Source organism: Nicotiana tabacum, chromosome 15, assembly GCF_000715075.1.
Source record: "Nicotiana tabacum cultivar K326 chromosome 15, ASM71507v2, whole genome shotgun sequence".
In the NCBI taxonomy this organism is placed as follows: Eukaryota; Viridiplantae; Streptophyta; class Magnoliopsida; order Solanales; family Solanaceae; genus Nicotiana; species Nicotiana tabacum.
The window spans coordinates 21983837-22055925 of record NC_134094.1 but is presented as its reverse complement, the minus strand read 5'-3'; the positions used below and the strand labels follow the sequence as shown (position 1 = coordinate 22055925).

General features: G+C 37.7%; 1 protein-coding gene, 1 long non-coding RNA gene and 1 pseudogene across 2 annotated transcripts; 1 reads left to right on the top strand and 2 right to left on the bottom strand.

Moving 5' to 3' along the window:
• Positions 1–4469: 4469 nt before the first annotated feature.
• LOC107791215 (glutamate receptor 2.7-like) lies at positions 4470–10528 on the bottom strand (annotated as a pseudogene).
• Positions 10529–47731: 37203 nt separating this feature from the next.
• On the top strand, positions 47732–68251 carry LOC142169426 (uncharacterized). The gene is made up of 3 exons (XR_012699162.1): positions 47732–47865; positions 48232–48299; positions 67957–68251. It is a non-coding gene; the product is annotated as an uncharacterized LOC142169426 (long non-coding RNA).
• On the bottom strand, positions 48306–53130 carry LOC107787121 (glutamate receptor 2.7-like; the record flags this gene model as incomplete). Its single annotated transcript, XM_075231808.1, has 5 exons — positions 48306–49429; positions 49547–49953; positions 50587–50899; positions 51292–51848; positions 52314–53130. Coding segments are annotated over 5 exons (2691 nt in total), but the record flags the coding sequence as incomplete, so codon positions are not given.
• Positions 68252–72089: the final 3838 nt, after the last annotated feature.

Genomic DNA, 72089 nt, shown 5'->3' with positions numbered 1-72089 from the left:
GATCAGACATGAAAAGACAGTTCCTGGAACCTCACAACACAATGGCGTAGCCGAAAGGATGAACCGCACCATTGTGGAAAAGGTGAAAAGCATACTCAGAGTGGCTAAACTGCTTTAAGTCATTCTGAGGTGAATTAGTTTAGATAGCCTGTTACTTGATCAATAGGAGTCCATCAGTTCCGTTGGCGTTTGAAACCCCAGAGAGAGTTTGGACCAACAAGGAGGTGTCCTACTCACATATGAAGGTGTTCGGTTGTAGAGCTTTTGCACATGTACCAAAGGAGCAGAGAACAAAGCTGGATGATAAATATGTTCCATGCATATTCATTGGATATGGAGATGAAGAGTTCAAATACAGATTGTGGGATCCTGTAAAGAAGAAGGTCATCAAAAGCAGAGATGTAGTCTTCCAAGAAAGTGAAGTTGGAACGGCTGATGATATGCCAGAGAAGGACAAGAATGGTATAATTCCTAACCTTGTTACTATTCCTTCTACTTCTAACAATCCCACAAATGCAGAAAGTAGGACCGACGAGGTTGCCGAGCAGGGGGAGCAACCTGGTGAGGTTATTGAGCAGGGGGAGCAACTTGATGATGATGTCGAGCAAGTGGAGTACCCCACTTAGGAAAAAGAACAACCTCAACCTCTGAGGAGATCAGAGAGGCTAAGGGTAGAGTCATGTAAGTACCCTTCCACAGAGTATGTCCTCATCAGTGATGAAAAGGAGCCAAAAAGTCTTAAGGAGGTGATGTCTTATCCAGAAAATGACCAGTGGATGAAATCCATGCAAAAGGAGATGGAATCTCTACAGAATAATGGCATATACAAGCTGGTTGAACTTCCAGAGAGTAAAAGACCACTCAAATGCAAATGGGTCTTTAAACTCAAGAAAGATGGAATGGTAAGCTGGTCAGATACAAAGCTCGATTGGTGGTAAAAGGTTTCGAGCAGAAGAAAGGTATTAATTTTAACAAACTTTTCTCGCATGTTGTCAAAATGACTTCTATTCAAATAATCTTGAGCTTAGCAGCTAGCCTAGATCTTGAAGTGGAGCAGTTGGACGTGAAAACTGCATTTCTTCATGGAGATTTGGAAGATGAGATCTATATAGAGCAGCCAGAAGGATTTGAAGTAGCTGAAAGGAAACACATGGTGTGCAAACTGAATAAGAGTCTTTATGGGTTGAAGCAGGCACCAAGGCAGTGGTACAAGAAATTTGACTCATTCATGAAAAGTCAAACTTACACAAAGACATATTCTGATCCATGTGTATACTTCAAAAGTTTTTCTCATAATAACTTTATTATATTAATGTTGTATATGGATGACATGTTAATTGTATGGAGATTTGTCCAAGTCATTTGTTATCAAGGACTTGGGCCCAGCACAACAAATTCTCGGTATAAAGATAGTTCTAGAGCGAACAAGCAGAAAGTTGTACCTGTCTCAGGAGAAGTATATTGAACGTGTATTAGAACGCTTCAAAATGAAGAATGCTAAGCCAGTAAGCACACCTCTTGCTAGTCATCTAAAGTTGAGCAAGAAAATGTATCCTACAATAGTGGAGGAGAAAGGGAACATGGATATAGTTCCTTATTCTTCAGCAGTCGGAAGCTTTATGTATGCAATGGTATACACTAGACCTGATATTGCTTATGCAGTTGGTGTTGTCAGCAAGTTTCTTGAAAATCCTGGAAAAGAACACTGGGAACAGTCAAGTGGATACTCAGGTACCTGATAGGTACCACAGGATATTATTTGTGCTTTGGAGGATCTCATCCAATCTTGAAGGGCTATACAGATGCTGATATGGCAGGTGACATTGATAACAGAAAATCCACTATTGGATATTTGTTTACATTTTCAGGGGGAAGCTATATCATGGCGGTCGAGGTTGCAGAAGTGTGTCGCACTCTCTACAACTGAAGTAGAATATATTGTTGCTACTGAAGCTGGCAAGGAGATGATATGGTTGAAACGGTTCCTTCAAGAGCTTGGATTGCATCAGAAGGAATATGTCGTCTATTGTGACAGTCAAAATGCAATAGATGTTAGCAAGAACTCCATGTGCCATGCAAGGACCAAACACATTGAGGTGAGATATCATTGGATTCGAGAAATGGTAGAGAATGAATCTCTAAAAGTCTTGAAGATTTCTACAAGAGAGAATCCCGCAGATATACTGACCAAGGTGGTACCAAGAGACAAGTTCGAGCTATGCAAAGAACTTGTCATCATACACTCAAACTAGAAGACAGTACTGCCTTCTCTAGATGAATGAGACTGGAGGGGGAGATTGATGAGGTCCATCTCATTCAAAAGCCAAAGTAATAGGCATGTGCCTAATGAAATTCTTTGATTTGGTAGCCAACTTTGTTGAATTGTCAACATTGAAGAAAAAAAAGGAAAAGTGTGTGCAAATTGTTAACTATAATAGGCTTTAGAGAATGAGGCTTCGGCTATAAAAGGAGAGCTTCAACTCTCATTTCTACACACCAACAAAGAGAGAAAGAAAGAGTGAGGTTTCACAGACAGGGTATAAATAGTCTGTGAGAAAAATAGAGAGTGAGTGATATCGTAGTGAAGTGGGAATATCAAAAGAGGGTTATTTCTTTTGAGTGTTTTAGTGATCTTTGAAGTATTTTACTCGGACCTACAAAGTATAAAATTTCTTGCTATAGTGATATCAGTTGCTCGTCTCGGGGCCGTGGTTTTTTCCTTATTCAAAAGAATTTTCCACGTAAAAATCTTGGTGTCGTTGTCACTCTTTTATTCTTGCTAACTATCGCATTTCGGTGCTACGTTATTATTTCGCTTTTATTACCGTAAATATTATTTCTGTAGGGGTTTATTCCCAACAGTTTGTTCAAGAGTTCATCTAAATCAAGATGCCATTTTTGAATAACTTGCAAATTCTGAAATTAACAAGGCAAAGGATATTCAACTGCTCTGATGCCAAATGTTAGAGCAGTGCGCAGTGGAAATAAAGATCGAACATACCTCTAGCCATTGTAGTGGTGTCGTCGTCGGATAGGTTCTCAAATTCTGGTGTCTTTTCTTACGAGCCTTTTAAGCACTTAGAAATTCTCACTAGATGGTGTAGTAATTTATGGTGTTTTATGTGCTTAGGGACCTCAACCAGATTTAGCCATATTTATATTGTTCTTCCATCAAAAATAGTTACTAGATCAAATAAACGAGCATCAGTTTCTTGCATATGAGCAGTTACAGAAATTGAAGAAGTGGAATTAAAGAAAGGGTTTCAATTATTCCATTAAAGGACCACCTTTCTGAAACGTTCAAATAAAACATTACCAATAATCTTCCCCACGAACGAAGGGACCGCCAAGTCCAAGCATTTCTAGTCATACAGAGCAGAGTTTTCATTTTCCAGGAAAGGAAGTGACTCCACCTTTGCATGAAGAGAATATAGCAGTTACAACTCAGGAGAGTGTCATTTAGTTGGCTATCGGCGGATCTAGGATTTAGATTTTATAAGTTTAACTTTTAAGTTTTTAGTATTGAATTCGTTATTTTTTTAAAGTTATGAGTTCAGCCATTTGTTGTAATTTTAATGAATTTTTACACATAAATTTATGCTCCACGTCGAAAGTACTAAGTTCAGATGAACCGCCCCTGGAGTTGGCTGTTGATCTAAGTGCAGGCCGTTGATGTTTTCTCTTTCTAGCTTAAAGATGGCAAGTGCCATCTTTGATTTGTATATAGGTGTAGAAAGATATTATGATGGTTTTTAGTATGTAAGCCTCTAACTAACATCACTCTTACATAGTATTAAGTTCAATTTTTATTCTTAATTCCATTGTGCAAAAGAACAAATCAGATAGAAGAGAATATTCAATGACTTTGATCAGGTGTTCTGTTGAATCTTGGAACTGCAATGGACATGTTTTCCATTAACTTCAATATTTCTGTGTTTTAGTTCAATTACACATTCTCCTTGTACTACAACTACAGGCTCAACGCCTTAGCCATATATAGAATCTAATACTTTCCAATACTTAATTCGTCATATTTAGAAATCATCGATGAAGTGTCTCAGGCTACTATGATTACAACGTAATTAACAACAGGTCACAAGTAAGAACGAGTAATTCACATAAAATCTCATGTACAAGTAATCAATTACCCATAGTACTCAACAAATAGGAGCACATAAACAAATACTAGATGAGTATTAGTTTGGTGATTTTGCATTTTGAATTCATGGATTACTAATATTTGCATTCTTATTTCATATTCTATCCCGCATACATAGATTCTCCTATAACTTGTGCAATCATTATTTATGAATAAAAAACAAAATCAAAGTAACCAAATGCTATATTAATTAATGCTGATTTCTATGTGGAGATTAAAGTTAATGGGAAACAATCCCATTGGAGTTCCAGGATTCGAACATAACACATTTATCAAATTCATTCAATACTAATATTATTTGATTTGATCTTTTGCACAATGGAAGAAGTAAAAATGAACTTAATACTACATTAAAGGCTTACTAAAAAAACAAACATAATCCCTTTCACACCAATATACAAATGAAAGATAGCAATTAAAGATAGATAAGAGAAAACATCAACGGTTTGCGCTTAGATCAACATCCGACTCAATGACACTCTCCTGAGTGCTAACTGCTATAATCTCTTCATGTAATGGTGGAGTTCCTTCCTCCCCTGGAAAATAAAAATTACTCTGCTCTGTATGGCTAGAAATAATTGGACTTGGCGGTCCATTCATTTGTGGAGGAGGAAGGTTATCATGTGGACTTTGTGGACAATCCATATGTCCTGAAACTGCATCTCTCTGTTCATTGTTTTTGAATGTATGGCTATTATAGTCTTTTCTGTCAAAATTTCTAGCCAAGATTCTGATTCTTTCGTGGAACGAAGGATCAGATCGTCTTATGATGTGCCAATGATCATGCATGAACGTTGTTAGAAAGACGAGGAGAGCCAAAATTGCAGCAACTGCAGCTATGACAAAGAGTCCCCAGAAGCTATCAAGGCTAAGACTATTGGAGGAGCGTGACGTGCTAGAATCTGAACAAACCGGTTGTCCAAACCATATTTTTTCTATTTGTACCAACTTTTCACCTTCTGTTACACTCAAGACTGCTCTTGAAACATCATGTAATAGAGGAGATCCTATTGGGAATGCCTGGATGAAAATCATAATTCATAATATTAGGGATCGGATGAAAATCAAAAGTAAATGACTGTCAAGACAAAAATTGAGTTACTTACAAAGCCAAGGCCATCGCTCTTATACATAGGTCCAACCACGGCATATTTCGAGCAATTAATAGCTTGCAAAAGTTTCACATAAGGAATCTCGTCAAAAGCAGCAGCAATACCACCATTTGCACTTCCTTTAGAGAGTAAATCAATACATTCCTCTGAAGTGCTGTATTGTTTTAGCCTGTCCTCATCAAAGTTGTTCTTTATTAGAAGTCCTTTTACGAAAGAACCCTGTTGGAATCCCACATACTCCTTGTTCTTCTGAAGTTCTTTTATATCTGTAACAGTTGGCTGGAGGTTTTCAACTGTTAACATTGATGTAAGACTTGCTGTGTAGCTTGAAGTCAATATAAGTACTACTAGTAACCAGATGATCAACACAAATCTAGCCAGATTGCTTACTATCTTCTCCTCTGCAGTATCAAGAATCAAACAGAAGAAAATTCAGAAAATATAAAAGTTTGAATTATATATAGTAATTAGATATTCCTTAGTTTTCCCATATACTCCCTCTATTTCACTTTAAATGGCGCTGATTGACTGAGCATAAAGTTTATGAAAGAAAAAGACTTCTGGCACATACCAAAGTATTCTATGGCTATACGATCATGTCATTAAAGTTAAATTGAAAGTTTAAAATTCTACGTATGTACTATTCTTTTTGGAGTAGATCAAAAAAGAAAGAGCATCATATAAAATGAAATTAAGGAGGAGGAAATAGTAATTACTCTGTGCAAAGACCATAGTTGCAAAGGCGAACCAAAAGATCAGACCAACTTGGTGAGAAGGAGGTCCTCTGAAATCTTCATTAACCCTATGTTCAAGTAGCCAAATGACAAAACCAATGAAAACAAAAAAACATAAGCTTGTTAGCCACAGCTCCCAAGTCAATGGCTTCACGAATACCCAAGCTTTATTTCTGTTGTTGTCTTTGATTGGCACCATCATTGTAACTCCAGATTCTGTGTATGGTAATGTGAAATCAACATATTGCAACCGATTTGATCTAATGGTAATGTCCCCTACAACAGCATCAAGTTTCTGTTCATTGATTAATGTTGGAATCAAATAAAAGTACACACACACATATACAACTCCATCGGTATTTTCAATGGACTTTGTAAATTAAACTCGACGAGTAATGGGTCTTGTCTTTGTCGAAAATGTAGGAAAAAGAAATTAAGAGATTTACCCCAAGAAATACTTGCTGAGTAAGATCATCTTAGCTTTCAGTAGACTTTCCACCAGGAGCTGGATAGGGAACAAACTCATAAGGAACAGAATAATTTAATTCTGCCATCACTTCCTTGAAAACATCAATGCAGTAACCAGTAGCTGTTGTTGTGTTAGTAGTAAAATCTGTTGTAACTTTCACAAATTCATTGAAACCATCTTTCACTGGAACTCCAATCATCAGTTTCTTCCCATTTATTGGAATCACCCAACCTTTAGGAATAGAAGTAGTGTCACCGGGCCATATAATGGAGCCAAAATTAGCCTTAGAAATGGAATATCCATTGTTTGTGCTTCTTAAATTCAGTTCTTTAGCAATTCCATTTTCCTTTGTCCAAAAACCAAATCCTTTTGCCCCATTACCAATCACATTAATAATCTCATAAGCTGGTGACTGCAGTTGCCCATCAACAATTTGAAAGTCTCCGCTAAGGCCTTTGAAAGTAGTATTCAGTATAGCCTGAAGAAGGTTTGGACCATCCTTGGAAACTCCAATAGCTTCAAGATCAGTTGCATTTCCTGAAAGTTTTAGGTGTCAAAATCAATCATTTTTTTTGTAACCTGTCCAATCCGTCAAGTTTAAATGGGTTGGATTATGATCCATTTGTTGATTTGTCTCAATGGGTTGAAGCCGAATAACCCATCAAACTATTGGGTCAAACGGGTTAAATAGGGTAATCGACAATTCAAAATATTATTCAGGTGAGCGTTCGAACAAAGTTTCACATTAGCAGTTGTATAATTTTTTAATGTTATGAAGTTTTTTAAGGAATATCGTGCGGTCCTGGCCCAAAGCAGATAGTATCACACGAGTATCTTTGGGTTGGTTTAGCCCTTACATGTTAAGAGTATCTTTAGGCTGGTTTAACCCAACAACTATTACCAGAACCCAGGTTCGGTGATGACAGAGTCATGTCTTGGGGCTCCATTTACTTCCCCTTACGAATTTAGAGACGCACACTTATAAGAAAAATATTAGTAGCGGGCTTCGGTTGCCATAAATAAACAATGTCAACGTGGGTGACACATAGTGAATCTCAAAAATTAACACGTGGATTGTGGTAGTGGGCCACATAGAACTTAGTTTGAGTGGGAGACCCGTGGATCGTGGTAGTGCGCTATGTGAAATTTAGTTCAAGTGAAAGATTATTGGGAGTGCAAATAAAGTCGTACATTATAGCTCAAAAGATTGGGAGTGTGAAAATATTTCTGGTCAAAGCAGACAGTATCATACCATGTTAAGGGCTCTTTGGGCAGGTTTAGCTCAACAAATTCAAATCCTATTACATAAAATCATATTTGGACATTGAGAATTATGTAAATTTAAAAGAACTTAAGCTAATAATTTAAGATAAAACACATTAACTTTCACATTTTTTTGTTTAAAAAATTACTCCCTCCGTTTCAATTTATGTGAACCTATTTTATTTTTAAACCGTGACAAAAAGAATGGTCATTTTTCATATTTGAAAATAATTTACCTTTATGCAATGATTTATAGTTACACAAAATATATGTGCCTCATTTTGCACCACAAGTTCAAAAGTCTTCTTTTTTTTCTTAAACTTCGTGCCCAATCAAATATATAGATTCACATGAATTAAAACGATGGGAGTATAAAAAAAATAAAAAAAATAAAAAAATAAAAGACAGAGAGAAGGGAGGCTAGGTCATGTTGGGTAGATCGAGTTAGACCTCGTTATTTGGTGAAAATAGCACGGGATAACCAGTTTTCGTACTGGTAATTGAGAAATAGTCAGTGTTTGCAAAGTTATTGAAAAATAGCTATTATTTTGCTGCAACATGGAAAGTTCAATCATAATATACTGGAGATTGGTGCACCTGCGTATGAACATCCAGCATATATATACTGGAACTCCAACACACGAAAAATTTTACCATAATATACGGGAGATTGTAGCACTTATGTATGGATATCCATCATATATGTTGGAAGTCCAGTATATTATACCGGAGCTCTAATATACTATGCTAGAACTCCAGTATATGCTGGAATATTTTCTGGATTTTGAACAATATTTTCGTTCAAATTTATCTTTACATGAAAAGTGGCTAAATTTTGATTACTGTTAAAACTGTGATTATTTTTCAATTAACACTTGAAAATCTGACTATTTTTTAATTTCACCTCCATTTTAACGAAATCCATTTTGGTCCAAGCTAACTTTAGAAGGTTTGACCCAACCCCTTGTCACCAGAAAAGGTTTGACCAACCCGTTCATTTTCCACCCTTACTTACCTGAAGCATTTGGCTTTTGAAAAGAGGCACCACTGATTCTTGATTTCTCCACTGCGATGGCTAGTGCAGTAGCTGAATCATATGCCCATAGTCCAAACACATCCAATGCTGTATTTTGAATTGTTGGATTGTTTTGTTGAAACTTTAGTTTCCATCTAGTAGTGAAATTCTCAAGTAGTTTAGTTCTCGGGACATAAGGTTTCACTCCAATAACTCCTTGCATGGATTCAATAGCTGAAGAATCCATAGAGTTAAGTTGATTTGTCATAGCATCTGTAATAATCCATGCATACTCTTCACTCATCATTCCAAGTTCTTTGGCATTAGTAAAAATTTTGGTACCCAGTGAAGTTGTCATATGCACAATAAAAACCCGAGTTTGCATGCTCATTAATTTGGAAAGTTCATATTTTATATGATCATCGGTGGCGAATTCAGGAATAACACTTCGATAAGGGATACGTGCATTAATATCTTCTAATGCATCTGCCAAGAATGGTATGATTCCTTCTCCAAATTGATTGTCAATATATATAGGGACAACTTCTCTCCATCCAAAAGATTGGATAATGGAACTAATGGTTTTTACTTGAGACGAATCATTTTGAGTGGCACGAGTAAAGTATGGATTATGAAATGACGAGAGAGCGGGACTTGTTGCTGAAAATGAGATGATGGGAACTTGAGATTTCTTTCCTAAACCAATTATGAAATCAGCTTGCATTGATGATGTGGGTCCTATTATGGCTTCCACTTCAACATTCTTCAATAGGTCAAGTGCTGCAATATTTACAAAGAATGCAAGAATCAACATAAGCATGCAACAACAACAACTTCTCTCTAAATTCAAGTTCTATGCACTAATAGTATGCAAAGTTTTTACAGAATCAGATTAATAATAACATGTAATGCTTCTTATCAGTGTGTGTGTGTATATATATATATATATAAAACTTACCTGCTGCAGCAGCAGCTACAACGTCACTCTTCGAGTCACGGGTATGGAGAACCAGTCTGGTCTTATAATCAGAGCCATGATCAGAGCTATAAAAATCAGATAAAGCCATAGAAATACAGCTCAAACCCATTTTCCCAGTCCAGTTATCCATATCTAACACAACTCCCACATTTATAGGGACTATTTTTCGTTTCTGTGCCATGACCATTTTCATGGAGAACAGTATCCCTAAACATAGGAAAAAGAAAGAGAAAGAGGAAATGAAAGAAGAGAATGAGAAAAAGACTTTGCAGGTTTTCTTGCTCATCTTGACAAAAGATGCGTTTGAGTCTGATAATTTGGACAGTTTTGTGTTTTATATATATAGATAGATTTGAGTACTACTATTCATTATGGCATTTTAATAATAACTCTTGGGGTTATCTTAAATCATTGTCGGTACTAAGACTGAGTTTTAAATTCTTATCATGCTTACGTATTTCAGATGTGTAGTACATCTGAAAGTTATGATGCATTTTGATTGAATACAAAGTTTAATAAATAAAAACTTTTAAAACTTGAAATTAAAATAAATCATAAATATTTGTGCGACTTAACTAAGGATAAAACGAAAACTGTTATGTTTACCGGCAAGGCCATTTCCATAGAGAAAAACATCCTTAAAGAAGAAGAAGAAAAAGAAGAGGAGAAGACTGAGAAAATGACTTTGCCTGTTTTCTTTCTCATCTTCACAGAAGAAGAAGAAAAAGAAGAGGAGAAGACTGAGAAAATGACTTTGCCTGTTTTCTTTCTCATCTTCACAGAAGAAAGAAGAGGAGGAGGGAACTGAGAAAATGATTTTGCCTTTTTTCTTTCTCATCTTGACAAAAGATGCCTTTGAGAGTCATTATTTGGACGGTATTTTGTGTTTTATATAGAGAGAGAGATTTGACTATTTATTATAATGGTAATTTTTAATAATTAGTTGACCTACAAAGTTTAGGAATAACTGTTGGGTTATCTTAAATCAGTGTTGGTACTAGAAAACAACAACAACAACCCAGTATAATTTTATTAGTGGGGTATGGGAGGGTAGTTTGTACGCAGACCTTACCTCTACCCTGGGGTAGAGAGGTTATTTCCGATAGACCCTCGGCTCCCTCCCTCCAAGAACTCCCACCTTGCTCTTGGGGTGACTCGAACTCACAACTTCTTGGTTGGAAGTGAAGAGTGCTCACCACTGTAGTAATGTGTTGGTACTAGACTAATCTTTTAAATTCTTTTTGTGCATATGTAGCTTTCATACGTATAATTGTGTCTCTACTGTAATTAGCAAGTTTTGGGTGACTTTTGTACTTGCTAATAGTACTACGATTAACTAAGTGAATTTTTTGAGTAAATTTCTTAGAAGGTCATCATCTTATGGAAATATTCTATCAAGGTCACTTTTATTTCTATTACAACAATAAAGTCACTCAACTGTTATCTTTTGACTCAAAAAACAAATATCACGCATTTGTCATACTATGTCATATTAAATTTTTTTAATAATAAAACTCATTTAACCAATGACCTTTATAACCATCTAAGCCAACCAATAAAAATATATGTCTACTTTAAAAGCTTCTTAATTAGTATTATATACGGTCGGAATCGGGCATACCCGATTTTGTTAGTAAGGGAATTGCCTCGAGGGTAACCTCATAATATATCAGGCTCGAGCTCGAAGATAGAACATCAAGCCCGAAGATCGAAGTGTTCGTTATTACGCCTTACTCGAAGTCAGTCATGCTTGATCTCGATGGTTGCTGGCCTCGAGATATCAATAACCGGTCGAAGATCACAGGAGAAATCCCGGAACATATCAAATCAAAGCGGTTATTAGTGCCAATCATGGGATCTACTTTCGTTATTAGAGTTGTACCTTATTTAGGATTCCTATATTATATAAAGAGGGATTACATTCACTTGTAGAAGAAAATCATGATTCACTAATAAGAATATACGCATACGCTGCTTTCTTTATTTTACTTACTGTTCATCATTGTTTATTCCATCCTCTACCGTTCTTATTAACTAACCTCGAGACTATCTCGAATCGAGGTCGAGGCATTATTTGCAGACCGATTTGATTTATTTTATTGTCCAATTTATCTATTTAATTCATTGTTTATCAATTGGTACTGGTTTAAATCACACATCCTTAAAACCACAATATAAGTTTAATTGTTACTCAATTTTGAGGGAAAACAGTTTGGCGCCCACCGTGGGGCTAAGGATAATAGTGATTGTTCAGTATTGATTCTCGTAAAACATATTATTTTACGTTTGTTTTTGTCAAGTATCTTTTCTTTCAGGTTAAAACATGTCAAACTCACAAAACGCATCCACACATGACAATGGCCTCGAATTCCACGGAGAAAACAAAAATTTGATTACTCCAGGAGTCGAGGTACCACAGGCTAATCTCAGGGGAGCATCGGTTGCCAACCCAGTCGATGTCAGTTCGCACGTTGCTCTAAACACAGACCTAGGCACAGATCTCGATGAGAGTGTACGCAAAGAAGGCCGATCTAGTGGCCAAGGAACACATAGCAGATGAGACGAAGGAGCCCGTCTCCAAGTGATATTAGAGATGTTTCAGGCTCAGCAAGCCGCTATCGCTCAGTTACAAAATCAACATAGAGCTCTGAATATGGTCGAGCCGGAAATTACTCGCTATACCGAGCCAGTATCAGAAAGGTCGAATGGTAATGAATCGGGGACTAATCATGTGGTAATGAAAATGCTCGAGGAGCTCACCAAAAGAATTGAATCAGGGGAGAATATAATCGAAGCCAATGATAAAAAAGTAGAGACATACAACTCTCGAGTTGATCAGATATCGGGGACACTGCCAATCTTGAAAGGGATGGATTCGAAGAAGTTAGTACAAAAGTCGTTTCCTCCAAGTGCGGCTCCGAAGCCTATTCCAAAGAAGTTTCGTATGCCAGACATACCCAAATCTAATGGGACCATCGATCCTAACGAGCATGTTACTTCATACACATATACCATCAAGGGAAACTATTTAAAAGATGATGAAATCGAATCTGTGCTGTTGTTAAAATTCGGAGAGACCCTTTCGAAGGGAGCAATGATTTGGTATCACAACCTGCCACCAAATTCCATCGACTCATTTGCCACGTTAGCAGATTCTTTCATAAAGGCACACGCCAGGGCCATAAAGGTCGCAACGAGGAAATCAGACCTTTTCAAGGTAAGACAAAGGGATAATGAAATGATGAGGGAGTTCGTGTCCCGATATCAAATGGAACACATGGAGTTGCCACCGGTCACAGATGATTGGGCCATTCAATATTTCACCCAAGGGTTGAACGAGCAGAGTTCGATAGCATCACGTCAGTTGAAACAAAATTTGATCGAGTATCCAGCTGTAACTTGGGCAGATGTGCACAATCGATATCAATCGAAGATTAGGGTCGAGGACGACCAATTAGGAGCCCCTTCCGGTTCAGTATATCCAAACAGGTCGGCAATTAAAAACTAGAGGGACATCGATATAGATCCAAGGTCGAACAGAGACCGATATCAACCATATACCGCAGATCGAAGGAACAATGGTTCAGGACGCAATTCCGCCCTAAACGATCGAAGAAGTGATCGAGGACAGAATTCTCGGGGACTTATGAGCAAAAGTGATTTTGAAAAGTATGTCGATCCCACAGAAACACCACGGTTATCGAAATATAACTTTAGCATCGATGCATCGGGCATTGTATCGGCAATCGAAAGGATCAGAGATACTAGGTGGCCCAGGCCCATACAAATCGATCATTCCCAAAGAAACCCAAATTTGATGTGCAAGTATCATGGCACGCATGGTCACAAGACCGAGGATTGCGGGCAATTAAGGGAGGAGGTAGCCTGTCTATTCAATGAGGGCTACCTTAGATAGTTTCTCAACGATCGAGCCAAGAATCATTTCAGAGAAAGGGACGCCAACAGGAAAAATGATTAGGAGGAACCCCCAATATGTCATTCATATAATAGTCGGTGGGGTCGACATTCCACAGGAACCTATATTCAAACGCACTAAGGTATCAATCACTAGGGAGAAATGAACCCGAGATTATGTGCCTGAGGGCACTTTATCATTCAACGACGAAGAAGCAGAAGGCATTTCTCAGCCCCACAACGACGCTCTAGTAATTTCTATCTTATTAAGTAAAGTTCAAGTTAAGCGTGTTTTAGTGGATCCAGGTAGCTCGGCGAATACTATCCGATCAAGGATCGTGGATCAGCTCGGCCTACAAAATCAAATTGTGCCAGTAGCTCCGATCATAAACTACTTCAATATGGCCAGTGAAACAACTAAATGTGAGATTATTCTACTGGTGAACGTGGCTAAAACCATTCAAGATACCAAGTTCCACGTAATCGAGGGCGACATGAGGTATAATTCCCTGCTCAGAAGGCTTTAGATCCACAATATGAGGGCTGTCCCTTCGACTCTCCACCAAATGATGAAATTCCCGACGTCGGACGAGGTAAAAATAGTATACAGGGAGCAGCATGATGCAAAGGAAATGTTTGCGATCGATGAGGTAACACTGATATCGACACTATCAACCTCGGAAAGGCCGATCATCAAAGGTAAACAGGAAGCCAAATAGCAAGCACAACCACCAACCTCACTTGAGGAAGTAAGAGATATAAGAAGAAAATGAGGATTTTCTGACCCCTCGAACTTTTATCGTTCTCGAAGATTCTGACGCCACCAAATCAATAGTTGAAGAGGTGGAACGGGTTATATTGATCGAGTACCTGCCCGAGCGAAAGGTATACCTGGGAACGGGATTAACCCCCGAACTTAGGAAAAAGCTTATTCAATTTCTTATTGATAACATAGATTGTTTTGCTTGGTCCCATTTAGACATGCCAAGGACCCCACCGAAGATAACGACGTATCGGCTAAGCCTGGACCCTAGGTTCAAACCGATGAAACAAAATAGAAGACCCCAGTCTGAGGTAAAGAACGCATTCATAAAGGATGAGGTAACTAAACTTCTCAAAATAAGATCCATTCGGGAGGTGAAATATCCTGAATGGTTAGCCAATGTAGTTGTAGTCCCTAAAAAAGGGAACAAACTTAAAATGTGTGTAGATTATAAGGATTTAAACAAGACGTGCCCTAAATATTCTTTTCCACTGCCTAACATCGATCGCATGATCGATGCCACAGCAGGCCACGAGATCCTTACTTTTCTCGATGCCTATTTCGGGTACAATCAAATCTAAATGAACCTGGAGGACCGAGAAAAGACTTCATTTATCACCAAGTATGGAACATATTGTTATAATGTAATGCCATTCTGGCTAAAAAAATACAGGAGCAACTTACCAACGACTAGTAAATAAAATATTCGAAGAACAAATAGGTAAATTAATGGAAGTTTATATTGATGACATGCTAGTTAAGTCCCTGCACGCAGAGGACCATTTGGCTCATTTGCCAGAAATGTTCAAGATTTTAAGGAAATACAACATGAAGCTCAACCCCGAGAAATGTGCTTTCGGGGTCGGTTCGGGCAAGTTCCTTGACTTCATGGTATCGAATCGGGGGATCGAGATCAGCCTCAATAAAATCAAGGCCACGCATTAGAGGAATTGATATAAAATCCGTGCATAGGTTAACTGGACGGATAGCTTCCTTAGGCCAATTCATTTCGAGGTCGTCGAATCGAAGCCACAGATTTTTCTCTTTACTCAAAAAGAAAAATGATTTCTCCTGGACCCCGGAATGCCAACAGGCATTAGAGGAATTGAAGCGATACCTATCGATCCCACCACTGCTTCACACTCCAAAGGCAGATGAGAAAATTTACTTGTACTTGGCAGTATCGGAAATTGCGGTAAGTGGTGTCCTAGTTCGAGAAGAGCAAGGTACGCAATTTTCCATTTATTATGTAAGTCGAACCTTAGGAGAAGTAGAAACTAGATATCCACACTTGGAGAAATTGGCACTTGCACTGATAAGCGCCTCTAGAAAGTTAAGACCATACTTTTAATGTCACCCCATATGCGTATTAACCACTTAACCACTTCATAATATTTTGTACAATCCCGAACTATCGGGCCGATTAGCCAAATGTGTCGTCGAACTCAGTGGGTACAATATCGAATATCAACCCCAGACGGCCTTTAAGTCCCAAATTTTAGCAGACTTCGTGGACGATTTCACGCCAACCCTCGTACTCAAAATTGAAAAGGAACTCTTGTTAAAATCGGGTACATCATCGGGGGTATGGACCCTCTTCCAAGATGGTGCTTCGAATGTGAAGGGATCCGGGCTAGGCATCGTTTTGAAACCGCCCACGGGTAGCACTATTAGGTAATCTATCAAAACATCTAGGTTAACTAACAATGAGATAGAGTACGAGGCCATGATTGCAGGTCTCGAGCTAGCTAAAACCTTGGGAGCAGAAGTCATTGAAGCCAAGTGTGACTCTTTACTGGTGGTGAACCAAGTAAACAAAACCTTCGAAGTTCGAGAGGATAGAATGCAAAGGTATTTGGACAAACTGCATGTAACTTTGCACCGTTTCAAGGAATGGTCTTTACAGCATGTACCTCGAGAAAAAAATAGTGAGGCTGATGCACTTGCAAATTTGGGGTCATAGGTCGAGGAAGATGAGATCAGCCCGGGGACTGTCGTTTAACTCTTGAGATCCGTGATCGAGATAGGTCATGCCGAGATAAACTCTACAAGCTTAACCTGGGATTGGAGAAATAAATATATTGAATACTTGAAGAACAGAAAGCTCTCATCGGGCCCTAAAGAATCAAGGGCCCTACCAACCAAAATTGCTCGATTCACATTGGGTGAAGATGGAACTTTATACAGAAGGACATTCGATGGACCATTGGAAATATGCTTAGGACCATGAGACACCGATTATGTTCTACTAGAGGTCCATGAAGGCACTTGTTGGAACCACTCCGACGTCGAATCACTGATTCATAAAATCATTAGAGCGAGATAATACTGGGATAACATGGAAAACGACACTAAAAAGTTTGTTCAAAAATGTGATAAATGTCAAAGGTTTGCACCAATGATCCATTAGCCCGGAGAACAACTTCATCCAGTCCTATCCCCATGGCCATTCATGAAATTGGGAATGGATATCGTCGGCCCTCTGCATCGGCCCCAAGTAAAGTCAAGTTCATTTTATTTATGACTGACTATTTCTATAAATGGGTTGAAGCACAGGCGTTCGAGAAAGTGAGAGAGAGAGGTTATAGACTTCATCTGGGATCACATCGTATGTCGATTTGGGATACCCGCCGAAATAGTGTGTCGTAATGGAAAATAATTTATCGGCAGCAAAGTGACGAAATTTATCACAGACCACAAAATTAAAAGAATATTATCAATGCCATATCACCCTAGTGGGAACGGACAAGCCGAATCGACGAACAAGACTATCATTCAAAACCTAAATAAAAGGTTGAACGATGCTAAGGGGAAATGGAGAAATTCTACCCCGAAGTCCTTTGGGCATATCGAACAACATCAAAGTCCAGTACGGAGGCAACCCCATTCTCCTTAGTATATGGCTCCGAAGCCTTGATTCCAGTCAAAGTCGGTGAACCCAGTGCTAGGTTTCGACATGCAACATAAGAGTCAAATCATGAGGCTATGAATACTAGCCTCGAATTATTGGATAAAAAATGAGGAGCCGCACTCGTTCGAATGGCTGCACAAAAGCAAACGAATCGAAAGATACTACAATATGAGAACCAACCTTCGCCACTTCCAAGTCAGGGACTTAGTCCTGAGGAAAGTCACCATCAACACTCAGGATCCTAATAAATGGAAGCTCGGCACAAATTGGGAGGGACCCTACCAAGTCCTCGACATCGTCGGAAAGGAATCTTATAAGCTCGGCACGATGGACGGCAAACAATTACCAAATAATTGGAACATATCGCTTCTCAAACGGTATTATTGCTAAGGTATGACTTTATCCCCTTTTTCATTTATATATCCGACACTAACACACTACAGGTGTTCGATCGAAGACATCGAGACCTCGGGTTTTAAAGCACGCGTTGTACTCTTTTTTTCTTAGATCGATTTTTGTCCCAAGTGGGTTTTTCCGATGAGGTTTTTAACGAGGCAACAATTATGTGCTACCTGAGGATAATTCAACAGTATCCAAGACTTATTTACATTCAACCTCGAATATTGGGGGGCATCACTCTTGGATGTTACACTTTCGAGGAAAATAATTTGTGTCAAAGGGTCTCGATAGATAAACTTTGTAATGGGCCAAATGGTCGAATGAACCGTGTCTGTATAGATTAGTCGAGTCCCGATGGAAAAACAAGTATGCATGTATAAATTATACAAAGAAGCATTCTTTCTATATCAAACATCTTGTGTCTCAAAGAAAATTTTCTACTATACAAGCTTCATACTTAGGATTCTGTGAGAAATGGATCAAGGGCCAAGTGCAAATATACCTCGTACACTCGGGGACTACCGTCGACGATCGACATATTCGAGTAATCTAAACTCAAATTCATAAGACCTCAAAGAGGCACCCCTCGATATATAGGCCAAGGATATCACTCTCAGGGACTAATGCTTTGAACAAGTTTGAAGTGTTATTGGAAAATAAGCCCAAGAGGCATACCTAAAGGCTACGGCCAAATTAATGAGGCTCGGAGATGTCCAAATCCAGCAATAAAAATAGGCCTTCGAATTCTTTGAAAAACCAGTTAAAAAGGCTACCCTCGGCAAGTAATCAAAAGGGCTTTGATGAAATCAGCCCTAAAAAAACCTTAAGAGGTATCAAATTATCTTAACACAAATGTGCTAAGGCACAAAACGCAAAGGGGTTTCAATCGACATCGAACCGTCGAAAAACCCAACGGAATAAGTCTTCTAAGCCAAAAAAGGGAAAAAATAGCCATCCTTTAGAGGCCATATCGGCTCAATATAAAAAGCCTAAGGGCCAATACACTTAGTGCCTAAGGCCATATCGAGATTTCGTTCTCACTCAATTCGGACCTAAGGGTTCCACTATTCTGAGCTCAAAATAAAACTGACTTGAATATAGCTCGAGGATTCATCATTATTTGATATAAAACCTTAAGGGGTCTATTACTGTTAGTTCGAAACTTACTCAAACTCGGCTATAAAAATAGTACAATCACGGCTTCGATCAAGCCATCCGAAATTAAAATCCCAAATATATTGTTGAGCTCGGGGACTCACTCTCGCTTAACTAAAAAACCTAATTTATTTTAATCTGAGTTCGAGCTATTGCTCACTCAATTATAGAGGCTACAGCAACTCAATTGCAACAAAATTTTCATAAGGCAAAGGCAAATTTTTTTTTTATCATAAATCAAAAATCGGAGACGAAACGGAAAGAAAAGGAATCTTTCATATATGCAAAGTATTTGCAAAGACCACACAGGGTCTTACACAAGAAAAGGAGAAACAATCCTAAGTGCCTAGTCCGCCTCGGGAGCCGCATCTTCGGGAGCTTCATCTTCATCTCCCCCGTTCTCGGATCTGCTCGCAGAGTCTTCATCATTGGAAAGCAAAGCCCCGTCCTCGTCCTCCAAAACCTTCGCACTCTCGATATCAGCCGTGAGGTCAAAGCCACGAGCATGTACCTCCTCAAGAGTTTCTCTCCGAGACTGGTGCCTAATATGCTCGGCAACACAGGACAATCTAACCTCAGCAGCGTCAGCAATTTCCTTTGCCCGAGTGTTAGCGGCTTCAACATCAACTCGGTAGGAGGCCACGAGTGCCTCTGCCTCGAATGTGGGCCTTGCAAGCTCAGTGGCCAACCGAGTCTCGAGTTCTTCAACCTTCTGGGCTCGGGCCAAGTTCTCCTCCTTCACTCTTTGGAGTTGACGCACAACCGAAGACAGTTGGTCCCGAACCGGATCTTTCTTCGAGGCGAGACGGCCCATGTTCTGCTTCCACTCCAAAGTCTCTGCCTCTTTCATCTTGGCCTCCTCACGAAGCTGCTCAACCAATTCGGCCTTCTGGTGAACCTGCAAGATAAAAGTGTTAGTCGCCAATATCAAGTTAATACATAACAAGCTCCCAAAAATTTACATTACCCATTCAATGAGCTCGGTCTGATCTTGATGAGCTCTTGTCAGTTCGGCTTGAATACTCATGATCTCCTCTTCTTTTTGCACATAGAGGAGTTTGAGGGCATCTATGTCCTCTATAAGCTTTTTGAGATCAGCCTTACACCAAGCCAGCCTGACTCGGTATTTGGAGGATGCTTCGTGATGGAGCATCGTAGCCTATACAGAAAAGAAGAAAATCAGACTTAGAAAAATAAGAACAAACACAAGCATGGTAACATGGGCTAAACTCACTTGGTTCAGAAGCCGTTGAGCCTTATCAAAAATGAGTAATGTTTCCATGTCGGGAACATCATCAACCCTCGCGAAGCAGTCATAAAATATATCATCCCCTTCGGGGGCCATCCCCACATTGGGGGTCCCCATGGACCGGGCATCCCGAAATCGCCCCTCAGAGAATGTGGGGCCGAGCGGTGAATAATCAATGTTAATTGCCCCGAGCGAGTCACTTGGGTAATTCTCTTCTCTTTGAAGGGTCTCAGAACTAGACCTTTCGGGCACACCTGTCGGTTGCTCATCACGGCAAAAAGCATCATCAACACCCGATGACTCGGGGACTCTGCTCGAACCTTCTTCCGAGATCACCTCGGTCTACGGATGAACCTCCTTGACCATCACCGGCTTAGCAGTTCTCGAAGCTTCGATGCCTTCCCTCTTTCGAGCCACCAACAGGCGATCAACATCTTCTTCCTTCTCGTCTTCATCTCGAAGCGTTTGGACTACATCGGCAAACTGAACGGCGGGATCAGTCTTCGACTTTCAAGCCCTACTTTTCCTGGGCTTTGGGGTATCTGGAGGCGAGGCCCTTCTCCTTTTCTTGTTTTTGATCGGTTTTGGGACCTCCTCTTCCCCTGGGGGAGGCGGTCTCATAACGATTATCTCCAAGACCTATATGAGAAGAAACCAAGTTAAAAAGAAGTATTTCACAGGAAAGCAACAAACACGGACAGGAAAACTTACCATGATTTTTGGCTTCCCATCGACCCTTGGTCAAATTGCGCCACGAGCGTTCGGCATACGAAAAGGCTGAAACCAGTTGTCGAACCCAACCTGCAAAGTCCGGGACTGCACCAGGAAACCAGGGGGAAGATGCACCATAAAGAAGAATATAGATAAGAAAAGGTAAAGGAAACATAACAAGTAATCAAACGTTATCGGTGTGGTTCTACTTACGCTTCATGTTCCATTCTTTGGGGAATGGCATCTTCTCGACGGGGATTAAGTCAGAGGTCCTGACTTGGACAAACCGGCACATCCATCCTCGGCACTTATCCTCGTCTATGCTTGAGAACAGCACCTTCGTGGCACGGCGTTGAAGCCTTATCAGTCCGCCCCAATAAAGACGAGGGTTGTATAGCCTAATGAGATGATCGAGGGTGAAAAACATCCCATCGACCTTGCTCGAGAAAAATCTGAGCAAAATGACAAAACGCCAAAAAGAGGGGTAGATCTGGCCTAGGGTTACCCGGTATTGGTGGCAGAAGTCAATTATGACAGGATCTATTAAACCCAGTGTGAAAGGGTAAATATACACACTTAAGAACCCTTTCACACGAGTGGTGATGTCCTCCTCGGGGGTAGGAATCATCACCTTTTTATTCTCCCAGTGGAATTCTTTTTTCACCTGCTCGAGATCTCCTTCGGATATTGAACAGATGTATCTAGACATGGGCTTGCATCGGCCAGGAACCGAAGAGGGTTTTTCGACTTTAAAGTCGGAAGTAAGTTCACATGGCCCGGAAATGCACTCTTCGATACGTGGTTCCACCGATGTTTTGTCACCGGCCGGCCGCGATGAGGAGGTATTTTCTTCTTGAGTAACGATATTTGGTGTTTGTGCCATTGCTATATGAGGTTTAAGGAAGAAGAAGGCGGAATTTATGTTTTAATAATAGATTGGAAAACGGAAAACGGCAAAGTTGATGAACTTGAAGAGAATAGAAGAGCTTTTGAAGATTAGAAGAAGTTTGAAAGTAAAGTTTGAGAATATTACGAAGGTGGTCTATTTATAATAGCCACTTTGACGGTTTGAAAGCGCTGGTGGCCGACCATCAACTGGCCTTAATTAATGACCTTGGGAACTGTGCAGACGCGACGCTTCAATTGCTTTTGTCGCTTACATCACGATGTTGATGTCATAATTGATCGATGTATTAAATCGAAGTCTCGAATTCGTTTCTTCTTGTTACACTCCAAAAAATGAGGAAACTATCTATATACGGTCGGAATCGGGCATACCCGATTTCGTTGGCAGGGGAGTTGCCTCGAGGGTAACCTCATAATAGATCGGGCTCGAGCTCGAGCTCGAAGATAGAACATCAAGCCCGGAGATCGAAGTGTTCATTGAGATCGAGGCCATCAACAATCGAAATCAAGCATGACTGACTTCGAGTAAGGTGTAATAACGGAATTGCGAGATATCAGTAACCGGTCGGAGATCACGACAAAAATCTCGGAACAGATCAAATCAAAGCGGTTATTAGTACCAATCATGGGATCTACTTCTATTATTAGAGTTGTACCTTATTTAGGATTCCTCTATTATATAAAGAGGGATCACATTCACTTGTACAAGAAAATCATGATTCACTGATAAGAATGCACACATACGCTGCTTTCTTTATTTTACTTATTGTTCATCGCTGTTTGTTCCATCCTCTACCATTCTTATTAACTAACCTCGAGACTATCTCGAATCGAGGTCGAGGCATTGTTTGCAGACCGGTTTGATTTTTTTTATTGTCCAATTTATCTATTTAATTCATTGTTTATCAATTGGTACCGGTTTAAATCACATATTCTTAAAACCACAATATAAGTTTAATTGTTACTCAATTTTGAGGGAAAACAAGTATATTCATATGGGTTTTTTTGTTTGTGTTTTAATCGGATTTTTCTGTTTGTTTCTCTGGTTTGTGAAATTGTGTTGATAATTTAATCTCTTCATGTGTGCGTGTATTTTATATATATATTCCCTCTATTTATTTATGCCGATGAAAGGCTTCATCATTGTAATTCTTTTAGTCAAAGAAATTTCAGTGTAAACTTCGTGGAGAAAAGGGTCTCTTGAATATATTTTTTTGAGTACTTTCTTAGAATTTCTTTTGGATTATAAGACTACTATATGAAAAAATAAAAATATAAAGAATGTCGATACGTGTGATTTTGGTCTCTAGGATTACATGCTTATATATATTTTTTGTCGATATCACTATTTATTTTAGGAATATCCAAATGCAGCAATATATGCAGTTTTGAGTCTTCTTTGAGTCGTATTACTACTAGGGTTGTTAATAGTAGAGAGATAGATGTTAATACTGGAGCAAGGATTATTGTTGAGGCTCTTTTAAAGTAGATTTATTTTTTTATTGGGTGGGTTAGATGGGTATAAGGGTCATGGGTTAAATGAGTTTTATCATTAAAATATTAAATTTTAATATGACATGGCATGTCAAATGTGTTATATTTATTTTATGAGTCAGCAAATAATAGTTGAGTGACTTTGTTGTCCTAAGAAAAATAAAAATGATTTTGATAGGATATTTTCATAAGTTGAATGACCATCCAAAAAATTTACTCAATTGATCTAACCCATAATATCAAAGTTGACTAGAGCCATGATTGGAGCTATTAAATATCTGATAACATCATAGAAATAAAACTCAAACCCTATCATTTTTATTAGGTTACTCGTTAAACCTTTTCATAACTTATTTGATGTAATTACTTAATTAGTAATCTGATCATGCGAATAATTTACATGAATAATACATAAAACTTAAACTTATTAAACGAAAAGTGACCTAAGGCTTTCTCCTGATCCCCTTCTTTTAACAAATATCATCAATTAAAACTTTACTTGGTCAAAACCAAAACATTGGATCCAGAATTCGAAGAAAGTGACTGGGGAGAAGAAAACTAGACTATATTTTGAATAAAAACGTAGTACAAAAGTGAGTGAAACTTTATGAAGTCGACTGAATAGGCTGAACAAATGTAGATAATGCTAAGTTAAAGCCAGGAATTTGAATAATCAACGATTATTGTTGAGTCGAACTGTATTCATTGACGATCACAATCTCCAAATGATCGTCAGGGGACAACATCATAGAAAAGGACATGCAGGTTAAATCTACCAACGTAGTATATTTTGGTGAATATATTTATCAGTTTTGGATTAACCTAATAATTTTGGGATCTTTACACAAATAGCCGGTTAGATTAACTATTTATTTTTTCTAAACGGTATACATAAAGTATATATGGTTATACACATATTATACATGAATTATACATATATTATACATTCGCCGGCTATTTTTAGGTTAAGTGGTTAGGTGTGTGGCTATTTAGACTAGTTCTTCTAACTTTTTTTCCTTCTAATTTAATGGGTTAATTTCACTGATGGTCATTGAACTATTTTTCAATTTCACTAAAGTCATTTAACTATTTTTTGTCACTTAAAAGTAACTAAACTTTATCATTGTCACTTAAAAGTCATTTTGCGTCAAACCCCTACCATAAATATGATATGGCATTAAATTTTATGATAAAAATCCAAAACTAATTGCCACATAAGATAATATGGGTCATACCCATTTTAGATTCATTTATCCTTTAATGTGATTTGATCCATAGTCTAAATGAGTTTCGATAAAAAAATATTAGTTCCACATTAGTTTATTATGATTATCATATACTACAAAGTTTTGTCTTTTCTGTCACAACACATTCATAATTATTCTATACTAAAATAATTTATGCTAGAAAATTTTTATTTTGTTTGTATGCCCCATCCGAGACATTTATAACTCTACTGAAACTAAAATACTATTGTATACAATAGTATTTTAAATGACTCGGATGGGGCATACAAACAAAATAAGAATTTTCTAGCATAGATTATTTTAGTATAGAATAATTATGAATGTGATGTGACAGAAAAGGCAAAACTTTGTAATATAGGATAATCATTTTAAACTAATGTGGAATTAATATTTTTTTTATCGAAACTCATTTGGATTATGGATCAAATCACATTAAAGGATAAATGGATCTTAAATGGGTATGAACCATATAAGCTTATGTGGTATTTATTTTTGGATTTTTATCATAAAATTTAATTCCATGTCATATTTATGGTAGGGGTTTGAGGCAAAATGACTTTTAAGTGACAGTGATAAAGTTTAGTTACTTTTAAGTGACAAAAAATAGTTAAATGACTTTAGTGAAATTAAAAGATAGTTCAATGACCATCAGTGAAATTAACCTTAATTTAATTGAAAAATGTATTTGGACTTGTTGATATGATTGGACGGGATTCTGCGGTTCATGCCATTTCAGTTGAATTTTGCATAGCTGAAGTTCAGGTATATTTTGCGATCGCGATCAGTGTGTCGCGAGAGTATTTTGGTTGACTGGTGATTCGTTCGCGATGAAGTGGTCGCCTATTTGCATAAATTTTTTCGGAATAATTTCATGATGGTTGCTTAGTTTTTATTTTATTGCACTAAAGTCACTAAGCTCTTTTTGTGTGTGACGAAAACACTCAACTTTTCTAAGTATGAATAATTATTTTCTTTTAATGTTGAATTTATGTACAACAGCTAAATACAATATAAAAATTGCTAAAAAAATTTAGAAAAAAATTGAATAATCAAACGAAAATATCAAAACTTGCTTCTGTTTGAGTTTCCTCTCAAATGAACACACTAAATAAGACGAACATTTTACCCAATGATGCTCTCCGTTTAGGCCTTCTTGCCTACCATCCCTCGAATTCTGTGGCATCCCTTGATATCCCCTTACAAATATTGTATAGGAAATCTTATAAACCCATACTTGTATGGATGGAAGATAATAATTAAGTATTTAATAGAATAGTTAAGATACGTGCAAGTTAGTTCGAACATCATAATTTTTCAAAAATTTTTGTATAGTGTGCAATAATACTTGTAAAAATTATTATTGTTGTTGAAAAAAGTAAAAAATTACAACAATTGAAATACTTGATTTTTTCCTTGTTGTAGCAAAAACGTTTTTTTTAATGGCTCACGCATATCACAGAAGTTTCCTTAAGTATAGCATACATAATAAGTATGGTGGGTCTTTGTCTAATGTGTCATATAATATTTTCTCTCTATTCTATTTTTACATATGACACTGATATTGTTAGTGGAATCAGACGATTTATGCTTCATTGGGTATTTTTTTCAAATATATTTTAAACATCGAATTATTATAAAAACAAGCATAGGTAGCGTGTCAACAAAAAAAAGTAGCGAACAAGACTTCTCGACTTGTTCAGTATTATTTAATGTTAAGTGTTAACTGTTGAAGAGAATTTGTCTTTTGACTTTTATTGCATTTCGTTTTCAAAATCCTGAGTTCACTTTTTGTAAACTCGGGATTTGTTCTTAATTAATCAAAATAGAGACATTTTATAAACTAACTATGATTTTGTTATTTTTATTCCCCTAATAAGAGTTTACTTTTGACCAATTCCACAGATCCTAGCTAGTTTCTGGTCTACGTGAGTATAAAATTCAAAGTATGCGACGTGTTTGGAGAAATTGAAAGCTGTATGTATATATGTTGAATAGCTCTAATATTAATAATAATTCAATTTTATTTGGCTTGAGATAGAAAGAATTTATTCTAGCATAAAAAATTGCAAAAGATAATATAGTGTTTTGTTGAGGCATAAGCATAATTAATCTCGTTATAAAATTCTGCATAAGATACTACAATGTTTGATTAGTGGTGCTAAATAATACCCACATTAAATTATGCGAAAACTATAAATTATTTATGAGGGATTGAATGTGGAATAAGAATGCAAGATCAAACTAATTAAAAATAGAACTGCCCTTTTAGAGTAATTAATTCATGTAAAAAAAATTAAATATTAATCACCACATAACAATGCATTCATATTATTAATCACCACATAAACAATTCCTGCATAATTTAATTCTAATCCAAACGACTCCTTAGTTTCTCTAAAACGAATCACTAGTTTAAGTGTTAAAATATAAGACGGGAAAAAGAAATGTTTATCTTATAATGAAAGTATTCTTGATTTTCATTGTTTATCTAGTAATTAGGACCAAAAAAATTAAAAAGTTTGATTTCCTATTTATAGTTTCGAAAAATGAAAATATATCCACATTCAATTAGATAAATTAATACATTTCTTATGAACTTTAGTTACCGACTTTACTAGAAAAAATGGTTTCAATAAAAAAAAAGTAATTCCTTCTCTTTTATGGGGAAACCCAGTAGGATTTTAAATAATGATGAATCTCAGTGGTAATTTACACAGAATTAAATAGCGTACATGAGCCATTAATGCAAAGCACGAGAAGTCACTATAACGTGGGAATTTTTTTCTCTCCTTCTACTCTTTTCTTTCTTCTTCTTTTTTATTTAATTTATAAAGATCCTACCCTTGATTTATTTAGTATGATACTGAGAATTGATTTTGAAATATTCAAAATTTGAAGTCCCTAACTGCAAAGGGAAATGTTATACTGTAATATATATTATCTGCTAATTATAGGTTAGCTCATTATTTTAATTTGTTACTTAGATTTCTTCCATCAAGAATTAGTCAACACTACTTGCTTGATGACCTTTTCGGAAACAAAACAGAGTAATAAATAAATCAAATCAATGGAAAGATTGCATACAACTATTCAAGTCAAAGCTCACAAGAGCCCAGAAATATTGCTAAGAAGTCATTACCAAATACCAATCGAGTGTGAGTAAATTTTTATCCCTGATTGGTAGTGCTAAGAGCAAGAATCAATTGCATCCAATTTTGTGCTATTTCGAATAATAATATTAAACTAGAAAATAGCAGTCACTACAAATTAGTAGAAGTGTCATGATTCGATAAAGAATCTTAAGTTTTCAAATCTGACCACATTATTACAAATACTAGCCTAAAATATTTCTAACAAAAAATGTTCCTCCTTTGTTAGCCAAGATAGCTAGCTCAACAAACAAAGGCGGAATAACTGAATCGATTTGCATATTAGCTTTGGCCATCTTGGTAACTAGGGGTGTATATGGACTGGGTTTGGTTCGATTTTTATCAAAATCAAATCAAATCAACTATATCGGTTCGGATTGGTTCGATTTTGTCGGGCTTTTTTGTTACATGAATTTAATCTTACTTTATTAAATTTTTTGTAAATAAATATATGTTTAGTAAAAATTGAAACAATTGACAAACATATAATTTATTAACATATTCTTATGGGAGAATTTTCTTAGTAATATATGATAGTTAATTTTTTAGTCGTCTGACAATAATTTTTCGTTGATATACACTTTCAAGGTTAATTGAATTTAATAATTAAACATAAAAATTAATATGATACCTATATAATGATATGTTCTATTTAATTTTAAATTATCGAAATACCACTTCAAATTCGAAAAAGATATAAGAATTTTAGATCTTCACTTATGAATATGTAAGAACAAAAAGATTGACGCATTTTACTAACACTTGATAAGAAAGTGATCATACAATCCACTATTTAAAGTTAATAAAAATAGAGCACTTCGTATTTAACTAAATATTACATCTCACACAAATATTTCTAGACAATTTTTAAAGAAAATTCTATGAAAAGTCTTAAAAGTATATATAAAAATTATATATTTATATGTCGGTTTGGTTCGGATTTTTTACTCAATACCAAACCAAAACAAACCAAACCTAGTCAAATTTTTTAATCAATTTGGTTTGACTTTTCGATTTATTGCGATTTTCGATTTCTATTTGTACACCCTATTGGTAATTAACCTTAGCCAAAAAATATGCAACTAATTCATATTCATCGTAGTCAAAGGACCTTGAATAAGAGCTCTTAAAAGGGGTGAATTTGGAATCCGATGCATATATCAAATATCAATACTTGTTCCATTTCCAACTGACCCCGTTAAACCTTTACTATAAATATATTACTGTCAATCAAACACATCATAAATTTAATGTTATATTTTATCCCACTTTATTCTATTAAATTTAGAATTATTTTATCCCAACTCCCAAATAGAATAAATTAATTTAAGAATTATAATTTCAGAACTATAATATTGGGATAATTTAGTTCGGGTACCAAATGACTTTTCGGGCTGGCTTTAGTGAAGGAATCATGTGTAACTTGGTTTTGGTGTCATTTAATTTGTACGCCAAATGAAATTTGCATTGAATTTTATCAATGAGGTCGAGGATCTTAATGTCACGATCCAATTTTCCCTATATGTCGTGATGGCGCCCAACGCTACAGCTAGGCAAGCCAACTAGTAAATTAAGTATATATTCTTAAATAATTTAAACCAGGAAAATATAATAAAATCCAAACCAACCAGTGTGTGTGTCAAGACCTGGTGTCACAAGTGTATGAGCATCTAGTAGATTATACAAAACTCCAAATACTGTCTGAAATGAAATAGACAGAATATAAATATAAGAAGAGACACTGGTAGCTGCAGAACGGCTCAGAAAGGCAGCTCACCACTATGCCTCGGGATGACGTGGGTACGTGATGATAGGTACTCCACTAGTACCTGTCTCAGATCCTACACAAAAAAGTACAATAAGTATAGTATGAGTACGTAAACAACGTGTACTAAGTAAGTATCAAGCCTAATCTCAAAGTGGTAGAGACGAGATGGCCGACTTTGACACTCACTATGGGTCGATAATAATTGAAATAAAATTAGGATATTCAAATCAGCATGATTTAAAGAATTTACAAATAATTTATTTAATCAGCGGAAATAATCAAATTCCTTCAATTGTAACAATTCTCAATATATTAATTAAATTCCTTCAATTCAAATAAATTCCAATTTATCAATTGAATCTCATTTACAGGAGTAACAAATAAATTCCTAAACAAGCAAGAATAATAATTCATTAAATTCCAAGGATTTTCCAAATATATTACTTAGCTTCACAAGCGGAAATGAATTATTAAAGTATCGTGTAATTATTTTTATTAAGCACGATTTATGTCGAGGACGTACGGCCCGATCCAAAGTATCGTGTACACTGCTGAGGGACGTGCGGTGCGATCCATAGATGCATCTATCCTGCCGAGGCGTTCGGCCCGCTCCACAAGAAAGAAGGACATTTTCTTATGTGCCTCCGGAAGGAGAGTATATTCATTATAAGATGAATTTGGGAGGAGAACAATTTCTTTTAATAATTAATTGATTTAAACAGACAATCAAGCCTATGAGATTTCCATCCTTTAATATCTTTATCCAACAATTCACAATATATTCATATAGATGTCAATTAATATAAATAAATCAAAGAATACAATTTACACAAGTAAGGCATGCTTTGAGTCCTAAACTACCCGGACATTTAGCATTAATAGTAGCTATGCACGGACTCTCGTCACCTCGTACGTACGTAGCCCCCACAATTAGCAACAATTATTTAATCTTAATCACCTATGAGGTAATTTCCCCCTCACAAGATTAGACAAGAGACTTACCTCGTCTTGCTCCAATTTAATCTAGAATATAGGGCCTTTTCCACGATTATCCAACTCTGTCTGGCTCGAATCTAGCCAAAATAATTCGATACAATCACTAAAAATTATAGGAAATAAATTCTATAAGGAAATACTATATTTTTAATAAAAATTCCGAAATTAATTAAACATTCGCCTGCGGGACCCACATCTCGGAATCCGGCGAAAGTTATAAAATACGACAACCCATTCAATTACGAGTTCAACGGTACCAGTTTCACTCAAATCCGACTCTGAATCGATACCGAAATCTCAAAATTTCGTTTCTATGAGATTTCTAAACTTTTCCCAAATCTCCATTTCAAAACACTAATTAAATGGTGAAAACAATAATATATTCGTGTATATTGACCAAATCCGAGTTAGAATTACTTACCCAAATGTTTTTCCTTGAAAATATGTCAAAGATCGCTTCTGCTCAAGTTCCAAGTTGTAAAAAATGGCGAAATGGACGAAGCCCTCTTTTTATAGAACTGCCCAGCAGCCTTCGGAACTGGTCCTCGAACTAGGCCTCGATCGCGGAATCGAACGTGTGCCTTCGATCAGGGAATCGAGCCCAGTCTTCGATCATAGCCTCGATCAGGGTATCGAGCTTGGGCCTTCGATCATAGCCTCAATCATGGCATTGAGCTTGAGCCTTCGATTGTGACCCTCGATCTTGGGTCTCGGCTGCCTCAACTTGGGCCTCGAACGGGGCCTCGATCGTGGCTCCTATCGTGGTCCTCGAGCATGGTCCTTCGATAGTGACCCTTGAGCCTTGCTCTCGATCATGTCCCTCGAGCCTTGCTCTCGATCATGGAATCGAACTGGACCTTCGATCCTGGCCCTCGAACTGGACCTTCGATCCCGGCCCTCGAACTGGACCTTCGATCCTGGCTCTCGTACTGGACTTCGATCAACCAGCTCGAGCACAGCCCAGAATGCCCTGAGCCCGATACTTGGGCTCGATACCTGGGCTCGAGCACGGCCCAGAATGCCCAACAGAAGAGGGAAAATTGTAGCAGCTTTTTAAGTCCAACTTTTGATCCGTTAACCATCCGAAACTCACCCGAGGCCCTCGGGACCTCAACCAAATATACCAACAAGTCCTAAAATATCATACGAACTTGGTCGAACCTCTAAGTTACATCAAACAACGCTAAAACTATGAATCATACCCCAATTCAAACTTAATGAAACTAAGAGTTTTCATCTTCTACATTCAATGTCGGAACCTATCAAATCAACTCCGATTGACCTCAAATTTTACACACAAGTCATAAATTACATAACGGAGCTATGAAAATTTTCAGAATCAGATTTCGACCCCGATATCAAAAAGTCAACCTCTCGGTCAAACTTCCCAAAAATTCAACTTTCAGCATTTCAAGCCTAATTCCACTACGGACTTCCAAATAAAATTCCGATCACGCTCCTAAGTCCAAAATCATCATACGGAGCTGTTGGAATCATCAAAATTCTATTCCGGGGTCATTTGCACATAATTCGACATCCAGTCACTATTTGAACTTAAACTTTAAATTTTTCATCAAAATTCCATATCTCGAGCTAGAGACCTCGGAATTTGATTCCAGGCATACGCCTTAGTCCCAAATAACGATACGGACCTACCGGAACTGTCAAAACACTTATCCGAGTCCGTTTGCTCAAAATGTTGACCAAAGTCAACTCAGTTGAGTTTTAAAGCTCTAATTCACATTTTAATCCATTTTTCACCTGAAAACTTTTCGAAATATTTTATGGACTGCGCACACAAGTCGAGGAATGATAAATGGTGCTTTTCGAGGTCTTAGAATACAGAATTAATTATTAAACTTAAAGATGACATTTTGGGTCATCACATTCTCCACCTCTTAAACAAACGTTCGTCCTCGAACGGGTTTAGAATTATACCTGAAGTGCTGAATAAGTGTGGATATCTGCTCCGTATGTTTTCCTCGGTCTCCCAAGTCGCTTCCTCGACTGGTTGGCCCCTCCACTGGACTTTTACTGCAGAAATCCTCTTGGATCTCAACTGGCGAACCTGTTTATCAACAATGGCAATTGGCTCCTCTTCATAACCCAAGCTATTATCTAGCTGAACTGTGCTGAAGTCTAACACATGTGATAGGTCGGCATGATACTTCCGGAGCATAGATACGTGAAAAACCGGATGAACTCCCGATAGGCTGGGAGGCAATGCAAGCTCATAAGCAACCTCCCCAACTCGTTTCAACACCTCAAATGGGCCTATAAACCTTGGGCTCAACTTGCCCTTCTTCCCGAATCTCAAAATTCCCTTCATCGGCGAAACCTTCAAGAGAGACTTTTTCACCTACCATAAATGATATATCACGCGCTTTCTGATCCGCGTAACTCTTTTGTCTGGACTGTGCTGTACGAAGTCGCTCCTAAATTAACTTTACCTTTTCCAAGGCATCCCTTACCAAATCAGTACCATATAACTTAGCCTCACCTGCTCAAACTATCCGATATGTGAACGACATCGCCGACCATATAAAGCCTCAAATGGAGCCATCTCGATGCTGGATTGGTAACTGTTATTATAAGCAAACTCGGCCAAAGGCAGAAAACGATCCCACTGACCTCCAAAGTCAATCACACATGCCCTGAGCATATCCTCCAAAATCTGAATTGTCCTCTCTGATTGTCCATCGGTCTGCGGATGAAAGGCTGTGCTGAGCTCTACACGGGTCCCCAACTCACTCTGTACTGTTCTCTAGAAATGTGAAGTAAACTGAGGACCTCTATCTGATATGATGGAAATTGGCACACCGTGAAACCGAACTATCTCCTGAATATAAATCTGAGCCAACCTCTCTGAAGTATACGTAGTCACAACAGGAATAAAATGTGCCGACTTAGTCAACCTGTCAACAATCACCCAGACTGCGTCAAACTTCCTCAAGGTCCGCGGCAACCCAACTACAAAATCCATAGTAATTCGTTCCCATTTCCACTCTGGTATGGTCATCTGCTGGAGTAGGCCACTGGCCTCTGGTGCTCATATTTAACTTGCTGGCAATTTAGACACTGAGCTACATACTCAACTATGTCCTTTTTCATTCGTCGCCACCAATAATGCTGCCTCAAGTCACGATACATCTTCGTAGCACCTGGATGAATAGAATATCGAGAACTGTGTGCCTCTTCCAGGATCTTTTTCCTCAGTCCATCCATATTAGGAACACATAGACGATCCTGGAGTCGCAGAACACCATCCGCTCTAATAGTAACTTCCTTGGCATCACCTCGTAGTACCATTTCACGAAGAACAACCAGGTGTGGGTCATCATACTGGCGAGCCTTGATCTGCTCAAATAGTGAAGATTGGGCCACAACACATGCAAGAACTCGGCTGGGCTCTGAAATGTCCAGCCTCACAAGTCTGTTAGCCAAGGACTGAATATCTGAGGCTAATGGCCTTTCCTCTACTGAAATGAAAGCCAAACTACCCATACTCTCCGCCTTTCTGCTCAAGGCATCTGCAACCACATTTGCTTTGCCCGGATGATACAAGATAGTAATATCATAATCTTTTAGTAACTCCAGCCATTTGCGCTGCCTCAAATTTAGATCCTTCTGCTTGAATAAATGCTGCAAACTGCGATGATCAGTGTAAACTTCACAAGACACCCCATAAAGATAATGTCTCCAAATCTTAAGAGCGTGAACAATCGCAGCTAACTCCAAATCATGTACCGGATAATTCTTTTCGTGGGGCTTCAGCTGACGTAAAGCATATGCAATAACTTGCCCTTCCTGCATCAGTACACAACCCAAGCCGCGCGTCGCAATACACTGTATACATCCCCGAACCAGAAGGCAACACTAACACTGGTGATGTAGTCAATGATGTCTTGAGCTTCTGAAAGCTCACCTCACAATCATCGGACCATCGGAATGGAGCACCCTTCTGGGTTAATTTGGTCAACGGTGCTGCAATAGATGAAAAACCTTCCTCGAACCGACGATAATAACCTGCCAAACCTAGAAAACTCCTGATCTCCGTCGCCGAAGTGGGACGATGCCAATTCTGAACTGCCTCAATCTTTTTGGGATCAACTTTAATACCTTTGCCCGATACGATATGTCCCAAAAATGCTACAGACTCTAGCCAAAACTCACATTTAGAGAACTTAGCATATAGCTTTTGTTCCCGTGTCTGAAGCACTACTCTCATATGCTGCTCATGCTCCTCCTTACTACGTGAGTAGATCAAAATGTCATCAATGAAGACAATGACAAATGAGTCAATATATTGCCTGAATACCTTGTTCATCATATTCAAAAATGCTGCCGGGGCATTAGTTAAACCAAAAGACATTACCAGAAACTCATAATGACCATATCTAGTACGGAAAGCAGTTTTCGGAACATCCGAATCTCGAATCTTCAACTGATGATATCCCGACCTCAAATCGATCTTAGAGAACACCCTAGCACCATGCAACTGATCAAATAAGTCATCAATACGCGGCAACGGGTACTTGTTTTTAATAGTGACTTTGTTTAATTGGCGATAATCAATACACATTCGCATCGTGCCATCTTTCTTCTTCACAAATAATACTGGTGCACCCCAAGGTGATATACTCGGCCTAACGAACCCTTTGGCTAGTAAATCTTCAAGCTGTTCTTTCAATTCTTTCGGAGCCATGCGATACGGTGGGATAGATATAGGCTGAGTATCTGGATCCAAGTCAATACAAAAATCAATATCACGATCAGGTGGCATACCTGGAAGATCTGAAGGAAATACATCGGAGAACTCCCGAACTACAGGCACTGAATCAATAATCAGAGTCTCTGCAGTAGTATCCCGAGCATAAGCTAGATAAGCCAAACAACCCTTCTCAACCATGTGTTGAGCCTTTGTAAAAGAAATGACTCGATTAAACGAACTAACATGCGAACCCTTCCACTCTAACTTAGGCAATGCTGGAATAGCCAAGGTAACAGTCTTGGCATGACAATCTAGAATAGCATGATACGGAGACAACCGGCCCATACCCAGAATAATTTCAAAATCAGTCATCTCAAGCAATATAGGAGATCTGCTCTAGTTTCATAACCACAAAATGTAATAATACAGGACCGGTAGATCCGGTTCACAACAACAGAATCGCCCACAGGAGTGGACACATAAACAGGAGTACTCAAGGACTCACGAGAAACACCCAGGAATGGAGAAAATAGAGATGACACATATGAATACGTAGATCCTGGATCAAATAATACTGAGGCATCTTTGCCACAAACAGAAATAATACCTGTAATCACGGCATCTGAGGCCTCTGCATCTGGTCTAGCCGAAAAAGCATAGAACCGAGCTGGAGCGCCAACTGGCTGACCTCCACCCCTAGGATGGCCCCTACCCACCTATCCTCCACCTCTTGATGGTCGGACTACTGGTGGAGCAACTGGTCCGGTAAGCATAGGCTGCTGACCCTACTATATTGGTCTACCCCGAAGCCTAGGGCAAAACCTCCGCATGTGATTGGGATCCCCGCACTCGTAACAACTCTTCGGTGCGATGGGATGCTGACTAAGTGTCTGGCCCTGGGGACCCGAATACCCACGAAAAGAACCCTGAATAGCTGGTGGGCGATAAGAACTCTCTGGTATAACACTGAAATAAGGTCGTACTGGAGCACCTCGAGGAGGTGGTAGTGCTGGATATGGGGGTCTGCTGGACTGTCCCCTCACGAACTAACCTCTGCCCCCGGACAGAGCACCTCTAAACTCTCTATAGTACCTGAACCGCTTATCTCTCATAATCTGCTCTCGGCTCCGCTGACGTACACCCTCAATCCTCCGAGCTATCTCCACAACTCGCTCATAAGAAGTGCCCATCTCAACCTCTCGAGCCATAGTGGCCTGAATACCAGTATGTAAACCGGCTACAAACCTTCGCACTCTCTCCGCCTCAGTAGGGAGTATCATTAGTGCATGGCGAGATAAGTCAGAAAACCTCTCCTCATAATCAGTCACTGACATTTGACCCTGCTGGAGCTGCTCAAACTGAAACTGCAACTCTTCCCTCTGGGAGGGTGGAATATACCTGTCCAAAAAGATACAGGTGAACCTGTCCCAAGTCATGGGAGGAGAATCTGCTGGTCTGCCAAGAGCATAAGACTGCCACCATCTACGGGCTCTACCCTCTAGCTGAAAAGTAGCGAAATCAACCCCATGGGATTCTAATATCCTCATGTTGTACAGTCTATCCTTGCAACGATCAATGAAATCCTGTGGATCCTCATGTCGCTCACCCCCGAAGACAGAAGGATGTAGTCTAGTCCATCTGTCCAATAGTTTCTGAGGATCGGCGGCTACAGCTAGCCTGGGCTCAGGTGTAGCTGCTGCCACTGGCTGGACTCCACCCACGAGTAGTGCACCCTGGGTCTGATATACAGTAGCTGCCTGTCCATGAGCCTGCGCAGTAGGGGTCTGTGCTCCCCCTGCCTGAGATGTGGCTGGGTCTGCCGGAAATAAACCGGCCTGAGTTATATTGTCCATAAATCGCAGCATACGACCCATGACATCCTGAAATCCTGGTGCAGCGGTGAAATCCACCGTAGTTGGCCCTGCCACAGGCGCCTCACCCTGTTCCTCAATAATGGGATTTCCTGCTGGACCCACTGGCAGCGTAACTGGAACAGTCCTGGGACGTCCTCGCCCTCTACCACGGGCTGGAGCCCTCCCTCAGCCTCGGCCTCTGCCTCGATCTCTAACAACTAGGGGAGAAGCTCTTCCCTGGTCTGGAACCTCATTAGAGCGTGTTCTCACCATCTGTGAGAGAATACGAGAAGGATATTTAGTACTACATCAATTGCACGATGGAATATGAAGAAAGGTAGTTTCCTAACAACATATAGCCTCTCGAAGATAAGTACAGACGTCTCTGTACCGATCCGCAAGACTCTATTAAGTCTGCTCATAACTTGTGAGACCTACGTGAACCTAGTGCTTTCATACCATGTTGTCACGATCCAATTTTCCCTATATGTCATGATGGCACCCAACGCTACAGCTAGGCAAGCCAACTAGTAAATTAAGTATATATTGTTAAATAATTTAAACCAGGAAAATATAATAAAAAAATAAATTCTACTAGTGTGTGTACCAAGACCTGGTGTCATAAGTGTATGAGCATCTAGTAGATTATACAAAACTCCAAATACTGTCTGAAATGAAATAGACAGAATATAAATATAAGAAGAGACATTGGTAGCTGCAGAACGGCTCAGAAAGGCAGCTCACTACTATGCCTCGGGATGACGTGGGTACGTGATGATAGGTACTCCACTAGTACCTGTCTCAGATCCTACACAAAAAAGTGCAGCAAGTGTAGTATGAGTACGTAAATAACATGTACTAAGTAAGTATCAAGCCTAATCTCAAAGTGGTAGAGACGAGATGGCAAACTTTGACACTCACTATGGGTCGATAATAATTGAAATAAAATTAGGATATTCAAATCAGCATGATTTACAGAATTTACAAATAATTTATTTAATCAGCGAAAATAATCAAATTCCTTCAATTGTAACAATTCTCAATATATTAATTAAATTCCTTCAATTCCTTCAATTCAAATAAATTCCAATTTATCAATTGAATCTCATTTACGGGAGTAACAAATAAATTCCTAAACAAGAAAGAATAATAATTCATTAAATTCCAAGGATTTTCCAAATATATTACTTAGCTTCACAAGCTAAAGTAAATTATTAAAGTATCGTGTAATTATTTTTATTAAGCACGATTTCTACCGAGGACGTACGGCTCGATCCAGAGTGTCGTGTACACTGCCGAGGGACGTGCGGCGCGATCCATAGATGCATCTATCCTGCCGAGGCGTTCGGCCCGCTCCACAAGAAAGGAGAACATTTTCTTATGTGCCTCCGGAAGGAGAGTATATTCATTATAAGATGAATTTGGGAGGAGAATAATTTCTTTTAACAATTAATTGATTTAAACAGACAATCAAGCCTATGAGATTTCCATCCTTTAATATCTTTATCCAACAATTCACAATATATTCATATAGATGTCAATTAATATAACTAAATCAAAGAATACAATTTGCACAAGTAAGGCATGCTTTGAGTCCTAAACTACCCGGATATTTAGCATTAATAGTAGCTACGCACGGACTCTCGTTACCTCGTACGTACGTAGCCCCCACAATTAGCAACAATTATTTAATCTTAATCACCTATGAGGTAATTTCCCCCTCACAAGATTAGACAAGAGACTTACCTCGTCTTGCTCCAATTTAATCCACTATAGGGCCTTTTCCACGATTATCCAACTCTGTCTGGCTCGAATCTAGCCAAAATAATTCGATACAATCACTAAAAATTATAGGAAATAAATTCTATAAGGAAATACTACATTTTTTTATAAAAATTCCGAAATTAATTAAAAATTCGCCTGCGGGGCCCACATCTCGGAATCCGGCAAAAGTTGCAAAATACGACAACCCATTCAATTACGAGTCCAACGGTACCAGTTTTACTCAAATCCGACTCCGAATCGATACCGAAATCTCAAAATTTTATTTCTATGAGATTTCTAAACTTTTCCCAAATCTCCATTTCAAAACACTAATTAAATGGTAAAAACAATGATATATTCGTGTATATTGACCAAATCCGAGTTAGAATCACTTACCCAAATATTTTTCCTTGAAAATATGTCAAAGATCGCTTTTGCTCAAGCTCCAAGTTGTTAAAAATGGCGAAATGGACGAAGCCCTCTTTTTATAGAACTGCCCAGCAGCCTTCGGAACTGGTCCTCGAATTGGGCCTCGATCTCGGCATCGAACGTGTGCCTTCGATCAGGGAATCGAGCCCAGTCTTCGATCATAGCCTCGATCAGGGTATCGAGCTTGGGCCTTCGATCATAGCCTCAATCATGGCATTGAGCTTGAGCCTTCGATTGTGACCCTCGATCTTGGGTCTCGGCTGCCTCAACTTGGGAATCGAACGGGGCCTCGATCGTGGCTCCTATCGTGGTCCTCGAGCATGGTCCTTCGATAGTGACCCTCGAGCCTTGCTCTCGATCCTGTCCCTCGAGCCTCCTCATAAAAGAATTTTACGAAAGCTGGCACCCTTGGTTTGCTCTCGATCATGGAATCGAACTGGACCTTCGATCCTGGCCCTCGAACTGGACCTTCGATCCTGGCCCTCGAACTGGACCTTCGATCCCGGCCCTCGAACTGGACCTTTGATCCTGGCCCTCGTACTGGACTTCGATCAACCAGCTCGAGCACAGCCCAGAATGCCCTGGGCCCGATACCTGGGCTCGATATCTGGGCTCGATACCTGGGCTCGAGCACGGCCTAGAATGCCCAATAGAAGAGGAAAAATTACAGCAGCTTTTTAAATCCAACTTTTGATCCGTTAACCATCCGAAACTCACCCGAGGCCCTCGGGACCTCAACCAAATATACCAACAAGTCCTAAAACATCATACGAACTTAGTCGAACCTCTAAATTACATCAAACAATGCTAAAACGACGAATCGCACCTCAAATCAAAATCTATGAACTTTGAACTTTCAAATTCTATATCTTGTGTCGAAACACATCAAATCAATTCGGAATGACTTTTTGCACACAATTCATAAATGACATAACGGAGCTATGAAAATTTTCAGAATCGGATTTCGACCCCGATATCAAAAAGTCAACCTCTCGGTCAAACTTCCCAAAAATTCAACTTTCGGCATTTCAAGCCTAATTCCACTACGGACTTCCAAATAAAATTCCGATCATGCTCCTAAGTCCAAAATCACCATACGGAGCTGTTGGAATCATCAAAATTCTATTCCGGGGTCATTTGCACAAAATTCGACATCCGGTCACTATTTGAACTTAAACTTTAAATTTTTTTATCAAAATTCCATATCTCGGGCTAGGGACCTCGGAATTTGATTCCAGGTATACGTCTAAGTCCCAAATAACGATACGGACCTACCGAAACTGTCAAAACACTTATCCGAGTCTGTTTGCTCAAAATGTTGACCAAAGTCAACTCAGTTGAGTTTTAAAGCTCTAATTCACATTTTAATCCATTTTTTACCTGAAAACTTTCCGAAATATTTATGGACTGCGCACACAAGTCGAGGAATGATAAATGGTGCTTTTCGAGGTCTTAGAACACATAATTAATTATTAAACTTAAAGATGATATTTTGGGCCATCACACTTAAAGTAAGTTTGGATATATTGCATGACACGATTTGGAATGTTAGCATCATTTTGTTGGAAAACAAACCTCTTGTACGTAACAATTCCATTACCTATAATATTCTTGAGTTCCTTAGGAAACAAGATTATCTCTTAGAGGAATAAAACCTCTCAAATTCTCCCGCTGTATCTCTTCTTCTCTAACTGTAAACTAACAATTTCTTCATTCATATATTTCATTCCTTACTTTGTACTCATCTCTCAGAATTTGATTAAATGAAGCGGAAAAGGGAAAGGAATGGTACTATGGATGAAAAAACAAATTTACTGCTACTATTTGAAACGAATAAAAAATCTTTCTTTCAGTGCATTAAGTATGTATTTATGAATTCACAGTTAACTGCATGCAACAATATATATCTTTTCTTATATTAGCATATTAACCAAAAGAAATCTATAATCTAATTAGTAAGTGTTAGGATCGGGTTATAGGGTAGTGCGAAATTTAGCCAAACAACGTTATAATGACAATAACAAAGACAATGCAAGTTGATAATAACGGCAATTAAAGAAGATAAAGAAGACACAAATTTAACGTGGTTCGGTCAAGGTGACCTACGTCCACAAGCGGAGATAAGCAATTTTACTATACCAACAAGAGTATAAAAGAGAGTGCAAAATTAGAGTAATTAAATACTCTAATTAGTCCCAAATACCCCAAGAAAATAACCTCACAAGATCACTCCAAAGAAAGGGTTCACACAAGTGTTTTCCAACACTCACTCTCTTACAAAATACTCTATAATGAAATAAAGGAGGGGAAAGAAAGACAAGAGTGAAAAGCTCTTGAATTTGTGTGTTTTCAAATGAGGAGAAGCTCCTCTATTTATAGCAAGAAATCCTTGGCCTAATAGTGGATATTATGCCATGGCAAATGTCATGATCCACAAATTTTGTTATAGTGGATATTATGTCATGGCAAATGTCATGAAAATTTGGCCATATTACAAATCTCCATCTTGGCCTAATTTCGGCTTATATATAGTAAATTTGCTCCACCTTCTCCGCAAAAACCCCAATGGGCAAAATCATTCTTCATAAATGCCAATCAAGTTCAGGCAAAGCTTGAACTTGGACACTGGAAGAGGTTTTGTGAACATGTCAGCAGGATTGTCTCTAGTGTTGATCTTCTTAACAGAGACTTTTCCTTCAGCAATGGTTTCTCAGATGAAATGATACTTTATATCAATGTGCTTCGTCCTCTCATGATACATTTGATATTTAGTCAAGCAAATGGCACTTTGACTATCACAGAAAATGGTAATACCACCTTGGTGTAAACTGAGTTCCGTAAATAGACCCTCCAACCATAAAGCCTCTTAGATCGCCTCGGTCACTGTCATATACTCTGCTTCGGTAGTAGATAAAGCTACTACATGTTGTAATGTAGCTTTCCAACTAATAGCGCAACCACCGATGCAAAATACATAGCCTGTCAGTGATCTTCTTTTGTAAAGATCACCTGCATAATCTGAGTCTACAAAACCAACCGAAGTGTTAGTATTTCTCCGAAACTCCAAACATGTGTTTGAAGTACCTTGAAAGTATCTGAGAATCCATTTCATAGCATGCCAATGTGCTTTACCAGGGCAAGCCATATACCGACTTACCACACTCACTGCTTGTGAAATGTCTGGACGTGTACAAACCATTGCATACATAATACTGTCAACTGCATTGGAATAAGGAACCTGTTCCATGTATCTCTTTTCTTTCCCTGACTGCGGGGACTGAGCAACTGATAACTTAAAATTAGCAGCAAGAGGGGTACTAACTGGTTTAGCATCTTTCATACCAAACCTCTCCAAGACTTTCTCCAAGTACTTCCTCTGGGTCATGAATAGCCTGTTGGCTTTTCGATCTCTTTTGATCTCCATGCCAAAGATTTTCTTAGCTGCTCCCAAATCTTTTATCTCAAATTCACTTTTTAGCTGACTTTTCAAATTATGAATTTATGTTAAATCCTTAGCAGCAATGAGCATGTCATCAACATAAAGTAATAAGTACACAAATGCACCCCCATTTAACTTCCGAAAGTAAACGCAGCTATCATACATGCTCCCTGAATAACCATGACCCAACATAAAGGAATCAAACCTTTTGTACCATTGTCTTGGAGACTGCTTTAATCCGTACAAGGATTTCTTCAACAAGCAAACATGATCTTCTTTTCCTTCAATTCAATCCTTCGGGTTGATGCATGTATATTTGTTCCTCAAGTTCGCCATGTAAGAAAGCTGTCTTAACATCAAGTTGTTCTAGTTCCAAATCATACATGGCAACGGAGGCAAGCAAGACACGAATAGAGCTATGTTTAACAACAGGTGAGAAAACATCATTAAAATAAACTCCTTGTACCTGACTATAGCCCTTTGCAACTAATCGTGCCTTATACCTCGCATCTTCAACCCCTGGAATGCCATCCTTTTTTTTGAAGACCCATTTGCGACCAACACTTCTTTTTCCTGATGGCGGCTTCACAAGAGACCAAGTACCATTCTTGTGGAGATACTCAATTTCTTCATTCATTGCAATCAACCACTTGGCTGAGTCAGCACCAGAAACTGCTTCTGAATATTTTGATGGTTCTCCAATTTCTTCAGTTTCCTGTGCAACTGAAAAAGCAAATGCAACATAATCTCCAAACCTTAATAGTTATTTATGTTCTCTTCTTGGTCTATGTTTGGCTATAGAATACTCCTCTTCTTCTGGTTCAACTTCAGGAGTCTCAATTTCAGGAATTTCAGCTTATGTCTCAACTTCAGGAGTTTCAACTGTATTTTGCTCCAAAGTTGAGCTTGGCTTAGAAGGAATGCCAATCTCAATCTCCACCTGGTTCTGTGTATTCTTTCCTTTATCTGTATTACAAGAACTAGAAGACTCTTTTCTAGAATGTAACATAGAGGATTCGTCAAAGGTTACATCTCTACTAATTATAAATTTTGGTGTCGTGGGATCAGGATACCATAGTCGGTATCTTTTCAACCCAGATGCATACCCAAGAAAAATACACTTTTTAGCCCTTGGCTCTAATTTTCCATCATTTACATGCATGTATGCAGGGCAACCAAATATCTTTAAATCAGAATAATTAGCAGGAGTATCTGACCACATTTCCTCTGGAGTCTTAAAGTTCAAAGGTGCAGAAGGAGTTCGGTTTACAATATAACAAGCTATAGAGATAGCTTCTGCCCAAAAAGCGTTTGTCAACCCAACATTTGAAATCATGCAACGAGCCCATTCCAAAAGAGTTCTATTCATCCTTTCTGCCACACCATTTTGCTGAGGTGTCATTCTCACAGTACGATGCCGAGCAACTCTTTCATTCTTGCAAAATTCGTTGAATTCACCATTACAAAATTCCAAGCCATTATCTGTTCTAAGTCGCTTAACCCGCTTTCCTGTTTGCTTCTCAATCAAAACTTTCCATTGTTTGAAATTTAAGAAAACATCACTTTTATTTTTCAGGAAATAAACCCAAACTTTCCTTGAATAATCATCAATGAAAGTTAACATATACCTGGCATCACATTTTTATGGGGTACGTGAAGGACCCCAAAGATATGAATGAATGTAATCCAAAGTACCTTTTATTCTATGAATTGCTGGAGATTTGAAGCTGACTCTTTTCTGCTTCCCGAACACACAATGTTCACAGAACTCCAGATTTCTGGTACTTTGGCCACATAAGAGACCTCTTTTGCTGAGGATGGAAAGACCATTTTCACTCATATGCCCCCAATCGCATATGCCACAATTTGGTGATGTCAGAATCTGATTTATCTGATATTAAAACTGCAGCAGCACCTGTAACAGTAGATCCCAAAAGAGTATATAATGTACCAGATCTGTGTGCTTTCATGATCACAAGAGCACCATGAGAAATTTTCAGAACCCCACCTTCACTTGTGCACTTGCACCCAAGAGATTTTAGAGTGCTCAAAGAGATGAGATTTTTCTTCAAGTCAGGAACATGTCTAACATCGGTGAGAGTTCTCACCACACCATCGTACATTTGATTCGGACTGTACCTTTTCCAATAACTTTGCAGGCAGCATTGTTGCCCATCAAGATAATTTCACCTCCAATAGATTCATATGTGGTAAATAAATTTCGATTGGGATACATATGATAAGAACAACCCGAATCTAAAATTCACTCATTGTTAGATTTGAAACTATTATTAGTTGCTAAAAAAATAGTTCCCCCGGTCTCATCAGCAACTACACTTGTTTCGGCAGTGTCAGTATTTTTGTGCTCATTTTTCTTTTGTGTATGCTTTTCTTTATTTTTCAATTTAAAGCATTCATAAATAATGTGAACTTTCTTATGATAACATTTGCACATGACATTTCTGTATCTAGATTTTGACCTTGATTTAGGTTTCTCACTACTTGAATATTTCTTATTGGATCTACCTCTTATGAATTCTCCTTGGTTTCCACTAGTTTTCCTAGTAATATCTCTATCTATTTATTCTTTTGATTTCAAAACAGATTTGATATCTTTATAAGAGATATTATCCTTTCCATAAAGCATAGTATCTCTTATATGTTTAAACGACTGGGGTAAGGAAATAAGCAATAACACAACTTGATCCTCATCTTTGATTTCATCATCTATGTTACTTAAATCTATAAGAAGAGAATAAAAAATATCAAGATATATAAGTATAGAGGTACCTTCAGCAAAATGAAAAGTGTAGAGTTTTTGATTTAGGTAAAGCATGTTTTCTACTATTCTTTTCATATATATGGTTTTAAGCTTTTCCCATATACCTTTGGCTGAGCTTTCTGCTGCAACTTCACGCAAAACCTCATTTGAAAGATTTAAAATAATACCTATTTTTGATTTTTTTGTCTATGACGGCAAACTTCTCGTCCGTCATTTTATCTAGCATCTTCTCTTTTTCTTGCAGTGCCAAATCTAAGCCATCCTGAATTAGGATAGCTTCCATATTTAATTGCCACATTCCGAAGTTTGCACTTCGGCCAAATTTCTCAACATAAGACTTTGTTAGAGTCATCTTGGCTATTTAAACTAAACCGGTTAGATCTGGCTCTGATACCAATTTGTTAGGATCGAGTTACTGGGTAGTGCGAAATTTAGCCAAACAACGTTATAATGACAATTACAAAGACAATGCAAGTTGATAATAACAACAATTAAAGAAGATAAAAAAGACACAAATTTAATGTGGTTCGGTCAAGGTGACCTACGTCCACAAGCGGAGATAAGCAATTTTACTATACCAACACGAGTACAAAAGAGAGTACAAAATTAGAGTAAATACTCTAATTAGTCCCAAATACCCCAAGAGAATAACCTCACAGGATTACTCCAAAGAAAGGGTTCACACAAGTATTTCCCAACACTCACTTTCTTACAAAATACTCTATAATGAAATAAAGGAGGGGAAAGAAAGACAAGAGTGAAAAACTCTTGAATTGGTGTGTTTTCAAATAAGGAGAAGCTCCTCTATTTATAGCAATAAATCCTTGGCCTAATAGTGGATATTATATCATGACAAATATCATGATCCACAAATTTTATTATATTGAATATTATGTCATGATAAATGTCATAAAAATTTGGTCATATTATAATTTTGCTGCCGCACGAGAACTTCTGACCGAAAGGTCTAAGATTTACACTACTACATGAGAATTTCAGGCCCCGAGGTCTGAAGTTTGCACTGCTACAAGTGAACTTCAGACCCAGAGATATGTAATTTGCACGGCTATATACGAACTTAGGACATATGTGTCTGAAGTTCGCATTGCTACAGAAAAAACTCCAGACCCGAATATCGGAAGTTAGCACCGCTACATACAAACTTCAGACTCCTAAGTCTCATAAGTTTACGCTCCAACACGTCATCAACTTCAGACGATTAAACAAAACATTCTGATAAAGGGGGTATTATCACAAATTATTTCTTTTTCGGTAAACGAAGATAAATGTGGAGTTTTAGAATTAAATCTGCAAGCTAAGAATCGTTGGATAAACCGGTGATATCGATCTAGCTAGAGGGAGAAAGAAGACGAAGATGAAGAGGAAATTAAATTGATATGGCCAAGGACGTTTTTCTTTCAACGGAATCGTGAAGATGGTGTATGGACTTTATCTCTTATGATTTTATGGCACTAACTCATAACATTGGAATTTTATAGAGTAATAGGATTGGATTTAAATTTTATGAGTACAATTTTTAAGGTTTTTAGCGTTAACTTATTATATTTTTAAAGTTATGGGTTCATATCGACTATTTATGTCATTTTAATGAATTTTTATATATAAATATTTACTATATCGAGAGTTATAGATTCAATTAACCTCGTCGGTAACACATTACATGCGCCCCTAATTATAGTGAAACTTCAACATCTCGAAGTTGGTGCATCGTTGGCAGCACAAAAATGCAAAACCTTTTTGGGTAGAAGGGCAAAAATATCTTTTTAAGTCAATTTTAACGTATTTGTGTATAATATTTAAAATACTAGGTATAGATTAAATGAAAGAGTCCAAATAGGCTGTTGTGTGAAATTTTTAGGAAAAATGACACTGTATAGCGCGCTCAAAATAATTGTCGAATAAATATAGTATATTTTTTGTATATTATATACAAAAATTATACAAATTTATACACTTTTTCGACCATCGAATATAAATAGTTTCTAATGGGGGTTAAAATTTTTAAAAACTAAATTTTTACGTGCCAAAGTCCATCTAGGAACCATGGGAATAGTTAGGGATCTTTATACAAATAGCTCGTCGAATTTGTTGTTTATTTTTCTTAGTTGGTATACATAAGTTATTAGTGCATAGTATAGCGTAAGTACATATTATATATATATATATATATATATATATATATATATATATATATATATATATATATATATATATATATATATATATATATTGCTGCGGCGTGCAACCCGATCCATATAAGGTGAGTAGCTATTTGGGTTAATTCTTCAAATAGAGAGGTTATTTATGCAAAATAAAGGCTATTACGCGTGAAGGGGCTACGGGAAGGAAATTGCAAACAAAAACGAAAAGCTAAAGAAAGGATAAGAGGGGTTTAGAGTTGCCGACGAAGTTCATACACAGGCAAACAAAATTTGCCTTCTGCCATACCCTTTTCTCGCCATTGACGCACCCGTAAGAAAGCTTTCCATTTTCTTTAGTTTTTCTCTTCTCTCTTCGTTGTTTGCTTGTCAAAATAATTATTTCCCGTTTCAAATAAAAGTTAGAATTTGGATGATTAAATAGAGAAGTTGGCATTATGGTTTTGAATTGGCGGACCTTATTATTTCTAGTAATAGAGTTTATTAACATTATAAGTGAGTTTTAATTGTGGAATCAATTCAATTGGTGTATTTTAGTTGTTTGAGTGATGTTGAGTTAGTACCGGAGGATTTAGAAGGAGCTCAAAACCTAAGGTTTAAGTGTAGTTGATTTTGGGTTTTTTGGTTGGTCCTTATATCCTATGACTCGAATTGATGGATTATCTTGTATTATTGTTAGATTAACAAAATACTACAGGGTGACATGGGAGATGGTGTTTGAGGCTCGTGCCGTAGTTGTAGCTTGAGGTGAGTGGGAACCCTCTCTATTTCTAGTATTTATTTATGTGCTCCTATTTGTTAAGTACTATGTGTAATTGACTACTTGTACATGAGATTTTATGTGAATTACTTGTTCTTACTTGTGACCTGTTGTGAATTACGTTGTATCATAGTAGCCCGAGACACTTCATAGACGATAATGCTATATATGACGAAATACGTGTTGGAAAGTATTAGATTCTATATATGGCTAAGGCGTTGAGCCTGTAATTGTAGTACAACGAGAGTGTGTAATTGAACTAAAACACAGACATATTGAAGTTAATGGAAAACATGTCCATTGCAGTTCCAAGATTCAACAGAACACCTGATCAGAGCCATTGAATATTCTCTTCTATCAAATCGCTCTAACATTATCTGATTTGTTTTTCTGCACAATGGAAGAAGTAAAAATGAATTTAATACCATGTAAGAGTCATGTTAGAGGCTTACAAATATTAAAACTATCATAATCCGTTTCTGCACCAATATACAAATCAAAAGCTAGAAAAGAGAAAACATCATTGTCCTGCACTTAGATCAACCGCCGACTGAATGACACTCTCCTGAGTAGTACTAACTGCTACATTCTCTTCATGTAAAGGTGGAGTTCCTACCTCTCCTGGAAAATGAAAACTCTGCTCTGTATAACTAGAAATGCTTGGACTTGGTGGTCCATTCGTTCGTGGGGAAGATAGCATTGACAAGTTATCATTTGGACTATGTGAACAATCCATATGTGCTGAATCTCTCATTGTATCTCTTAGTTCACTCTTCTTGAAAGTATGGCAACTATAGTCCTTTCTGTCGAACTTTCTAGCCATGATTCTGACTCTTTCACGGAATGAAAGATTAGATCGTTTTATGATGTGCCAATACTCCTGCATGAATTTTGTCAGAAAGATGAGGAGAGCCAAAATTGCAGCAACTGCAGCTATGACAAAGAGTCCCCAGAAGCTATCTAGGCCAAGACTATTGGAGGAAAGTGAAGTGCTAGAATCTGAACAAGTAGATTCCCCAAACCATGCTTTCTCTATTTGTACCATCTTTTCACTTTCTGTCACACTTAAAACTGCCCTTGAAACATCAGGTACTAGTGGAGATCCCATTGGGAAGACCTAGATGAAAATCACAAGAATGATGAGATCATAATATTACCGCCTTAGATCGCCTCTACCTGTTATTCTTGTACTAAACAACAACAAAATATATTGAGAAAAAGAGGAGTTACTTACAAAGCCAAAGCCATCAGCCTTATATGTAGGTCCAACGGTGGTAAACTTCGAGCAATAATTTGCAAGGACAAGCTTCACATAAGGAATCTCATCAAAAACAGCAGCAACACCGCCATTTGCACTACCTTTAGAGAGTAAATCAACACATTCCTCTGGAGTGTTATAATACTTAAGCCTATCCTCATCAAAGTTCATTTTTCTTAAAAGTCCCGGTACGAAAGAACCCTGTAGGTAGCCCACATACTCCTTATTCTTCAGAAGTTCTTTTACATCTTTAACAGTTGGCTGGAGTTTTTCAACTGTTAACATTGACGTAAGACTTGCTGTGTAGCTTGACGTCAATATTAGTACTACTAGAAACCAGATAACTAACACAAACCTAGCCAAATTGCTTACTATCTTCTCCTCTGCCAGTATCAAGATTCAAAAAGGAGAAAATTCAGATTAGAAGTTTAAAGCATTGCTATATATAAGAGTAATAGCTAATTCAGATTGAAGTATGTTCTCTATTTATGTATAGAGAGAGTAGTTAGATACTCCTCAATTTGCCCGATTTGTATATACAGTTAGACCTCTCTATAACAGCATCCCTATATAACAGTCATTCACTATAAAAGTCAAGTTTTTCTTGAAATTGATTTTTATTTTATGTTATAATATATTTCCTCTATAACAACACTTCACTATAGCAACAAAAAAATATCTAACAAATAAGACTGTTATAGAAAGGTTTGACTGTACTCCCTTTATTTCATTTAAATGACGGTGTTTGACTGGATACGAAGTTTAAGTTAAAAAGAAAGACTTTTGGCATATATCATAAGTGCCAACTTGTGGTCTTAAATACTTAAACATACCATGACATCTATATGAATGTAACATCATGTAACTAAAGATAAAATGAGAAGTTTAAGCTAAAAGAAATTTCAAATATAGAAAGGTATCATTATCATTGAAACAGATTAAGGAACAGACTAAAAAGAAAAGAGTATTATATAAAATGGAACGAGAAAGTACTAAGGAGGAGAGGGAAAAATTACTTTGTGCAAAGACCATAGTTGAGAAGGCAAACCAAAAGATCATGCCAACTTGGTGACTAGGAGGTCCTCTGAAGTCTTCATTTACTCTGTGTTCAAGTAGCCAAATGACAAAGCCAATGAAAACAAAAGAACAAAAGCTTGTTAACCATAGCTCCCAAGTCAATGGCTTCAAGAATACCCATGCACTATTGCTATTATCGTCTTTGATTGGCACCATCATTGTAACTCCAGATTCTGTGTATGGTAATGTGAAATCAACATATTGTGATCTATTCGAGACAATGGTAGTGTCCCCTGCAACAGCATCAAAGGTCTGCTCATTGGTTAGTACTAGCAACTTGTTAAAATATGCAAGAAACATATTTATCTTAACACCAAAGATGAAGTGCAGGCTCTTTAGTGGAGTAACAAAAGAAATCTTAAAAATAAGGAAGGAGCTTCGTTTTTTTCTCTAGCGCATTCTAAGGTAGAGTAGGCTGATGGGACGACATGCACATCAGAGAAATAGAATGGATTTCACATCGATAGAAGTCAAGTCCTTGTCTTTCTCTCAATATGTAATAGCATTTCCAAACACTTCATATCTTTTGGGGCTGTCTAAAAATTCCATAATTTTTGTATGATGTCTCTTGCACTGCCCTTTCTGAAAGGTTTCAAAGATACAAATGTACTGATAAAGATAAAAAGGGAAACTAAGAGATTTACCCCAAGAAATACTTGATAAATAAGATCGTCATAACTTTCAGTAAACTTTCCCGGAGCTGCAAATGGAACATATTCATAAGGAACATAATATGGTAATGCTTCCATCACTGCGTCAAAAACATTAATGCAGTAACCTGTTACTGTTGTTGTGTTAGTAGTAAAATCTGTTGTAACTTTCACAAACTCACTGAAACCATCCTTCACTGGAACTCCAATCTTCAATTTCTTCCCATTTGTTGGAATCACCCAACCTTTAGGAACAGAAGTAGTGTCACCAGGCCATATAATAGACCCAAAATTAGCCTTAGAAATTGAATATACATTGTTTGTATTTCTCAAATTCAATTCTTTAACAATCCCATTTTCTCTTGTCCAAAAACCAATTCCTTTTGCACCATTACCAATCACATTAATTATTTGATAAGCTGGTGACTGCAATTGCCCTTCAACAATTTGGAAGTCTCCACTAAAGCCTTTGAAAGTAGTGTTTAGTATAGCCTGAAGAAGCTTTGGACCATCCTTGGAAACTCCAAAAGCTTCAAGATCTGTTGCATTTCCTGAAAATTTTAGAGATGTCAAAATCAAATTATTTTTTTTAACCTGACCAAATCCGTCCAAGTTTAAACGGGTTGGATTATGACCCATTTGTTGACTTGATCGAACTGTTTGAACCATTAAACCCAAAATGGCCCATCAAACTATTATGTCAAAACAGGTTAAATAGAGTAACCTAACCTAAAGATACAAATAATTTTTGAAGATTCAGAACTATGTAAAATATGAAGAACTTAAGCTAATAATTTAAGAAAAATACTTTTAACTTTCACATTTTTTTCAAACAGCAAAATGAAAAAGAGGGGAAGGTTGGACCATGTTGGACAAGTTGGGTTATATGATCTGTTATCTGATCCATCTTGACCCAACTCATTTTAATCCAAGAAAACCTTGGTCGAATTGGGTTATGATCCGTCCATTGATTTAATCGTCCAATTTGATCCAACCCGTCCATTTTCCATTTGTACCTGAGATGTTTGGTTTTTGAAAAGGTGCTCCAGTGGTTCTTGATTTCTCCACTGCCATGGCTAGTGCAGTGGCTGAATCATAAGCCCATAGTCCAAACACATTCAATTCTGCATTAAGAATTGTTGGATTTTCTTGTTGAAACTTCAATTTCCACCTTGTAGTAAAATTTTCAAGCCTTTTATTTCTGGGGACATAGGACTTCACTCCTATAACACCTTGCATGGCTTCAATAGCTGAAGAATCCATAGAAGTGAGTTCATTTGCCATAGCATCTGTAATAATCCAAACATACTCTTCACTCATCATTCCAAGTTCTTTGGCCTTAGTAAAAATTCGGGTACCAAGTGAAGTTGTCATATGCACAATGAAAACCCGAGTTTGCATACTCATTAATTTGGAAAGTTCATATTTTATCTGAACATCAGTGGCGAATTCAGGAATAATACTTCGATAAGGGATACGTGCATTAATTTTTTCTAATGCATCTGCCAAGAATGGTATAATTCCTTCTCCAAATTGATTGTCAGTATATATAGGGACAACTTCTCTCCATCCAAAAGATTGGACAATGGAACTAATGGTTTGAACTTGAGAGGAATCATTTAGAGTGGCACGAATGAAGTATGGACTACGAAATGATGAGAGGGAAGGACTTGTAGCAGAAAATGAGATGATTGGTACTTGAGATTTCTCTCCTAAACCAATTATGAAATCAGCTTGCATTGATGATGTTGGACCTATTATGGCTTCCACTTCAACATTCTTCAATAGGTCTAGTGCTGCATTTTCAAAGAAAGAATCAGTAAAAGTAGAGTTTAAATTTCATACAATAATAATCATGAAAGAAATTATTTTAAATAATATTTATTGATATTCAAAACATGATAAATAACATGTTATATAGAAGGTAATTTTATACTGATAGATATAATTTCTTCACACTATTGGTATATATAAGTTAAACTCGAGAATTTTTGCATTATTGAGGCTCTTAAAAGGTAACTACGGGTTGCTCTGATGGTAAGGAACTTCCACTTCCAACCAAGAGGTTGTGAGTTCGAGTCACCCCAAGAGCAAGGTGGGGAGTTCTTGGAGGGAAGGATACCGAGGGTCTATTGGAAACAATCTCTCTACCTCATGGTAGGGGTAAGGTCTGCGTACATACTACCCTCCCCAGGCCCCACTAGTGGGATTATACTGGATTGTTGTTGTTGTTATTGTTAAAAGGTAACTACGGGTAATTATCCATACTAACTGAAGTTACTAATCTGGAAAATAAACAGATAATCTACTACAACAGTTAAATTACATTAATATTATAGAAAAATTTACCTTGCAGTATGTAAGTTAAGTCCAATAAAAGTATCTCTGAGTAATAGATTTCAAAGAAATCAAAATAAAGAAGAGAAACGTGTGTATTCGTTAAAATTAATCGAGGTGTATATAAGTTGACCCGAATACCACAATTATATAAAATAAAAAAAAGTTGTTCTGGGGTTGCATTATTGTACTAGTATAGTACTTAGCTAGCAAGATTCACCATGGGAATCTAGAAAGACCTGTTTGGCTGTTTCTGGTTAGCTAAGGCTAGATTTTCGACATCCTTGACCTTCGATATAAAATATACACTCCCCTAATTTAATAGTCAACTTACCTAAAACACAATGCCATTTGCTATAATATGATGTACTTTATTTGTTATATATTATATATCAGTCGATCTAACTAGTTCATGCATGTAACTATCCCCGCTAATGGTTCAGTTCGGCCGGTTATATTATAAAATTTGTATCATACTAATTTTTCGGTTATTCTATTATGTATATCTAAAATTAGACTTTTAGAAACTGTATCTATCATGTCGGTTTCTCTTCGGTATCGGTTCGGTTAATTTTCGATATATTTTTAAGTGTCACTTAAAAGCCACTAATAGAAGCAGAATGCAACAACACACGTACTTTTATAGGATTTAGTAAAACTATCTAGACATTTTTACTATTTAAAGGGTAATGAATTAAGAAAACATGAAAGATGGTCAGAGTATAGATCTATCAACTATTCTACAACATCGTAAAAGAAACTAAACAAAGACAAAAAAAATATAAATCACACGAGTGGAAAGATTTTAAGTAAGTTGGGACTCAAGAATAAAGTCTATAGGAGATTAAATATTCGAAAATATAAATTTAAATCATACGAAAGAAAAAATTCAATACATTGTAGTTTGCTATAATCGCTAGAATACCTTGTGTCTTGCTAGTGAATATGTTGGAAATAATTTAGTTTCAATAGTAGTATAATAGGTTTGGGAATAAGGATTTTGAGTTTAATTACTTGTTGGCTTGTAATCGTTTTCATAATTTCAAGACCTAAGAAAAATGTTAATGCTTTATTATTTTCAAACTTAATATATAGATATATTTTTTTCATGTAAATATATTCCGTACGGTATAGTTCGATATTTTTTCGGTTTATTTTCATAAAATAAAATACATACCTAAATTATCGGTACAATTATAGATTTATATAAAACTTACGGTTTTATTAAAAGAAACCTAAAAATCGATTCGGTTCGATATAGTTCGGTCGGTTTAGTCGGTTTTTAAATATCTATTGACACTCTTACGTGTACCTGCATGCTTAAACACTGGACCAAAGGAACTGTTCTTGCCATGTCACCAACCTATTTTTAATATCTCGCTACTATTTTTTTGTTTTCACGCCGTCCGGGGATCAGACTAATTCAGATTTGTATTGTGTAAGGTCTTAGGGGGAAGTGCTTTTCTTCTATTCTTAATACTCGAATCCGGAACCTTTTAATTAAGGGTGAAGGGATCAAAAATTATATTCTTCCTACCACAATCCTTTACGGTCATTATCTTATAATTATTTTTCGGACCCCGTGCATAGTGGAAACTTAGTGCATCGAAACCTTTTAATTAAGGGTGAAGGGATCAAAAATTATATTCATCCCACCACAATCCTTTACGGTCATTATCTTATAACTATTCTCCAGACCCCGTATATAGCGGGAGCTTAGTGCACCAGAACCTTTTAATTAAGGGTGAAAGAATAAAAAATTATATTCATCCCACCATAATCATTTACGGTCATTATCTTATAACTATAATTCTCCGGATCTCGTGCATAGCGGGAGCTTAGTGCACCAGAACCTTTTAATTAAGGGTGAAAGAATAAAAAATTATATTCATCCCACCACAATCCTTTACGGTCATTATCTTATAACTATTCCCCAAACCCCGTACATAGCGGAAGCTCAGTTCACCGAGCTGCCATTCTTATCGTATAACTATTCGCTTATTCATTTCATAAGTTGTTACGGGTCCTCTTTTCAAACCGACAGTCTGGTCGTTCAAAACTTTCTATGGTATTAGCTAGAAAATGTTAATAGTAAATTATAAGGGGGGAAAGATACGTACATTAGTTATGAAACAGTGGTTTTAAATTAAACAAGTAACCATATCTCATATTTTTTCGTTCTTAATTAATACTCGACTGACTAATCAAGACATTTAAAATAGTACGTCGAAGTTGATATATTAGAATATTGAACTTACCGAACCTGACATTTCTATATGTTCCAAAAAGAAACCAAATTACTAGAATTACGAGTCAGTGCCATATGTTTCCAACGCATGTACCTATACAAAATTATGTTTGTTTCCAATTATATAATCAGAAAATAGGAATTAGTGACGGACGAATTTTGTAGTTGAACGACATATTTTCATTATTACTAACGATGGATTATTATAAGTGACGGATTATCGAAAATTCTATTAGTTATAAGCAATTAAACCGTAGATAACAATAAATTTTGTAGGTAATTCTTTTTCTTTTATATAAATTATAATCAGTTCTATGAACAAATTTCTAGCTTAATTAAATTATTACTTACAAGTTTGAAGTTTGAACTGGTCAACTGGACTAACAAGAAATGTCTGTTACTACCACTCTACCATGATATTCCTGTCTCCTATATTAGTACTAGTATTTACTCCAAATTCTTTAAATTTTGGTTGAAAAGGTCAGAAAGTCAACATCAAAATGACTAACTATTTAATTTCTAATAATTCTTAATCATACATGTACCAATCTACCACTTGAATAACATTAATAGAATGTCAAATTGAAATCATCATGTGACTAGCGCATTTCATGAGAAGTTTTTAGAACTGTTATTGAGTTATGGAAATAAAACACGTATTAATTATTTACTTGGAGTAGATTATTGATTTTGTGCTGTTATGAAGCTTTCTTAAGTTGAAATTCGTGGTGTAATTGAAAAGTTTAATGTAAAGAAAAGATCCAGTAGCTATATGCTTGGCTTTAATTATTTGGCTTAAACTAAAGCACTTAATAAATCTTTTGCAAGAACACAATGAAATTATAATCAGAGCCATGATCAGAACTATAAAAGTCAGATAAAGCCATGGAAATACAGCTTAAACCCATTTTCCCAACCCATTCATCCATGTCCATCACAACTCCAACATTTATGGGAGCTGTTGTTTTTCTGTTTTGTGCCATGACCATTTCCATGCAGAAAAATATACCTAAACATAGGAAGAAGAAAGAGAAAGAGGAAGTAGAAGAAGAGACTGAGAAAAAGAGTTTGCTTGTTTTCTTTCTCATATTGACTAAAGATGTCTTTGAGTCTGATTAGTTGGACAGTTATTATAGTTTTATAGAGAGATTTAACTACTATTCATTATGACATTTTAATAATAAGTTTACCAACAAACTTTAGGGGCTCTTGGGGTTATCTTGAATCAGTGTAGGTACTAAGACGAATTTTAAATTCTTCTCGTGCTTATGTACCTTTTGTTTTCTTTTCTCGGTGTTGATTAGGTCAGCTTATCTGTACTTCAACTAACTCCGCCAGATATACCTTGCTATCGTTTGACACCATAGATTATATCGAGTAATTATATCTACCAAGACTTCATACTTAAGTAGCTTTGAATTGTATACTATAGAAATTTCATGTCACAACTAGTAGGTAGTAGCAAATTATGAATGACTTTTGGACGTGCTAATTAATAGCACTAGGGTTTAAGTTATAAGGGTGATATTATGGTATAAAAAGTTTTTACACAAACAATATTATAGCATGTTAATTATAATTTTTGTTCGTTACTAGTTAATTAATGATTATCATAGGGAAAAGGTGTATTTATTTTATAAGTGATCTAATATAAATAATTTTTACACATATCAATGCATATAAACAAAACTTGATTAATTAAGATCATTGATCATGTACAATTTAAGCGATTTGGTGATTGCTCTTGAGTCATATAGACAGTAGATGCATGTCGTAGAGTACATTTTGGTGACAATTTTTTGAATTTTGGATGACCGATCATCTATAATTTAATTACGACCTTTTTGCATTTAGTTTTTCCTCTTATTTAGGAAATTCTAAGCCTTTTGGTTTGGATCACTTATTTGTAGTAATTTATAGTGTTGTTAAAAAAAAAAAGGTCGGCGGAGCTAGAAGTTTACACACATGTTTTTGTATAACTTTAGTCCAAATTATGTTAAAAAATCCACTAAATATATAGAAAAGTTAAATTCAGAACTTAGTTACTAACAAACTTATGTTGTTATCCTAAAATTTGAAACTCACAAAGTTCAAATTTTGACTTCCCCGGATGGAAAAAGACAATTGTTTAAATACTTGTAGAACTTTTCTTTCTCTTAGCAATTTTAAACTTAAGATGATTTTTAAAATGGCTCATGCATATCGCAGAAATTTCCTTAATCGCATCTTATATTATCATAACTATAGTGGATCTTTGTCTAATACTCTAATCAATGTGTCACTAATGGGTCCTCCGTTGTTGGATACAATTAGAAAGGATAAATATTTACACTTCTTACCTGACAGTGATATTTCTTGTGTCAGCGGTTTATATTCTTTATTATTATTATTCTTATTTTCTATAATATTGTGAATATCTAATTAATTACAAAATGAATGTGCAGGGTTGTAAGAAAGATTAAAGAATCAAACTCCCAATATATATTACGAATTTAATGCATTAACCAGCTCGTACCTCTAACCAGACATTTTTAATTTTTAGGACAACAAGAGTGATATTTCAATACATCAATTATAACGATGCCAAATGATGATTAGAGAAGTGTAAACCGAAATAAACACTACCAACCAAAAAAATAAAATCGGAATTACCTATGAAATTCGTCTAGTCTATTGCTAACAATTCTAGCCAATAGGATTTTTTTTATAATCAATCATTAATCCGTCGTAAAATTAACTTAGCGACAAAAATATGTTTAGCGACAAAATCTATCTGACGCCAATTCCTATTTATTTTGTAGCAAATAGCAAGCAGGACTCGCTCGACTTATCTTCAGTATTGTTTGTACTATTAAATGTCGAAGAGATTTTGTCTGTCTTTTGTTGTATCCCGTTCTTAAAACACCCCGATTTCTAATATTCTTAGGCAGGGCGTATGTCGTGTGTTAATGACAGATTCAATTGAACTCATAATTTTTGACGTGAAATAAAAATTTTATGTAAAATTTCATTAAAATTGCAAAATAGTAGATATAACCATAAATTTAAATATAATGGATTCAATGCTAAAAATCTTAAAAGATAAACTCAAAGAGTTTATATTTTGGATCAGCCTCCGCTCATAAGATTCAAACTTGAAATATTTTATTACGGATGAAAGATCTCATTTATCCTACCACATTCCTTGGTGATTGAGTTGACCTATGATAGTGCATGTGCATTGAGTTCTTTCTTTTTTAAGTAGTGTGAATTAGGGTATTGTATAGGGTAAAATACGCTATGCTAAGTAATTGCATAAGAGAGTGACACGTGGAGCCGAAGGTAGAGGTTACCTAAAACCGAAGACAATTGTTCCATTTGTTACCGGAAAGAATGATGCTCGTAAAGATGCAGTAAATGCCTGCCACTCGGTAGCATTTAATGGAAAATAGTCTACAACATTTAGTACACTGCCTGTTACAAAGAATTTGTCATTCATCCAGTCGTTACACATTCTTCAATGACCCTCATAATTGACATTAAAGAAAGGCATGATCCTAGGACCTTGTTCCCTAGATGTAACTATAAATAGTGAGCTTTGTTATCATTGGAAAGGGTAAGAATTTTCTGGCAAACTTACGCTATAATATATTCAAAGCTTTATACAATTTTACCTTCTTGATTTCATTATTGTTGTGCCCGGAAGCCTTGCTCCCGGAACTACTGTTTCTACTATTTTATCTTCATCTCAAGGCTAATTATTGCATATTTCGTCAATTCTTTTATTAGTTCAGGATCGAATTAATTCGCTTGTCTAGAAAATACGTATAAATTCAACTGTACCATTTTACGGGTAAACAGTTTGGCACCCACCGTGGGGGCCTAGACAGTCCTTGCCTCTTTTACTAACGTGTTTTGATTATTTGTTCATAGAAAAAAATCACAAAAATAGCAAATAATAGTGTTAACAACACACAATCTTGAGACCCAAGGAGACCAGCCTTAGCCCACGGATTCAATCAGTGATACCCGCAATGAGGGAAACAATACCACGCTGGTCCACGGCAAGCGGTACCCGCGACGTGTTCGGGAGGCGATTCCCGATGATATTGAAGAGGAGCATGTTGTTGAAGAGGTAAGGGTCCTGCAGGAGCAACAAGAGGTCATTCTAGGCCATCTCACACGGCAAGATAAGGTTATGACAGAACTAAAACATGCGTTGTCGGGTTCTTCCAATAACGTAAATGGACGAGGTCTAGTTCCTCCCGGTGCTCCCACGAATCAAACAAGGTAGAGGGTCGACAACAACACCCCGAGGGGCGAGGTTGGCTCTGATGGGGCCGGGGGAGCGGGTCTGGTCACAACAACGAAAACGATCCCTTCAAAAGCGAACTCTTAAGGTTTATAAGGGAAGTGAAGGCTCGTATAGACAAAATCCCGGGTGCACCACCGATGCTAAAAGGGCAAGACTCAAAGAAGTATACTCAATTGTCGTACAAACTAAGCGCGGCACCAGAATTAATCCCAAAGCTGTTTAAAATGCCCAATGTGTCGAAATATGATTAGACTTCGGACCCTCATGAGCATATTACCACCTATACAATGGCGGTGAAGGGGAACGATTTAGCTCCCCATGAGATTGAATCTATTTTGCTAAAGAAATTCGTAGAGATCCTCACGAGGGGAGCCTTGATGTGGTATTCGTTGTTGCCCAATCATTCCATAGATTCCTTTGAGATCCTCACAGATTCTTTTATTAAGGCCCATGCCAGGACTAGAAAGGTGTAGGCTCGAAAGGCTGACATATTCAGAATTGCACAAGGAGAGTCTGAGTTGCTACGGGAATTCGTCACCCGGTTCCAAAAGGAAAGAATGTTTCTCCCGGCGGTTCCAGATGAATGGACGGTTGAAGCATTCACCAAGGGTTTGAATCCGAGAAGTTCTGATGCTTCCCGAAAATTGAAGGAAAGCTTGCTCGAGTTCCAAGCGACGACTTGGGCGGATGTTCACAACAGGTACGAGTCCAAGATAAGGATTGAAGATGATCATATTGGCTATTCGGCGTCGGCAAAAGGTTAGAAGAAGAATAAGGAAAAATCAAAAGACGATTACGACTCAGATAGACGGTCTTCGAGGGGCCGATTTTTGCCCTACTAACGGGCCGAAGGACGCGGCAGAGGTTTCCATTCGGCAGATAGGTTTGTTACTGATAGAAAAACTGATCGCGATTGGAACAATAGATCATTGCATGACAAAAAAATGTCAGGTTCTTGGGATCTTTCCTATCCCAGGCTATTAGAATGCAACTTCAACGTCAGTGTAGTAAAGTTGGTTTCGGCTATGAGGAACATTAAAGAAGTACGGTTCCTGAAGTCGATGAGGTATGATCCCAGCCTGAGGGACCCTAATTTTGGGTCCCATCTAGCTGTTTATTGCACACATTGCTATCAATTTGCAACTTATTGAAGTTATGATACACATGTGTTTCTCTCAACAATAACAACAACAACCCAGTATAATCTCACTAGTGGGGTCTGGGGAGGTTAGTGTGTACGCAGACCTTACCCCTACCCTAGGGTAGAGAGGCTGTTTCCGATAGACCATCAGCTCCCTCCCTCCAAGAACTCTTACATTACATTTTAATATTATAATATGATACATTAGTTATATTCTTTGCGATTTAAATTAATAACAGAGTTTGGAGTAGGTCAGTCAATTAATTTACAGAATATTACAAAAAAAAAGGGTATTGCTTTTGATAATAATAAATGTAGTGGAGTCAGATGCTTAATAGAAAATTTCTAATATCTAATGTTTCAACAACTTAATATTTGATACAAATTTTAAAGTAAGTGAATGGTTCTAAGCAAATATTTTAGATTTTTGTATTTTTGTTTTGTATAATCTCAAGGAAAATAGAGAATAAACAAATAAATTATAATATTTAACTAATAAATAATATATGAAGATGGTGAAAATACAAAATAGAGGATAAAGGCATTACATTCAGCATAAAAATAAATACAAAATGAACATCACTTTCATTTTTCAAGGGATTGAAATGAAAGAGTTGCAAAATGAACATCATTTTGTTTTGTGGTGCGAATACCACGGGACGAATGGCCACCTGACTGGGCAAGCCGACATCTGCATGAAGAGGTGGCGATATTACTGAAAAATGGTCATCTCAGAGAATTCTTAAGTGACCGGGCCAAGAAAAATTACGGTCGCAACCGTGATAATGCGGAGCCCTCAAAAACAGGAGAAGACCCCCGCGCCAGACGATCAACATGATTTTTAGGGGAAACGAGATTAACGGAGTTACCTTCTCGCCAGCAAAAAAGATGTAGGTATCAATAACCCACATCAAGAGACTCCGAGAAGTCACTGAAGACGACATCACTTTCACGGAGGAGGATGCAAACGGATTATTGCTACCGCACAACGATGTATTGGTAATTTCTCTAAATGTATTAGATTTTAAAATCAAACGTGTTTTGGTGGATCCAGGGAGTTTGACTAATATTATACAGCTGAGGGTATTGGAACAAGCCAAACTTACCAGAAACATCATTCCGGCTACAAAACTCATCGCCGGATTCAACCTCGTAAGCGTGACAACCCGAGGAGAAATCCCGTTGCCCACAAATGCCGAAGGGGTGATGAAAATGACTTTTTTCGAGGTTGTGGACGGTGACATGGGTTACAACATTATTCTGGGAAGACTGTGGTTGTACGATATGAAAGTTGTGCCTTCAACGTACCATTAGTTGCTGAAATTCCTGACTCTCAAGGGGAATAAGCAGATTAAAGGCGATCAACCGGCGGCAAGGGAGGTGAATGCGATTTTGGTCTCCAGTAGTAAAGGGAAGGAGCATGTCTAACAATTACAGGAACCGGCACCTAATACCGAATCAAATAAAGTCAACCAGGGGGAAGAGGCATCAGAATCTTATCAGGTGCCGAGGTATTTCCAGGTACCAGAAGAGATGGACGCAACGAAGTCCACAACGGAAGAGCTTGAGCAAGTCGCGTTATTTGAAAAGTTCTAGGATAGGAAATTCCACTTGGGGACAGGACTACACCCCGAGATCGGGTCTGGATTTATTGAATTTCTTAAATTTAATGCTGATTATTTTGCATGGTCGCATGCGGATATGACATATATCCCGACGGAAGTGGTCGTACATAAGTTGAGCTTGGATCTCGGCATCCCCCTTGTAAGACAAAAAAAAATGCCATATTACAGAGGCCAGAAATAAATTCGTCAAAGAAGATGTAGCTCGCCTACTTGATATGGGTTCGATCTGAGAGGTAAAGTATCCAGACTAGCTAGATAACGTAGTAGTAGTTCCTAATAAAATTCTCATGTGTGTAGACTATAAGGACTTGAATAAGGCGTGCCCAAAGGACTCGTTCCCACTGCCAAACATCGATCATATGATTGATGCAACGGCCGGTCACGAGTTAATGAGTTTCCTCGATGCCTATTCATGTACAACCAAATTAATATGAACCCGGAGGATCAAGAAAAAACTTCATTCATAACGAATTTCGGCACATATTGCTATAATGTGATGCCCTTCGGGATAAAGAACGTCGGAGCCACTTATCAATGGATCGTAAACAAGATGTTTGAAAAACATATAGAGAAAACCATGGAAGTTTATATACACTATATGCTTGTAAAGTCTTTGAATGCAGGTGATCATCTTAAATATTTGAAAGAAACTTTTGACATCCTAAGAAAGCATAACATGAAGCTTAACCCCGAGAAGTGCGCGTTCGGGGTCAGCTCCGGCAAGTTCGTGGGGTTTCTGGTATCACAAAGGGGGATTGAGGTAAACCCTGATAAGATCAAAGCCATCGAAGACATCCCGGACAAGCTATCAAGCATGAAAGAAGTTCAAAGACTCACAAGGAGATTGGTCGCTTTGAGCGGGTTCATTTTCCGGTCATCAGAGAAATGCCACCGTTTCTTCGCTCTGCTCAAAAAGAAAAATAACTTCGAATGGACCTCGGAATGTCAGCAGTCTTTGAGAGATTTGAAAAGGTACTTGTCAAGCCCTCTGTTACTATCAAAGCCGGAGGAAGGTGAAACATTGTTAATCTACCTAACAGTCTCAGAGGTAGCAGTAAGCGTCATTTTTGTCCGTGAGGACGAAGGTACGCAATCTACCATTTATTATGTTAGTAGAATTTTAACGGGAGCAGAAACTCGCTACCCACATTTGGAGAAGCTAGCCTTAATTCTCGTAGTCGCCGATCGAAAGCTGAGGTCTTACTTCCAATGTCACCTGATAGCTGTGGTAACCACATTTCCCCTGCGAAATATCCTTCACAAACCCGAACTCTCGGGTAGATTGGCTAATTGGGTCGTCGAAATGAGTGAATTCGACATAGAGTATAAACATAGGACAAGTTTTGGCTGACTTTGTGGCCGATTTCAGTCCGGGATTATTGCCTTTGGCAACCAAAGAAGCAGTGATGGTGTCAGAATCGACATCGGGAGTTTGGACCTTATTTACGAACGGAGCTTCCAACGTAAAAGGGTCCGGGATTAGCATAGTATTAACAACGCCTTCTGGAGAAACCCTAAGGCAGGCCATAAGAACGGTCCCTTTGACTAACAACGAAGCAGAGTATGAAGCTTTGATTGCAAGACTCGAATTGGCCCAGGGACTAGATTCTAAGGTCATAGAAGTCAAATGCGACTCCTAGCTGGTGGTAAATCAGGTCTATGGGATCTTCAAAACCAAAGAGGAGCACATGTAACAATACGTGGTGAAGGTTCATGCTCTGCTTGCTCGATACCAGGAGTGTTAAATTACGCACATCCCGAGGGAAGAAAACACATAATCGGATGCACTAGCTAACCTCAATTCGTCGACAAAAATGAAAGGATCAGATTCCGGGATGGTAGTACAGCTCATGCACTCGGTTCTGGACGCAGATAGCTATTATGAGGTAAATACAACTAACTTGGTCTAGGACTGGAGGAATGATATTATTGACTATCTCAAACACGGGAAGTTTCCCAAAGACTCCAAGGCATCTCGGGCGTTGCGCGCCAAAGCGACACGGTATAGCTTCAAAGGAGGCCAACTGTACAGAAAATATTTCCAAGGCCCGCTGGCCCAGTGCTTGGGAGCCTCCGAATCTAATAATGTTATGCGAGAAGTCCACGAATGGATATGTGGAAATCATTCGGGCGTAGACTCCTTAGTACTAAAACTAGTAAGGGCAGGATATTATTGGCCCCGAATGGAATAAGACACCAAAGCTTTCGTGCAAAAATGCGATAAGTGTCAATGCCACGCACCACTAGTACATCAACCAGCAGAACCATTACACTCAGTTCTATCTCTATGGTCGTTCATGAAGTAGGGAATGGATATCGTCGGATCACTGTCGCCGGCCCCTGGTGAGGTAAGATTTCTTTTAATTTTAATTGACTATTTTTCGAAGTGGGTTGAAGCACGTCCTTATTAGAAGATCGGCGAACGTGAGGTGGTGGATTTCTTGTGGGAGAACCTAATTTGCAGATTTGGAATACCAAAAGAGATAGCCTGCGATAATGGTCCACAGTTTATAGGCGCAAAGATCACAAAGTTCCTTGAAGACTTGAAAATAAAAAGAATCACATCTTCGCCCTATCATTCTAGCGAATCGGAATCAACGAACAAAGTGATTATACAAAATCTCAAAAAGATATTGGAAACAGCTAAAGGTAGATGACCTGAGGAACTACCTGGAGTGCTATAGGTGTACCTAACAACGGCCAAATCGAGCACAGGAGACTCTTTTTTTCCCCTTGTGTACGGAGCAGAAGTGTCACGCCCCGAACCTGGTCTTGTACGTAACACGGCACCCGGTGCCTGACTACATGCGACCGAGCGAACCAACTGCTGACTGAATCAACATGTGGTATCATAACATACTGAATGCGGAAGATAAGCTAACACATGCCGATATACCGAAAGTCTGGATGATATAAATCAAGTGCGGAAACACTAATATAATTCTGAAACATATATGTAGCAAACATTGCTTAACATGAAAAGTGTAACACCTTGGAAAAAAAATCGAAGTACTTAATGTAAGGCCCCAAAAAATTTCGCAAATGAATTCAAGGGTTCGTAGTGCGGAGTAGGCTTACGTGTGCGGCTCGGACTTTTTGGGTTGAACAATGCACTGAAAATTAAAGAAAATTTTTGGGCAGAAGAAATGCACTTCCGCGGCCCACTATGCGGCCGCAGAATTACTCTACGGACCGCATAATGGTCGCAGAGTGAGATAGGCAACTGGGAATTTTTTTTGTCATTTTGCGGTCCATTATGCGATCGTAAAACGATTTCGCGGGCCGCACATTGATCACAGAACCAGTTTGGAAATTCTGCGGAGGAAGGTTCTGCGGTGCATTATGCGACCACAGAACAGGTCTGCGACGCACTGTGCGACCGCAAACTGATCTGCGGACCGCATAAGGGGCGCACGGTGGGGCAGGCCAACTCAGTTCCGGCGGCCCATTTCGCGTACCGCATATCAATTATGCGATCGTAGATCCTGTCCGGGGCAATATTTTTGAGGTTTTTATAACCTGACCCTACTTTGTTAAATAGACTATTTGTCCCATTTTTTAGCAAAAACCTGACATTTTGAGAGTGAGAGAGTGCTCTAGAGTGAGAGAGTGATCTTCAACAAATTGTCCTTCAATTCTTGCTCGAATCTTTGATGATTAACAAGGAAAACTCACTAGGTCTTCATCCTAAAGGTAAGATTCTACACCCTAACCCTCAATTTCGAATTTTGTCTAAAACATAGGTAATTAACAAGATAATTTGGGCATGAGAGTTGTTTATTTTACATGCATGTGATATCAAGGGGTGTAGGAAGATTGTTGAACTAAGCATGGTAAAGAATGGGTTGTGGGATGATGGCATCCTCCATAAAAGGACCTTGCAACCTTAATTCACACCTAATGTTTGATAAAATGAACTAGAACCATGATCATCTTCCTAAAATAGATTGAAGTTGCTAAGAATTCCGGAACTAGAGTTTAAGGAAGCTCCATTGAGGTATGTTGGTTAAACTCTTCTCTTAGAATTGGATCCCACGATATTCATATAATTTATGTAAGTCCCGAGTGGCTCATCATAAAATTGGCTATTCCGAGTAAGTTTGTGTTGAAATATATATGTTCAATAAGTATCCCATATGCTTTATTCATGTTATGTTATCAAGCGAGGATGTGTTCAAAATATGGGTTGTGCATTAAAAATGTTCGACTTCAAGTCAAGTTCAAACGAAGGCTATTATGCCAAATTTTATGAAATATCTTTATGTGCCTAAGACTCTTAATTGCTCACATGTGTACTACAAACCTTGAATGGAATTGTAATTATTGTTTAGGATGATGATGATGTTTGAAATTGAAAAGGTGATCATGAAACACTAAATGCGGCCAACATACCACGAATGATTTTATAATTTTGGCCACTAGTGTCAATGAAATAAAAATATGTGAAAGAAGTATGAAATGCGATGATTGACATAAAAGGGTTGATGTCCTTAATACGACAGCCTAGTCGATCTGGTCGTGATCGGACACCATGCTGCACACATGGTGGTGATTGTGCTGGAAATTATAATTGAAATTGTGACTGTGGTTGATGTCTCTAGTGAGATGGCCTAGCCGATCGGGTAGTGATCGGACTCCGTGTTAAAAGTACGGTGGTATTGGTATTGAGAGTGATTGTGGTTGATGTCTCTAATGAGATAGCCTAGCTGATCGGATCGTGATCGGACTTCGTGCTAAAGATACGGTGGTATTGGTATTGTGAACATTGGTATTGTGAACGATGGTATATCGGTACTAAGAATCTCCAACCTAAAAATATGGAAATTAATTTGAACATTGTCTTGATCCTAAATTGAGGTTTGATGTTGTTTAAGGTTTCCATTGATATTTATGATATCTTTGTTTATATTATTTATTATTTTATTGAAAGGGTGTTTTGTCATTCATACTAGTACTATTCCATATGTACTAATGTCCCTTTTTGCCGGGGGCGTTGCATCTTCAATGGATGCAGGTGGTTCCACAGCAGGAGTCATTGATCAGTGATAGCGGTACATCCTCTTCCCAGCAGACTTGGTGAGCCCTACTTTATTTCGGGGTCATGTATCTTTTGTTCCTCGTGTATTGTGTTTGAGGTATAGCCGGGGCCTTGTTGTCGGCATTATCATAATACTCTTCTTTATCTATAGAGGCTCCGTAGACATAGTGTGGGTTGTATATTGGTGCTGGGAAAGTCAAACTATGTTGTGTTGTGGTTGTATTACTTGTTTTATTTGAGACTTTAAAATGATGAAACTATTGGTAATGAATCGGTATTGTAGACATGATCATCGTATTGTCTAACGAAATGAAAATATATATTATCTCCATTCATGAATGAGTTTGGGTAGAAGGAAATATAATAGGCTTCTCGGTCGGGTTTACTCGGTTGAGCGCCGGTAGCACTCTACAATTTTGGGGCGTGACAAAAAGCCTGCGACTCTATCTAACTGTTACTCTAGTCTATGAAGCCTTTAATGAAGTATTGAAAACACTGATTGTCTGTAAATACATAAAGACTGTAACGTAATGGCAATGCCCAGAAAGAACTGGGGCTCACCAAATAGGTGGTACGAGGATCCTAGCGCTTTGAATTGTCAACCTGTAAATCATTACATGCATCGTGAGATGCAGGCCCCGAGCAAAAGGGACGTAAGTACATTTGAATTGCACTAGTATGTAAAACAACTGAAAGAAAGAAATATAAATGGTGAAACTGATACTGAGTTGATGACTGAGAATTGATAATTGATAACTGAAATGATAACCATTTAAACTGAAACTTAAATGATAACTGATAACTGATAAAGGAAGTAAGGATATGAATACTCCCTCTTCTAAATGATGAACAACATGTTTGTCTGAATAAATAAAATGCAACCTCAGGCCTAATATATATGTGCACAAACTGCGACCTCGGGGCCCAAGTATACGTATACATAACTGCGGCCTTAGGCCCAAAGATGCATAAAGCATAAACTGCGACCTCAGACCCAAAAATGGATAAAGCATAAACTGTGACCTCAGGCCCAAACATGCATAAAGCATAAACTGCAGCCTCGGGCCCAAATACAGGTGTTCAACATTCAGGGATTTAAAAACAAGAGCTGAGAATCGTTCTGTAATACATGATACTGAAATACTGAACCATACTGAGTTACATGATACTTGAATGCTGAATAGAACTGGACTGAGACATGTATTCATGAACTGATTATGAGAACTTATGCTCCAACTATTTATGACATGCTGGTAATCGAGATTGAAACTCATGAGAATTAAACACGAGTCTATATTGATTACGCACTAAGCTCACAACGTTCGGAATGAAAGTCATGAACGAATTATGAAGCTAGAGAATAGAAGTTCTGCAACTATTCAAGGAACTAAAGTTAACTATATTTTTTAGGCAATTAGTAACGTTGTAAAGAAGCGTAGTGTAGGGAGAATCATTAAAATTCCCAAACATAGAGAGTTAGCCTCACATACCTTAACTTCCTGCTCTTGAGCGTAATACAACATTCGCCAACCCTTTCTACTTTAATGTATATCAATTCAAGTCAAAGGGATTCCATATTAGTAATAATACTCATGGTTTGATTACTTAGGTATTTTATCAAATACTTGGTGGGCATAAAGCTTCATAGCCCTCATAAATGGTGTTTCTACATCCAACAAGCCATTTTCTTGCTCCTACATAAATTCTAAAATCTCAAATTTCTTATAATCATTATCATTATTCTTCACCCATAAGATAAACAACACCCTTAACCAATAATCAACAATCAATAACCCAAACATATAATTGTTCATGTTTTTCTATCAAACCCATCAACTCATATCTTATGAACATAGAGTCTATAATCATTAATCCAATGGTATAATCAATTAGAGGGTGAGGACATTACCTTTTTGAAGTTCAATCCTCTTGAATTCGAGTTCTAGGGTTTCTTCTCTCAACAATGATTCCCCAATCGAATATCTAATGATTTGAAGGGTTTACCCATATGAATAAGGTATTGGAGAATTGAAATCAACTTAGAATCATCATTAGAACTTATCTTGGATGATGGAGGGACCTTTGAGGAGTTAGGTTCTTGAGAGCTTCCCTTTCTAGAGAAAATTTTTATTTTTTGGGGTTTGGGGACGAAGTAGGTCTATAAAAATGATCCTCCGGGTGCGCTCCCGCGCACCTGGACGAGCAGCAGGGGCAGTAGCACTGCCACAAGTGCGCGGCCGTGCACGGGACCATCTGGGCACGCGCCTAGGCGCACATATTGCGCATTGTCCAGTAAAATGCACATAACATTTTACACAGAGATCCGTTCGGGCTCCACAATATGTCGTTGGAAAGCTATTTAAAAGGAATACAACTTTAATGTTTCGCATTTTCTCCAATTCCTAACACAGTTCCATAAAATCAGGCTGAAAGACAGGCCTTCCATAAACTTAGTCGATTTTACCGAATCTTATGCACCCCACTCTCTGTCTTGATTCCAAACGACTATTTCCACCCATACTCATCCCGATATGACTTCATATGTCTAAAATATAACATTAATGCTCATTTAACATGTTCACACCTAGTCTGAATTTACAGAGTTTTACAAGAAGCCTTAATCCCAATGGAAGTAGAGGAGCCCACCTTGAGATATTTCTAGGCAAGTGAAAAGACAAACAACAAATAAATGTTAATCAACTTGGAGATACTCAATGAGCGCAGAGACTTGTCACATATAAGAATGGCATCCCAAAAGCGGAGGATAGAAATATATTATAATCGAAAAGCCAACCTCCGTTATTTCAAAGTGGGAGACTTGGTAATAAGGAAAGTAACCCAAAACACCCGGGAACTCAATGCATGGAAGCTAGGTCCAACCTGGGAAAGTCCCTACCGAGTTTCAGCTGTCAGCGGAAAAGGTTCATACGAGTTGGAGAATCAGGATAGAGAAACGTTGCCAAGCAACTGGAATGTGGCACACCTCAAGAGATATTATTGATGACGAACATCACATGTACTGTATGTGCTGCACTCTTTTTCCTTTCGTCTAGTTTTTGTCCCAATTGGTTTTTTCTGGCAAGGTTTTTAACGAGGTAGCAACGGAAAGCATACTACGAAGAAGGTTTCAACAGCAGCAATAAGACCTTTAATAGCAAGGCACACAAGCAAAGAACCACTCCGGAGCGGTTAGATAATCTTTGGCTCGATAGCAAAATTCCCATCGGGAAATTAAGTTTTCTATCAAGCAAAGGTTACACGACCGTTCGCAAGTGCAAACCACTAGGGGATTGTTAGATAGTCTTTAGCTCGATAGCATAAATTCCTAAGGGGAAGCGAAGTTTGATGCCGAACTAAAGATAATCTAGCAATTCATTAGTGGAGTCCTCGAACTTCCAGTGTTCCAATTCACATTCGAACACCGGGGGACTGATATGAAGATATGGCAATAATAACTACTACAAAAATCGGAAACATAGTTGTATCATCGAGACCGAGGATTGCGCAGCCAGTCCCGTAGAAATAAGTTGTACAAGTTAGCCATAAGAAATGGTAGTTTCTTTTTAGGATAACGAATGCTTATGTACTTTTTGAAAATGGAATGAATAAAATAAGGTCCTTTTATTTCTATCTTGTTTCTTGTCGGAACGATGAATTGATTTATCATTTGAAAGTTAAGCAAGTACTTCAGTTTCAAGTGTCGCAATGAACATGAGACGTCCTCTTCAAGAACACCGTAAACATAAGATGGCCCTCTATTATAAAAACCCTCACGATAAAGGGTTGATTTCTGAAGAACTTGTACCCGAAATCAAAATGCTTTTGGGGGAGAAATACACCTAAGGCCTTACATAATCAGACGCAACAGTAAAACTTGCGCAAAACACTTAAGCAAGAAAGAATGCAAAGATTAAAACTTGCATAAATGTTCAAACAAAAGAACGCAGAAAGACTCATGCAATACTTGAGAAAAGGATGTTCTTATTCACAATAAACGTGCAAAAACGGCACAATTACAAAAATTAGGGAAAAAATAAAAAGTTAAACTGCTGCATCTCCGAAACCCGGAGGAAGAGAAGCATTTGCGCCCCCAAGGGATATGGGTAGAT